We start from the raw sequence: 72,089 nt of genomic DNA, 5'->3' as shown, positions 1-72,089 counted from the left end.
CATTTATTAGTCAAAACTATATTTTTATACACCCCCCCCCCCCCCCCCCCTTAAAAAAAGGAGGGGTATAATGTTTTACTTCTGTCTGTCCGTCTGTATGTCAATCTGTCCCATTAATATTTTTCATCCAATCTTTCTCAGGAACTACACCAGAATGATTTCTGAAATTTGTTTTTCGAATTTATATAAGTCAGCTATCCTGTGTGATGTGTTTTCATATTCATCACTTAAACACAACCTGTTTTGCAAACGCTTTCATTATTTTACTCATTGAAATTATCCATGTGCGGTTGGAATTTCATTAATGAACAGTACTATTTCTCAGTTTTACTCGTTATTTAACATGTTTAAGAATATAAAGAACTTCCGAACCCACACCTTTCATGTTTTGAGCTGGTAGAATCTCCTTAAGGGTTGTAAGAAATCCTGCTTAATTGACTACAACACATAAGTAAACTGAAACTATTATTGGTCGACATATTTCGGCAAGTAGATCAACGTTTTTAATCTCAGGACTAAGTTTAAAAAATGAAAATCCCTGAAATACGAAAATGATTTCGGGTATGTGACGTCATAATTGTCTAATTTGATATATGTTGATCAGAACATGAATCAAATACATACAAATGACTGAATTCAGAGTTTTTATTATTTTTGCAATCTTCTTTATCTTAAAAATGTTCTGATGATAAGTAAATTAATAAAATGTGTTTTAAAAACAAATAATGAGAATAAGTATATGAGTAATAAAATTGAGTTGAGAATGGAAAAGGAAAATGTGTCAAAGAGTCAACAACCTGACCATTAGAACAGAAAAAATCAGAATATCACCAACAGGTCTTCAATGCAGCAATAAATTCCCGAACACCGGAGGCGTCCTTCAGCTGGCCCCTAAATAAATATGTATACTATTTTAGTGATAATGAACGCCATACTAAACTCCAAATTGTACACAGGAAAATAAAATTAAAAATAATACAAGACTAACAAAGACCACAGGCTCCTGACTTGGGAAAGGCGCAAAAATTTGGCGGGGTTAAACAAGTTTATGAGATCTCAACCATCCTCCTCTTATACCTCTAGCCAATGAAGAAAAATAAACGCATAATAATACGCACATTAAAATTTAGTTCAAGAGAAGTCCGAGTCTGACGACAGAAGATGTAATCAAAGAAAATAAACAAAATGACGATAATACATAAATAACAACAGACTACTATCAGTTAACTGACATGCCAGCTCCAGACTTCAATTAAACGGATTGAAAGATTATGTCTTCATCATATGAACATCAGACACCATCCTTCCCGTTAAGGGTTTAGTATTATACCATCAAAACATATATGAAAAGAACATAACTCGTGTCATGCAAACAACTGGTTTTTAAATAAATGTGTTAGTTCCGATGCAAAAACCCTATAAGTGAACCAATATTAACGCCAAAACATGCAATCTTTAATGATCTGACAACAGTATCGTAACTATATCCCTTTTTAATAAGTATATTTAAAGGTTTTGTTAGCTTCTGAGGTGAATAATGACATTTTTGTGCTTAAAAAGAATATTTCCATAAAAAAATGGATGTGAAATACCTGAATGTATCAGAAGTATGCATGTTGTGCTATGTTTTTGAATGATGTCATTATACTGATGATAAGATTTAGTAAATGTTTTGACTTGTTTGTGATATCGAAAACCCTCGTGTAAATTTTTTTCAGTAATACATAAATTTCTCTCGTTAAAATCTAAAACATTGTTAGATACACGAGCGAATCGTACAAGTTGAGATATATTAACACCGTAAGATGATGACAAGGGAACGTCACCATCTACAAATGGATAATTTACGATAGGAAATGTAAAATCATCTTTTTTATTATAAATTTAAGTATTAAGCTTTCCGTTAAGGATATAGATATTAAAATCGAGGAAATGGCAGTGGTCATTTAAAGTAAGTTCATCAGGATACATTTCTTTAGTAAACATACTGAAGTCGTCTTATTGAGAGCCAAAATATCATCCAAATATCTAAAAGTATTATGTTAAGGTAAATTGTCAGAGTACAGTTTCTATATAGTTTCTTTCTAATTTGTAGTTTCTTCCTAATTTGGAAAGTGCCCTCAAAATAAAGGGCGAACTATATAGAAACAATTCATACATTATACTTACAATACATCAAATGATATAATTGACTGTAAGCACATTGGGAAGATTTTTTTGAAATAAATGAGTGGAGAACTGATTTAATAGGCTGTTGATTCTATTAATATTTTTATACGATTATGATTTTTAGGAGATGGAGCGTGGACGACTTGGTCAGAATGGGGTGATTGTGACAGAACTTGTGCTGGTGGATATCAACAGAGAACCAGATCATGTACAAACCCTTCACCAAATTACCACAGTAAAAACAAAGTTTGTGAAGACAGTAGAGATTATGAGAAACAACGATGTAATACACAACACTGCACATGTATGTCCTTATTAGCCTACTTAAGGGTAAATCGAAACAATACCAATTTGATTTCAACAAGTACATCTTTGTTTTCCTTGTAAGTCAAACATTTTAAGCATTACCATGCAAAAGCAATATCTTAGGAAAAGGTTACAAAACATTAAGAGCAAATATTTCATATGTGAAATTTAATTATCAAGGACAAATGAACAGAAATGTTAGAAACATCAAAAATTCACTTGACGTTGTTTGTACTTCACACTACGTTGATTGATATAATCATCAGAGTTTTATCTCTATATAAAATGATGAAGGATTGAATCCATCTAACAACTATCGATAAACATACAAAGACAAAAAAAACTCGGAAAACAACACCTCTCAAACAGCGTTGATCTGTGAAATTTAAAAATATCAATTTATTCAATAATAAACGTTACAGTATGTAAAACAATATCAAATATATCCTCACCTATTTGGCATTGACTAATTTGACTAAACACACTATTTAATATACAGGATCTTGACTGTTATTTTGATTTTTTTTAGATTCTGGCACTGCTTGTAGAAATGAGAATTTTGAAGCCTATTGCTATGATTATAATACATATGGCAGGGTTTCTATAACAAGTGCTTCATGGACGGAGGGCTGTGGTTGGATGTATAATACTAATACACCGTCCAGTCAAAATGTATTGTCAGCTTTATCAGGACATTGTAGTAATTACGTGAAGTGTAATCCAGTTGTTAATGATGGGAACATTGGAAGCTGTACTTCTGCTACTACTTACTGGGGAAGTTCTTACACATACCCAGACACTTACTGGTGTAATCAGAACGGGTGGTATTCTTGTTCAACAACATCTACAACAAGTAACCATCTTCAATCTTACTCCATCTGTGGCAAACTCCATTGGGAATACTCTTGTATAAGTAAGTTTTAAAATATTATTTTGTTTATGAAAAAAAGTAAAATCACAAAAATACTGAACTCAGAGGAAAATCAATTTGGAAAGTCACTCTTTATGTAAGTTAATAACAGTTAGCTGATATGTTTTTCCCTTTTTTTCATATTAAGGTATATAATTTATTACTTTATTTGAATAGATGCATCGATGTTAAATATTTATCGCATATACTTACAATATATTTGTCATGCACACCTACAATGTATTTGTCATGCACATCTACAATGCATTTGTCATGCACACTTACAATATATTTGTCATGCACACCTACAATGTATTTGTCATGCACACCTACAATGTATTTGTCATGCACACATGCAATGTATTTGTCATGCACACTTACAATGTCTTTGTCATGCACACCTACAATGTGTTTGTCATGCACACCCTCAATGTATTTGTCATGCACACCTACAATGTCTTTGTCATGCACACTTACAATATATTTGTCATGTACACCTACAATGTATTTGTCATGCACACCTACAATGTATTTGTCATGCACACATGCAATGTATTTGTCATGCACACTTACAATGTATTTGTCATGCACACATGCAATGTATTTGTCATGCACACATGCAATGTATTTGTCATGCACACTTACAATGTATTTTTCATGCACACCTACAATGTGTTTGTCATGCACACCCTCAATGTATTTGTCATGCACACCTACAATGTCTTTGTCATGCACACCTACATCGTATTTGTCATGCACACATACAACATACCCAGACAACATGAGTATTTGGCCTAACATTGGCACAACGTGTATCATTGCATTGGCCCATCGTTGTATTTTAACGTTGGCCCAATGTATAAGTGAACATTGTACAGTTATACGCAATACATATAGCCAACGTTGGCCCATTGTATTTAAAACGAAATCCATGTTGGCACAACGTTGGTCCAACGTAGAAATATCTTTTCTTATGTTGACACTACGTTGGTCCAACGTAGATACAATGTATGTCTTATTTCTGTGTTGTCACTATGTTGGTCCAAGGTATATATTTCTCATTTTTATGTTGGCAATACGTTGGTCCATTGTATCAACCATGCAAATTACAATGGATGCTACATGAGGAGCTGGATATGATAAATACTCCGGAGCACATTTGATTTTTTTTTGTGTACCAAACTGGCAACGTTTAAGGTAGCAAATCTGTATTTTTGTATTACCCATTGCTGTTTCTGTCCTTGTTTTTTTCATGACTTTTGCCTCTTTATTATCATTTATAATTGTGTAACACTAAGATATTTCTTTGGCAATGTTTGATAGATCGACTAGATAAACTCTGTGTCAGTTGGTCTCTTGTAAAGAGTTGTCTCATTAGCAAAAATCATACCACATCTTCTTTTTTCATATCAATTTCATTTGTTCCTTCCACAGAACAAATGACGCATGGCTTATGGTAAGTCGCTCATTCAAATAATTTTTTATGAGATGTAATTTTATTTGTATTGATTCCAGATCAGAATGAAAATTAAATAATTCAGAAGATTAACCTTTATTTATTTAAAATTTGATATTATTGGTCGTCACTACGAGTATTGTCCTCCTCAATTTGAACTTCATCAGTTTCATTATTATTTATGCGAATCTTTCTTTCCCTTCTCTGTTTCCTGTCACCTTCTCTGTCAAAGCTAAACCAATCTTTAGCTGCATCATCTGTCTCCTTATCTGAAGACTCTTTACAGCTACGTTTTTTTTCTAACAGACTCTGTAAAAAAGTTATACGTAAACTTGAATTATGTATTTTCCTAATGCATGCGTGCGTACTCTCCCTACTAGATATGTAATATAAATTAATGTATATTCTAAATATTTTAAACACTATTTAATACAAATAAAATCTTAAATAAGCAATCTTTTTTTCATTTTTTAAATATTAGTATATATTCAATTTCAAGGCAATACAGTTTTCCAGGATTGTGCCCATAATCCTTCTTACACTCTGCTTTACCGTATATCATCAAGAAGTACTCATGTGTTTGATTTGAAACATAATTATATGATGCTAGATTTAAATGAAATAAAACATATAACAATTTTGTATAAATCATAAATGTTTAGAAATAAGTAGAAATGAACAACTCACATGTTTTTCTTTTCTTTTTTTCCTGAAGACAATTCTCGTTTCTGTAGTATTACTGCTCTGCAAGGCGGGAAATGATCACAATTCTGACCATCCCATTAAACTTATGGATATTACCATAGCAACTATCATTGACCAGCGTGTTATTTGTATTCAAGTTTATCAAAATGTTACAGCTGTAGATATATTGCTTACGTCGCAACTATATACTAATTCATTATCAATAATGTTTAAAGTAATTATATTGGGGAATAGTACAAGAAGCAGTGGTAATAGTAATAAAAGTAACCTTAATGACACTTTAAATACCAACAAAAACAAATAATAAATATAAACTTCATAATTTTATCGAGTCACCACATTGCAAAAATAAGCTGTTTTATGGGTAATCAAGATAAGTATACCCAACCGATATCCTACATGCATGTACCACTTATGTAAACCATAATTGACAAAATGTACATTGACAGTTTGAGTGTGATATACAGTGTTACATGGAACAACCAACGTTAGCTTATAATAGATTTTCAACATTGACCCAGCATTGGCCAAGCATTGGTCCAACATACTTTAACAAATGTACAAATATAATTTTTCTGATCACTTTTTTCTAATCGTTGATATATAGACCAAATTTCCCAGGGAATGGATAAATAAATTAGACTACAGTAGTCCTGGCCTTATACGATTCGGAAGGGTATAGCAAAGCAATCAACCTTTCTGACCTAACATTGGGGCAACGTTGGACCAACGTTGGCATAGAAAAGTTGCCAACACCGACGGATGGTCTTGTAAATATCATCATACCAACGTTGGCCCAATGTTCTGTAGCCATCACCAACAAATGTATTAGAATTCATCTCAACAGACCGACAATTTGCCAACGTTGGGCCAATGTTGTGCATCCAACATCAACGTGCGACCAACGGTCCGACAATTTGCCAACGTCGGGCCAATGTTGTGCTGCCAACACAAACGGACCGACAATTTGCCAACGTTAGACCACTGTTAGTCTGTTGACTGGGTATTTGTCATGTAGACATACAATGTCTTTGTCATGTACACCTATAACTCACTTGGAAACCCAAAATATACCTTCACGACACCTACCAAAGAGGAAATCCTGGATAATCATAGGTCTGTTCTATGTTCCTTTGGAATTTCAACCAAAGATGATGAACTGGATCTTTCATCACTGTATTGGATATCTAAACTGCATAAGTGTCCTTACAAACAACGGTATATTGCTGGGTCTTCCAAGTGCTCCACGAAATCTTTTTCTTAATCATTAACATCCATTTTATCAGCAATCAAAGACGGGCTTTAGAGTTATTGTGAAACTGCCAATTCTAAAGGTTGGCGTGGATACTTAAAAAATCCAAAGATCTTTTAGAATACATGCAATCTTACCCTCTTTCATCTTGTAATAGTATTAAAACATTTGACTTTTCTACACTGTATACAAGTATTCCACACTCCAAACTAAAAGACAAATTGAAAGAGTTGGTATTGCTTTTTTTCATAAAAAAGAATGGCCAACGAATATCTTGTCTTAAGAAGGGATAAGTTCTACTTTTGAATTCTGGGGTCCGTGTTGTTTATTCTTTAGTTTTCTATGTTGTGTCATATGTACTATTATTTGTTTGCTTGTCTTTTTCATTTTTTAGCCATGGCGTTGTCAGTTTATTTTTGATTAATGAGTTTGACTGTTTCTTTGGTATCTTTCGTCCCTCTTTTGTAAAGGATCACTCTGATTCAAACAAAAAAATCTCTGAAACTGTCATTATCAAGATGCTAAAATTCTCTTGATTGATAACATATTTGTTACGTTCGGAAGACGTGTGTTTCAACAGACTATCGGCATTCCGATGGGAACGAATTGTGCCCCTCTTCTTGCCAACTTGTTTCTTTATTATTATGAGGCTGACTTCATTCTTAGAAAGAAAGATAAAAAGTTAGTTATATTCTTTAACTCTACTTTGCGCTATATAGATGATGATCTTTCACCAAATAATTCAAAATTTAGTGACTATGTCGAATGCATTCATCCCATTGAACTATGAGATGATAAAGGATACAACAGATAGAGTTAAGTCGGCCTCATATCTTGATTTAGATCTAGATCTAGAAATTGACAATGATGATCGTCAAAAACAACAAAAATTACGACAAAAGATGATTTCAGATTTCCAATTGTGAACTTTCCATTTCTAAGTAGCATCATTCCAGCAGCACCAGCATACGGTGTATCTCCAAATTGATACGATATCCCGTGCGATTTTCTTGATAGAGGGATGTTGTTCACAAGGAAGCTAACAAATCAAGAGTTCCAAATGGTGAAGTTGAAATCATCTCTTCGTAAATTTTACGGACGCCATCACGAGTTGGTTGCCCTTATGGAATAACCGTTTAACAAATGATATCGGATATGTTACTTAAGTCGAAACTCCAGTCCCCTATCCTTTTCATAAATGTAACCTACCAAACTAGACTATTTACCGGATTTGTTATCTCATAAGCAACACGACGGGTGTCACATGTGGAGCAGAATCTGCTTACCCTTCCGGAGCACCTGAGATCACCCCTAGTTTTTGGTGGGGCTCGTGTTGTTTATTCTTTAGTTTTATATGTTGTGTTATGTGTACTACTGTTTGTCTATTTGACCTTTTCATTTTTAGCCATGGCATTGTCAGTTTATTGTCGATTTATGAGTTTGAGTGTCCTGGTTTCTTTCGTCCCTCTTCTATAATATATTTGTCATGTATACCTACAATGTATTTCAATGGTCAGTATAATGTACAACTTTAATAGGTATATATATCATGTTTACCTCTTATGTATTTCTTATGTTATTACCTATGAAATAATTCTGTAGTACACTTATGATATATTACTCATGTACACCTATACTGTATTTAACACGTACACCTTTTTTTTATATCTAATGTTCACCTTTGATATATATCTCAGATCATGTACTCGTATACTTTATTTCTCATGTACACGTATGATTTATTTCTCATGTACTTCTACAATGTATTTCTCATCTTCACCTTTGATTATCTTTCAGCACCACAATGGGCCTCATGGTCAGAATGGTCTTCATGTTCAGTCACATGTGGACACGGAACTCAAACAAGGACAAGATCATGTGAAAATGAATACACAACCAGAGATGGAGCATTAAGAACATGTGCTCAAACAGGATCAGAATTGCAGAGTTTGGAATCTAGGAACTGTCTGTTCAATGGAACACACCCATACTGCACATGTAAGTCATATTTAAGAGGTAAATGTAAAAAATGAAAAAAAAGCAGTTGTAGAAATTACTGTTATGAGGGATCTTTTGCTGCAATATAATTAAACCAAAGACATATTTCTATTATTACACACAGTTTTAAATGCAATTGTACTGCACCTGTTAAATGTGATTGGAGTTTATAAGCGGATACTTTTAAATTTCAACCATCAACGTGTTACATGAAAAGCAAAACATTTGAATATAGGAAAGATATAATTTTGGTTACAGGATTTGTTTAAGCTTACCCGGCCAGAAGGGCCAAGTGAGCTTTTCTCATCACTTGGAATCCGTCGACCGTCGTCATCCATTGACTGTCGAGTCCGTCGTCGTAGTCGTAATTCGTCGTCGTCTGTCGTCGTTAACTTTTACAATAATCTTCTCCTGAAACTTGTTGACCAAATTTAACCAAACTTGGCCACACTCATCATTAGGGTATCTTGATTACAAAATATGTCCGGTGACCAGGCCATCCAACCAAGATGGCCGCCATGGCCAAAAATATAACATAGGGGTAAAATGTACATGTTTGCTTAAATCTCTGAAAACAAAGCATTTAGAGCAAATTTGACGGGGTAAAATTATTATCAGGTTAAGATCTATCTACCCTCAAATGAATCGGACAACTCATTGTTAGGTTGCTTCGCATGAATTGTTTATTTTAAGGAAATTTTGTCGTTTTTATGACTAATTTATGTTTTTTTTTTTGTCTGTGTCCCCTCTGTTCTTCCGTTCATCCGTTCGTTTGTCCATCTGTCCCACTTCAGGTTAAAGTGTTTTGTCGAGATAGTTTTTGATGAAGTTGAAGTCCAATCAACTTGAAACTTAGTACACATAACTCCCTAGGATATGATATTTCCCATTTTAATGCCAGATCAGAGATTTCCACCCATTTTCACGGTCCAATGAACATAGAAAATGATAGTGTGGATGGGGCATTTGTGTACCGGGGACACATTCTTTTTGGTTATTATCTTGAATATTATTATAGATAGAGATAAACTGTAATCAGCAATGATGTTCAACAAAGTAAGATCTACAAATAAGTCAACAGTTAAGTTATAGCACCCTATATTTAATTTTTAACAATTTTTCGTAAATTTGTGTAATCTTTTACAAAAATCGTTTCCTTTGTAACTCCTTTAACCAAAATTTAACCAATCATCATTAGGGTAACTAGTTTTAAAATTGTATCCAATGAACCAGCCCGGGAACCAAGATGGCTGACATGGCTAAAAAAGTACAAAGGGTAACATGCATTGTTTTTACTCATATTTTTTAAACGAAAGCAAAATATAAAATTGTTCTTATGTCAAGATATATCTGCTCTAAAATTTTCAGACCATTCAGGCAATCTTGTGTTAGGTTGCTACCTCTGAATTGGTAATTTTAGAATATTTTGCAGCTTTGTTGTTAAACTGAGATAAACTGTAAACAGCAATAATTTACAGCAAAGTAAGAGCTAATTTTTTTAAATTTTTACAATTTTTTTTCTACTGTTACTACTGGGCCAAGTTTATTATAGATAGAGATGATTGTAGGCATGAATAATGTTCAGTAAAGTATATCTAAACACATCACCATCACCAAAACATAATTATGTCATGAATCCATCTGTGTCCTTTGTTTTATATGCACATAGATCAAGGTGAGCGACACAGGCTCTTTAGAGCCTCTTGTTTCTTTGTAGATTGTGAAAGTTATAAATATAATTACAAAGACATCACTTCTTTCTCTAATTACATATCCAATACTCATTCAGGTATGTACAATATGTGTTTTGAAATAAGGTTCTATAAATAGTTTCAAGTCAAATTCTAGGGGTTAAGAAAACCATTTTTATTTCGATATAATTAGTGAAAAGTATCCATGTGTTATGAAACTTATGCACGTTGCTTACTACCACAACACACATATCCAGTTTGAATTTTACTGGCGTTACTGCTACTTTTCTAGAGTTATTCCCCTTTACAAATGTTATGAAACTTATACACATTGCTTGTATCCCTCATACCTCATATCTTGTTTGACCGTATATATATATATATATATATAGTAATATATAGGTCAGCAAAAAAAGATTTACAAATAGGATAAAATGACTTAATTGGTTAACTAGTTATCGGATTTATTGCAGTTTAAAGTTTATTTCAAAAACTCATAGAGATAGGTATAGATTTTAAACAGGTAAACAAATCATTTATTGAAGACCTACAAATAAGCAAACAATACAAAATACAAAAAAGGATTTTGAAATATCAAATGGCAAACATTTCACCAGGAGCGTGATTTTTTCATTGAACACATCTGAAATGATAGACAAAATCATGATATTTTTAAATATTGTCTATTTTTTGCACAGGAAACACCTATATCTTAGAAAGTCCAGTACATATAGTCAGATGCTGTGGAGTGATACATTACTGGGAGTTCTATCCAGTTGATTTAGGATGGCTATATTTCATTGTTTGGAGGAAATCTGGAGAAGATTTTGAAAATTAAAGGGAAATTGTTGGATTTAATAAATTTAATGTAGACAATAGTATGTGTATAACCAATTAGGATTAGAATTTATATGAAAATAAGGGGATATGATTCGGTGTTGTCAAATCACTTCCCTATCTGTTTTCAAACAGCATTCATTGGGAATTAACCCACTAATTTTTATATAGCTCGGTCAGTGTATATGTTTAAAAAGTCTGCAATATCAAGCATGAATGGCCACTAAACACCTTAACTCATATTTTGAATACTCCATGACTAATTATAAATTATAAATACCATTATAGAAACTGTTCAAATATTATATTGACAAGAATGACTGAAAATAAAAAAAAACCTATTGGTGATCTTTCAATGATGTTTTAAATTGATGTATGATTGTAAAACATATTGTTCATTGTAGCTTCCATGCTTCATGATGTTTATACATATGAGGTACCTAGTAGCCAAAGAATAGCTATCACCGATGGAGATATGATTGGATGGTAAGTTATGGGATGTATTGTATGTATATTGTAATAAGATTGATTGATGTACATAGTTCGTCTTACCAAAATGCTGATATAAATTGCATTGTAAAACCTTTTCAAAAGATTTAAAGAATTTTTTTTTTATCATTTTGAGAATGTCTAAAGCAAACTTGGTAAGTTTTGTTTTTTCCTTTTTCCTTTTTTAACTGATGATAGATAGTTTATTATGCATTTAAAGGGGCACTAGCTGTCAAATTCATGGTCACCGATTTGACTCAAATTCTCATATTTGATTTAAAACAACATGAAAAATGTAAAACATTTATCCAAACTACCAAAAGTCTAAAATAAAAAGTATACAGAGCATTGTGTAGATAATATGTAGGTTCGTTTCGTGTGTATGTTAGCCCAGACGCCATCTAATTAACTATTGATTTGACATCAGATGACCATATAAACGATGTTAACATAAATAACGATATAAATAGATTAAACCAACACGTGCAATTCGATTTTTATAGGTCTGTTTGATTTTATCTTATAGATTGAAAATTTATGTTTATCATTGCTTTTACCCGTATAAAAATGATTTAATATAGATCGAATCAGTAATCAAATGATTTACCGTAGTTTCTCTTTCATTGTTGACATTCTTTTTCTTTAAATAACCTGTACACGTATAATGCATGCGTTGTCCATCTCTAGCTAGGGGTTATATTGAAGTTACACATGACTACGGATTTAATGAGGTCGACTAATTCACTTGCAAGTGAATGAGTATTTATCAATGTTTCTTCGCTTAATTTGACAAAATTAAACCATTTTGGCTGCTAAAAGCGAATTATTATTTCTGTATTTCACTTTCATTATTGATCGAACAAAAAAAATCTTACTTATGATTTTTTATATATCTCGTAGCTAGTGCTCCTTTAACATTTTCAGACATTCTGAGATTCAATTTTTGTACATAATAAATTTTCAAACCTTCATTGATTTGATTGTAAATAAAAGAAGCTAATTTTCAAGACTAAAAATAAGGATCTGAAGAAAAAAGTTATATATTAATGGAATACATCTGTGTAACTGTATAACTGATAAATCATCATCAGGTCATACTTTTTACAGTCAACTTATCACATTTACACTGACAGCTGCAAACGAAGACTAGATAACAGAGTTTCACGGAATAATTTTAACATTATGTTAACTGTATAATTGGTTGATATTTCGTCACTGGTGATATGTATAGTCATTGATGACACATTAAAGAAATAATTGAAAGATCTTGATACATAATGGATTGATCTGTTTCAGGCTTTGATAGATTAACCTAAACAATTGTTACTAGATTTTGTTTTGCCTGAAGTCAAAGTCCTTGAATGCACAACATAGGGATGCTATGCTAAGCAACTGTTTGTCAACTGTATAACTATGCACTTCATTTGTTCTGACTTATACTAAAAGGAAAATAATATCTGGTATATTGAATCATTGCAGGTTTACACATGTGTTAAACAGGGTTCACCTGACCTTTTCCTCGTTATTTGATCACATTATTTGAGTAAGATAGTTACATCCATTTCTCAAACTATATTTGGTGTATGTAATGACTGTAAGATAAACATGTCTGTTCAAGCTAGTATCATCTGACCATGACTTTATTTTCATGGTTCATTTGTATATGCTAGATTTTACTAAGTTTGGTCCTTTGGTCGGATACTATCAGCAATAGGTCAACTATATTTGGTGTATGTAATGACTGTAAAATGAACATGTTTATTCTTTAAGATTCATTTGTCCTTCTCCATTAATTAAATATTAACTATTAGCTGTCTAGTAGATAATGTGTGTGCACTCTTTTTAATGTATATTAATTTAATTCTTATCAGGTGGGATCCTAACAATGTCATACCCTATGAGACCTGTGATTCATCCTACGATCCATCAACTGACAGTCACCATGACTACAGACTTAACCTTTGCCCTACTCGTACATTGGTAACAACAAAGAACTCATTTAGTGTTGGTGATGAAGTAGACTTTACCACAAGTCCAACTTTGATTACAGAAAAAGTATTTGCTGTCCAGTATATTACAACTCCAAGTAAGTATAGCTGAATTAAAGAGGACGACTTTGAAGGATTACATAATGGTTGACATGGCTAAAAAGAACATAGAGAGAAAAGCCAAGTTTTGTCACTTATGTTCAAAATCATTATATACATTGATATATAGAGGAAATAGACTATGCAGAAAGTTTCATATTGCTAAGATCTACTAACTGTCTATTTATATACAAAAATATACATTATTTAAGCTATTGCCCTTAAAGGAAACACATTTACCATTATTTTTCGTTTTTTTTTGTCTGTTATCTTAATAATGTTGATATTAAAATGTAAACCATTAATTAGGAAAATAATCAGCAAGAAAAAGATTTACAAATAAATCATCATGGTATTTTTTGGATTCTTAGAAGAGTTATTGCCAGTAAATGAAAATATTCACAATGTACGCAGCAGTTTTTTTTACCTATTATCTTGAAAGTTATACAAGAAAGACAGAAATTTAATGTGACAAAACAACGAGAAGCAGTAAGACAAAATCTTCAAATAGTTGATGGTTAGTTGACTTTTTACACATAAAATGGTTTTTTAACATGTAAAAGGAGATTTGCATGACAAATTTCACTGTATTTGCTTCTTCAAAATTGAAATACTAGTACAGAGAAATCTTTTGTGGCACAGATTAAAATTAAATACTCTATTTAGTTTGAGATGAAAAATGCTTGATTTATCAGTTTGTAATATAACACAAATGATATAGGTCTTTCTCAAAATATTTAACGAAGAGGAAAATAATAGTTGATACTATAACATCATTTACTTAACAACACCACAGGTAAATTATCAATTGTAATCGGTTTAACCCAGTCATCTTGTGACCCCCAATGGCTTTGTTGGGGTCAGTTAATGTCATAGGGGGTTCATGGCGTCACGTCATATGATGCCCAGACGTCCGAGGGCTATGGATGTTTAGCATTGTGCAGGTTGCAGTAATCAACTACAGATTCAATGATTTATCTACTAACAACACATCGTCGTGGTTAGCGGACTGCTTAGCTGACCAACCTGACCCTTAAAGCAGCCGTTGTGGCGTATCGACTGAAGAAACATCAAGAAGACCTGTTGGTGACCTTCTGCTGTTGTCTTCTCTATGGTCGGGTTGTTGTCTCTTTGACACATTCCCCATTTCCATTCTCTATGTTATCAAAATAGTAAAAAAACCTCATCATAACCAAGATGGCGACCTACCAAAATGGCGCCTTCATCTGTTCCTGACCCACTACAGAAAATATTTAATTGTTCACCAAACGCCTTTTGGCACCGAGCCGACCGTACGAGATATGTATATCCAGCAAGGCCGTTAAACACGTCCATCCTTATGACGTCACGTCTACTGTTAATGGTGACATCATGTATTGATGCTGTTATATTTCAAAGTTCATTATTCTACAAAATGCAGCTGAAAATGTCATGCGTCTGATAAAATCGACAAATATGTCACTACTTACTCCACGCAGACCATAAAGAGTAGATACAAGCCATGGGCGATTAAGACTCTATTCTCATCCCTGTGGATTTTACAAGCCTATAAAATTGGTTTGGGGTCAGTGGTGAACCAAAACTTAAAAGATTACATGAATAGTAAACAATTACAGTTAACCAGTTAATATTATCAATATCAGCAATTTTTCTATATACATAGGTTTTTTTTCGTTTTTTTGGCAGATAGAGCACCATATTTGCCAATAGGTACACTATACTGGATAACAGATGACAGAGCTATAGATACGATAGCTAACCGTTTTTATTTTACTGATGATGATGATGGAGATTTTTATACTTACTTTGATATGCCTTACAGTGATCCATATTTCTATTTTGATTCATCAAAAGGTATATATCTTCTGTAGTAAAACTTGGACTTGCAGTCATAATTTTTCAAATACGATGTCATTACTCAGACTCAGGAACCACTACTGGATTTGGTTTTAGAGCACACAATTTGCACACTGAGTACTGAGTAAAGTTTTATAACCAAGTATCTTGGTCATACAGGAACCTTGTTTTAAATTACCCTGCATTTGATTTAGTAAAATCTATATCGGGTGAGAAATATAAGAGCGAAGTATCTTCATGTATCATAACAAAGATGCAAATGTCTTGCTGCGTTTTAACACAAGAAAAGATGATTATCTCTTGCTGTATCCTAATACATAATACATGTGTTTTGCTGTAATGTTGATTGACCGATTGATGTATTTTAATGAAGTTTTTTTACGTTCATCTTTTGATGTCGTCATTAAGCATTTAGGCTTTTGAAATAGATTCATTTAAGAACCCAAAAAAAACAAAAAAAACAACATATGTGTTGATTTCTGTTTTAGGTAATTTACATGTAAAATCAACATTACCTCATGAAGTAGGAACACCTTACCATGGATATATAGTGACTATATCAACACAAGATTCTTGTTATAACAGAGCGACAGGAACTGTCACTATATCAACATATAATGAGGTACGTACTACCTGTATGTCATTTCAGTTCAACAATCTTTACTCAATAAGTTTTATGTGATTTTTGGTCTGTGTTTGTTTGTCTGTTTGTCCTGTTTTAGCCCCACAGAAAAAGATGAGGGCAAGTTGAGTGTCATGTGGCGGACAGTTTAGAGCTTGATGTTTTAAGCTAAATAGTTGAGGGCTAGGTGTTGAGCAGCTAAGCTCAACTCAAACCTGGCCAAGCATTGAATGTTTGATAGATGTCGCTCCACTGCCCCTCAACTGAAGCTGGCACATAAGTTGAGGAAAAGGTGAGCAAAAATTGAGCATTCAGATTTTGATTTTTAGGCAGTTAAGCTGCCTTATGCGAGCACCCTAGATTTGTGTTCTACCCAATAAATGCTGAAATACGTGCCATTGTTATTTTCTAGCTATAATAGTATGTTATTTATAAATAATTGAACAGTTTGCATACTTTTTATTCTGGAATACAAAAAAAAATGACCAGAAAAACCTTCAATGATCGTCAATTTATCCAAAAGTTTTGAAGTTGCACGTAGGAAGTAGAACACATTGGGAATCATTGTGAAGCTTATTATTCCCTGGGCTTTTGGTTAAGAAGTCTAAGAACAAATGTAGGAAATATTTAATCACCTAAAAATTTCTCAAGACAGGTAGTTTAGATTTTCAAAATTGCAATAGTCGTAGGAATATTATTTGTCATCAATACGTACAGGTAGTCAACTACGTCAGTAGCCTATTTTTAGATTCATACTTTTGGCGGCAATTTTAAATCAGAAGACGAAATTTGCGTATCTTTGTGTATATTTACGTGTGATTTTACTTTTATCAATATGTAGACAGATGTTTCAATTAACGGTGGTCCGCGGTCCGCGACCTTCCACTTTTGCAGTCGGATTTTCGACTTGGTTACTGGCTACGCCCGACTTTCTAGATGAAAGTTAAGATATGAGGTAAACTTAAACTTTATATGTTGTATCCTTTGTCTCTTTTTCGTGTAGGGATAGATGCTTTTAACATAGTCACTAAAATTTGTACATGTTTTCAGGCTCCAGAATTCCCAGATTTACCTGCCACAGTAGAACTATCTGAGAACAGAACAGGTGGAGAAGTTTACACTTTTACTATTAATGACCCAGAAGGAGATGTATATACACATAGTATCCATAGTATTACACCAAGTACAGATATATTCTATCTGGATGGTATGTTTATAATATACATACACAATCCTAAGTATTACACCAAGTACAGATATATTCTATCTGGATGGTATGTTTATAATTTTAAAACACACACAATCCTTAGTATTACACCAAGTACAGATATATTCTATCTGGATGGTATGTTTATAATTTTAAAACACACACAATCCTTAGTATTACACCAAGTACATATATATTCTATCTGGATGGTATGTTTATAATTTTAAAACACACACAATCCTTAGTATTACACCAAGTACAGATATTTTCTATCTGGATGGTATGTTTATAATATACATACACAATCTTTAGTATTACACCAAGTACAGATATATTCTATCTGGATGGTATGTTTATAATTTTAAAACACACACAATCCTTAGTATTACACCAAGTACATATATATTCTATCTGGATGGTATGTTTATAATTTTAAAACACACACAATCCTTAGTATTACACCAAGTACAGATGTATTCTATCTGGATGGCATGGCAATAATATACACACACAATCCTTAGTATTACACCAAGTACAGATATATTCTATCTGGATGGTATGGCAATAATATACAAACACAATCCTTAGTATTACACCAAGTACAGATATATTCTATCTGGAAGGTATGTTTATGATATACATGTACATATACAACCATAATCGTTAATATTTCCCTACAGATATATTCTATCTTTAAATTAATGGTATGATATACACATACATACAATGTACTGTTTTAATCTTTTGGCCTATTCATGTATATGATGGGGGAGGGGCTTATGAATTTTTTAACCTTTCAGTCGTTTTATTTTAGTCTCGTTCATGGGTCTGTCAGTTTTGGTGACTCGGTAATGGCCCTGATATTTAAGAAATTACAGATTTGGATGGAATTTTCTTTTTGTCAGTTGAATTATTTACTGTCAAACATCCACACTGAAATAAGATCAGTGACGTTCATTTTATTGTGGAAAGGTCGATGAGTAAGCTGATCCTTACATGTCTTAATTAGGACTACAATGTACTCCTCAACTTCATCACCATGCAGTTATAATTTTATGTCATCCTTGTAGATTATATATATGCATTTTTGCAGATCATACTGTGATGCAGAAAGATGGAGCAATATTAAATACAGACACATTGGCCAGTTCCTACGTCATAATAATTAGGGCACACGATGGAAGTTTTTCAAGAGATGGTTACATCTATGTCAATATATTGAGACAAACACGTATACCTATGAGTAAGTTATACAAGATATGGTTACATATATGTCAATATATTGAGACAAACACGTATACCTATGAGTAAGATATACAAGAGATGAATACATCTATGTCAATATATTGAGACAAACTCGTATACCTATGAGTAAGTTATACAAGATATGGTTACATCTATGTCAATATATTGAGACAAACACGTATACCTATGAGTAAGTTATACAAGAGATGAATACATCTATGTCAAATTATTGAGACAAACACGTATACCTATGAGTAGATAAAGGTAACAGTAGTATACCGCTGATCGAAATTCATAAATCGATAGAAAAAAAACAAATCCAGGTTACAAAATAAAACTGAGGGAAACGCATCAAATATAAAAAGAGAACATCGGCGCAACAGAAACACCACATTAAAATGTAACGCACACAGAAACGTACTATAATATAACAATGGCCATTTTCTTGACTTCGTGCTGGACATTTTAAGAAAAAAGAACTGTTGGTTTAACTTGGTTTTATGGCGTGCAAAACCTATTGCTTTTTTGGCAATGTTAAATATAACAGTTAAATGACAACATTACATGGCAAGACTACAATACAAATAAATGGGAGAACATATAAAACAATGAAATACACGAATAATAGATAACAAAAGGAACGAGGCTTAAAATTTAATAAACCAGACGTGCGTTTCGTTCACACAAGACTAACAAGTTACGCTCAGATGAAAACATTTGAAAGCCAGAACATGTACAAAGTTGAAGAGCACTGAGAACAAAAAGTTTCAAAATGTTGTGCCCAAAACGGCCTGGGTTTTGTGCCTATGATAAGAACATCCTTATTATTTAGAATAATTCATACTTTTTCAAATAGTAAATTTTATTAAAAAAAAATGACAATATAATAGATATGAATGATAAAACTGAAGTGGTGACTAACTACAGATTAAAAACGGATACATTACATAAAACAGCCTAAACCAGAACATAAACATACACAGCAGTGAGTTATGCAAGAGATGGATACATCTATGTCATTATACTGAGACAAACTCGTATACCTATGAGTAAGTTATACAATATATGGTTACATCTATGTCAATAAACTTAGACAAACTCGTATACCTATGAGTAAGTGATACAAGATATGGTTACATCTATGGCAATATACTGAGACAAACTCGTATACCTATGAGTAAGTGATACAAGATATTGTTACTTCTATGTCAATATACTTAGACAAACTGGTAAACCTATGAGTAAGTGATACAAGAGATTGTTACTTCTATGTCAATATACTGAGACAAACTCGTATACCTATGAGTAAGTTATACAAGATATGGTTACATCTATGGCAATATACTGAGACAAACTCGTATACCTACGAGTAAGTGATACAAGATATGGTTACATCTATGGCAATATACTGAGACAAACTCGTATACCTATGAGTAAGTGATACAAGATATTGTTACTTCTATGTCAATATACTTAGACAAACTGGTAAACCTATGAGTAAGTGATACAAGAGATTGTTACTTCTATGTCAATATACTGAGACAAACTCGTATACCTATGAGTAAGTTATACAAGAGATGGTTACATCTATGTCAATATACTAAGTAAGACAAACTCGTATACCTATGAGTAAGTTATACAAGATATGGATACATCTATGTCAGTATACTTAGACAAACTCGTATACCTATGAGTAAGTGATACAAGATATGGTTACATCTATGTCAATATATTTAGACAAACTCGTATACCTATGAGTAAGTGATACAAGATATGGTTACATCTATGTCAATATACTGAGACAAACTCGTATACCTATGAGTAAGTTATACAAGATATGGTTACAAATATGTCAATAAACTGAGCAAACACGTGTACATATGAGTAAGTAGTTGAATATACATGCATACATCATACTATTTAGTTTAAGTTCATTAAAACTTTTCTTTTAATTGCTCTCTTTTCGGTTTACTATATTAGGTAACTTGACCAAATGGGGCAAGTGAGCCCACTTAATATCCGTCTTTCGTCGTTGTCCTTTAACTAAGCCACACTTATCATTTGGGTCTCTGGTTTTAAAAATGTGTCAGATGACCTAGCTCACCTAACAAGGTGGACGCCATAGCTTAATATAGAACATAGGGGTGAAATATAGATATTTGGCTCATATCTCTGAAACCAAAGCATTTAGAGCAAATCTGATTTAGCAAAATAGGTTATCAGTTTAAGATCAATCTGCCTTGAAATTTTAGACAAATAAGACAACCCATTGATGTGTTGCTGATACTTAATTTGTGAACATTATTATAGATAGAGATAAACTGTAAACAGCAATAATGTATAGCAAACTAAGATCTAGAAGTCAACTCTTGGATGTAAAATTATCCACCTGTTGGTGTGAGCATAGACATATGCAAGTAGTGATCTTTTTTGATGGTGGTTCCAAAACTTTTGTATCTTATTACTCCTCATCTTAGAATTTAATAAGTACCTTGAATTTTTATTATATTATGTAGTGGCAATATTTGTTTTCATCAATTTCTTAGTTTCTGAAAACAGAATAAATATTTTACATGTAATATGTGGTAAGCCAGGCAATTTCTTCCTATTTGGCAAGACTTTCAATTTAGGTATTTGTTCTAATACTTTCCAATAATCAGTTGTTGTTTGTAAGTAATTTTCAAATATGTCAGCCAGTTAATTATACCAGCTTTATAGCAAGGAATGTTTCTGTATTGGTTGATATATATATGATAAGCTTGCAAAACGTATGCATGTGCAAAATATTTAAAAAAAAAATTAATTGTGCTGCAAACCACTAATGAATAAATTATAAGATACAGCCTTTTATGTGCAAATAAGATACTTATTAAGTATAGAGTTGGATTTTAAAAATATGTAGATTATAATAATACTATCTATAATTTGCACCTAATTTTGATCTTTGATGATTGTCATTGTTTGATACGGTCCTTTGCATTAAATGTTCCCAAAGGTTTAATAGATTTGGCGTTTCAAATGTTTTGCCTTGAGCATCTACATATGTATATATAATAATATTTATTAGAGAATAAAATATTTATGTTTGTGTTTCAGCAATCTATTACTATGATCAGTTGGAAGGAAACACAGCCTCCATATCCTGTAATGGAGAGAAGACAACATATTACACATACACTGATTTTGTTTCTCCTCCGGACCCTTACATCAAAATCATTGATGTTCGATATACTTACAGAGATTGTAATCACACTGATATTCGTGGAGTAGCGGATCAGTGTGAAAATAAGACATCCTGTTCATTTCCAGTGACAAATGCCAATGTTGGAAGTTCTTGTGGGACTAACGTACAGGGAGGCTTATACTTTACCTATATTTGTATCAGTAAGTATCAAAATTTTAACTCAGTTATTTATTTATTGAGGTGTGGCAGACCCACCTTTGATAGTAGAGGGGCATTATGTTTTCTGGTAAAGTCTTTAATCAAGGTAATTTTTGATGAAGTTGAAGTCAAATCAACTTGAAACTTAGTATACATGAATAATTTTGATGCCAAATTAGAGTTAAGACCCCAATTTCATCGAATACTAACCATAGAAAATGATAGTGCAAGTGGGGCATTCGTGTACTATGGGCACATTCTTGTTTGTTGTTTTTATTCAATATATGAAAGGTGTTCAGATAGTTCTTGAAAGAGAGATGCATATACAGTCAAACCTAATTGATAAGAGTCGTGAGTTCATCGTGGTGTAGCATTTTAGTATTTTACCTTGTGTTGCCACCCTGATGACGGAAAATTTATTGAGTATCCCAATCATTATATGAATTGATAGTACATGCAGTAGTGAAAACTACATTTTTGAGAGAGAAAAAAAAAGAGACAAAAATAAATAGCTACATATATGATGTTTACAAAAACAAGAAAACATGAAATATGAATTTTTTGTTTGTAAAACGAACCAAATTGTCACGATACATATTTTTTTAATCTGATGTTTGTCAAATCTTCGACTTGAGACGAAAAAGCGAGACATAGCTATACTAAATTCTGGCGGCGTCCACAAATTTTCACTCTGTGGTTAAAGTTTTGGAAATTTTGATAACTTTCTTAAACTATTCTGGATTTCTACCAAACTTAGACAGAAGCTTGTTAATGATCATACGATATTATCAAGAAGTATTTTTATGCCCCGTCTACGATAGTAGTCGGGGCATTATGTTTTCTGGTCTGTGCGTCCGTTCGTCCGTCCGTCTGTCCGTTCGTCCGTCCGTCTGTCCCATGTCAGGTTAAAGTTTTTGGTCGAGGTAGTTTTTGATTAAGTTGAAGTCCAATCAACTTCAAACTTAGTAAACATGTTCCCTATGATAAGATTTTTCTAATTTAATTGCCAAATTAGACTTTTGACCCCAATTTCACGGTCCACTAAACATAGAAAATGATAGTGCAAGTTTCAGGTTAAAGTTTTTGGTCGAGGTAGTTTTTGATGAAGTTGAAGTCCAATCAACTTTAAACTTAGTACACATGTTTCCTATGATATGATCTTTCTAATTTAATTGCCAAATTAGACTTTTGACCCCAATTTCACGGTCCACTGAACATAGAAAAGGATAGTGCAAGTTTCAGGTTAAAGTTTTTGGTCGAGGTAGTTTTTGATTAAGTTGAAGTCCAATCAACTTCAAACTTAGCACACATGTTTCCTATGATATGATCTTTCTAATTTAATTACCAAATTAGACTTTTGACCCCAATTTCACGGTCCACTGAACATAGAAAAGGATAGTGCAAGTTTCAGGTTAAAGTTTTTGGTCGAGGTAGTTTTTGATTAAGTTGAAGTCCAATCAACTTTAAACTTAGCACACATGTTCCCTATGATATGATCTTTCTAATTTAATTGCCAAATTAGACTTTTGACCCCAATTTCACGGTCCACTAAACATAGAAAACGATAGTGCAAGTTTCAGGTTAAAGTTTTTGGTCGAGGTAGTTTTTGATGAAGTTGAAGTCCAATCAACTTCAAACTTAGTACACATGTTTCCTATGATATGATCTTTCTAATTTAATTGCCAAATTAGACTTTTGACCCCAATTTCAAGGTCCACTGAACATAGAAAAGGATATTGCAAGTTTCAGGTTAAAGTTTTTGGTCGAGGTAGTTTTTGATTAAGTTGAAGTCCAATCAACTTTAAACTTAGCACACATGTTCCCTATGATATGATCTTTCTAATTTAATTGCCAAATTAGACTTTTGACACCAATTTCACGGTCCACTGAACATAGAAAATGATTATGCGAGAGGGGCATCCGTGTACTATGGACACATTCTTGTTTCATAATTATTTTTTTTCTGTTCTTCCGTATTTAACTTATAAATGAAGTTAGTTTTTTTTCTGCCAGGAAACATTGCATTCTCTCTGTGGTTAAAGTTTTTGAAATTTTAATAACTTTCTAAAACTATTCTAGATTAGTACCAAACTTAGACAGATTAGAAGCTTCTTTATGAACATAAAACAGTATTCAAAAGTTAATTTGAAAAAAATTCATTGTACTTGTATATGGACTTTTTTCTGCTCTTAGGTTGGGTTATTGTCTCTTTGACATATTACTAATTTCCATTCTCAATTTCAAGTTTTTCTGCCAGGATACAATACATGTACATTCAGTCTGTGGTTAAAGTTTTTAAAATTTTAATAAATTTCGGATACTATCCTGGACTTGTACCAAACTTGGACAGAAGCTTGTGTATCATCATTAGATATTATCCAGAAGTTAATTTTGAAAAATAAACACCTTTTTGACGTGTTTTACATATAAATTGACTTAGTTTTTCTACTATGATTAAAAAAATACACTCTGTGGTTAAAGTTTTTAATAACTTTTTTTATACTATCCTGTATTTGTACTAAACTTGGACCGAAGTTTGTTTATGATCAAAAGCTAGCATCTGGATGGAAATTTTTTAACATTTTAACAAATATATTCCTTTTTATCCGTATTTAACTTATAAATGGACTTCTTTTTCTTCCAGTTAAAATCACAAACAGTCTGCAGTTAAAGTTTTTATAAACTTTTATTAGATTCATAAACTATCCGGGATTTTTACTAAACTTAAGACTTCTTGCAATTAAAAGATATTATCGAAGGGAATATCTTAATAGAGGTTTTCCCCTCATTTTTGTTGAGTCTGCAATAAACAGCTTAAACAGACTAGACATTGGGTTCCGCGGACATTTATGAATTTTCTAATAAATGCATTGATTGACCAATAAAAAAAGTGAAACTATATTGATACGCAATAAAAACATGCAATTTTAATATTTGATTCATTCTTTTGAAATGATATATTTTTTCTTCTTTTCTAAAATTTCTTATACTACAAAATTCAACACTAAGGTTTTAGCTCACCTGGGCCAGAGGGCTTTTTCGCATCACTTGATACCCCATTTCCGTCGTCTGTCGTCGTCTTCATTAACCTTACAAACATATCCTGATAGTTCGGGGACAAATTTAATCAAATTTGGCCTAAATCATCCTGAGGGTATCTAGTTTAAAAATGAATCAGATGACCCTGTCCTCCATCAACAAAAATGGCCACCAAGGCAAAAATAAAATGGGGGAAAAGGGGAAAGGGGGGGGGTTAATACAGTTTTTGGCTGATATCCCTAAAACTAAAGCATTTAAAGCAAATCTGAGAAGATATACAAATGTTTATCATGTAATCGATCTACCCTAACATTTTCAGACACATCATACACCTGTTGTTAGGCTGCTGCCCCTGAATTGGAAATTTTAAGGAGATTTTGCTGTTCATTGTGATTGTCTGTGAAAATTTGATAAGTTCTGAATGGAGAATATACCACATAGTGACCATATGTTTTAGTTGATTAAATAGTCCCTTTGAAGATTTTGTAAATACTTTCTTTATATTTTTTTTGTGTCTTGATTGGTTCTGTTTTATGTTACAGAGGATGGGGCGTGGACAGGTTGGTCTAACTGGGGTGTTTGTGACAGATCATGTGATGGTGGTATTAAGATTCGTACCAGAACTTGTACAAATCCATCTCCAAATGATCATAGTAAAAACCAAATCTGCAAGGACAACAGGGAATATCAATCACAAGAATGTAATACCAACAGTTGTACATGTAAGTTAGCAATTATATTAGAAGGAAGCTGCATATTAATATATCCACTACAACAGTTTAAGATCAATCTGCCTTGAAATTTTAGACAAATAAGACAACCCATTGATGTGTTGCTGATACTTAATTTGTGAACATTATTATAGATAGAGATAAACTGTAAACAGCAATAATGTATAGCAAACTAAGATCTAGAAGTCAACTCTTGGATGTAAAATTATCCACCTGTTGGTGTGAGCATAGACATATGCAAGTAGTGATCTTTTTTTGATGGTGGTTCCAAAACTTTTGTATCTTATTACTCCTCATCTTAGAATTTAATAAGTACCTTGAATTTTTATTATATTATGTAGTGGCAATATTTGTTTTCATCAATTTCTTAGTTTCTGAAAACAGAATAAATATTTTACATGTAATATGTGGTAAGCCAGGCAATTTCTTCCTATTTGGCAAGACTTTCAATTTAGGTATTTGTTCTAATACTTTCCAATAATCAGTTGTTGTTTGTAAGTAATTTTCAAATATGTCAGCCAGTTAATTATACCAGCTTTATAGCAAGGAATGTTTCTGTATTGGTTGATATATATATGATAAGCTTGCAAAACGTATGCATGTGCAAAATATTTAAAAAAAAAATTAATTGTGCTGCAAACCACTAATGAATAAATTATAAGATACAGCCTTTTATGTGCAAATAAGATACTTATTAAGTATAGAGTTGGATTTTAAAAATATGTAGATTATAATAATACTATCTATAATTTGCACCTAATTTTGATCTTTGATGATTGTCATTGTTTGATACGGTCCTTTGCATTAAATGTTCCCAAAGGTTTAATAGATTTGGCGTTTCAAATGTTTTGCCTTGAGCATCTACATATGTATATATAATGATATTTATTAGAGAATAAAATATTTATGTTTGTGTTTCAGCAATCTATTACTATGATCAGTTGGAAGGAAACACAGCCTCCATATCCTGTAATGGAGAGAAGACAACATATTACACATACACTGATTTTGTTTCTCCTCCGGACCCTTACATCAAAATCATTGATGTTCGATATACTTACAGAGATTGTAATCACACTGATATTCGTGGAGTAGCGGATCAGTGTGAAAATAAGACATCCTGTTCATTTCCAGTGACAAATGCCAATGTTGGAAGTTCTTGTGGGACTAACGTACAGGGAGGCTTATACTTTACCTATATTTGTATCAGTAAGTATCAAAATTTTAACTCAGTTATTTATTTATTGAGGTGTGGCAGACCCACCTTTGATAGTAGAGGGGCATTATGTTTTCTGGTAAAGTCTTTAATCAAGGTAATTTTTGATGAAGTTGAAGTCAAATCAACTTGAAACTTAGTATACATGAATAATTTTGATGCCAAATTAGAGTTAAGACCCCAATTTCATCGACTACTAACCATAGAAAATGATAGTGCAAGTGGGGCATTCGTGTACTATGGGCACATTCTTGTTTGTTGTTTTTATTCAATATATGAAAGATGTTCAGATAGTTCTTGAAAGAGAGATGCATATACAGTCAAACCTAATTGATAAGAGTCGTGAGTTCATCGTGGTGTAGCATTTTAGTATTTTACCTTGTGTTGCCACCCTGATGACGGAAAATTTATTGAGTATCCCAATCATTATATGAATTGATAGTACATGCAGTAGTGAAAACTACATTTTTGAGAGAGAAAAAAAAAGAGACAAAAATAAATAGCTACATATATGATGTTTACAAAAACAAGAAAACATGAAATATGAATTTTTTGTTTGTAAAACGAACCAAATTGTCACGATACATATTTTTTTAATCTGATGTTTGTCAAATCTTCGACTTGAGACGAAAAAGCGAGACATAGCTATACTAAATTCTGGCGGCGTCCACAAATTTTCACTCTGTGGTTAAAGTTTTGGAAATTTTGATAACTTTCTTAAACTATTCTGGATTTCTACCAAACTTAGACAGAAGCTTGTTTATGATCATACGATATTATCAAGAAGTATTTTTATGCCCCGTCTACGATAGTAGTCGGAGCATTATGTTTTCTGGTCTGTGCGTCCGTTCGTCCGTCCGTCTGTCCGTTCGTCCGTCCGTCTGTCCCATGTCAGGTTAAAGTTTTTGGTCGAGGTAGTTTTTGATTAAGTTGAAGTCCAATCAACTTCAAACTTAGTAAACATGTTCCCTATGATAAGATTTTTCTAATTTAATTGCCAAATTAGACTTTTGACCCCAATTTCACGGTCCAGTAAACATAGAAAATGATAGTGCAAGTTTCAGGTTAAAGTTTTTGGTCGAGGTAGTTTTTGATGAAGTTGAAGTCCAATCAACTTTAAACTTAGTACACATGTTTCCTATGATATGATCTTTCTAATTTAATTGCCAAATTAGACTTTTGACCCCAATTTCACGGTCCACTGAACATAGAAAAGGATAGTGCAAGTTTCAGGTTAAAGTTTTTGGTCGAGGTAGTTTTTGATTAAGTTGAAGTCCAATCAACTTCAAACTTAGCACACATGTTTCCTATGATATGATCTTTCTAATTTAATTACCAAATTAGACTTTTGACCCCAATTTCACGGTCCACTGAACATAGAAAAGGATAGTGCAAGTTTCAGGTTAAAGTTTTTGGTCGAGGTAGTTTTTGATTAAGTTGAAGTCCAATCAACTTTAAACTTAGCACACATGTTCCCTATGATATGATCTTTCTAATTTAATTGCCAAATTAGACTTTTGACCCCAATTTCACGGTCCACTAAACATAGAAAACGATAGTGCAAGTTTCAGGTTAAAGTTTTTGGTCGAGGTAGTTTTTGATGAAGTTGAAGTCCAATCAACTTCAAACTTAGTACACATGTTTCCTATGATATGATCTTTCTAATTTAATTGCCAAATTAGACTTTTGACCCCAATTTCAAGGTCCACTGAACATAGAAAAGGATATTGCAAGTTTCAGGTTAAAGTTTTTGGTCGAGGTAGTTTTTGATTAAGTTGAAGTCCAATCAACTTTAAACTTAGCACACATGTTCCCTATGATATGATCTTTCTAATTTAATTGCCAAATTAGACTTTTGACACCAATTTCACGGTCCACTGAACATAGAAAATGATTATGCGAGAGGGGCATCCGTGTACTATGGACACATTCTTGTTTCATAATTATTTTTTTTCTGTTCTTCCGTATTTAACTTATAAATGAAGTTAGTTTTTTTTCTGCCAGGAAACATTGCATTCTCTCTGTGGTTAAAGTTTTTGAAATTTTAATAACTTTCTAAAACTATTCTAGATTAGTACCAAACTTAGACAGATTAGAAGCTTCTTTATGAACATAAAACAGTATTCAAAAGTTAATTTGAAAAAAATTCATTGTACTTGTATATGGACTTTTTTCTGCTCTTAGGTTGGGTTATTGTCTCTTTGACATATTACTAATTTCCATTCTCAATTTCAAGTTTTTCTGCCAGGATACAATACATGTACATTCAGTCTGTGGTTAAAGTTTTTAAAATTTTAATAAATTTCGGATACTATCCTGGACTTGTACCAAACTTGGACAGAAGCTTGTGTATCATCATTAGATATTATCCAGAAGTTAATTTTGAAAAATAAACACCTTTTTGACGTGTTTTACATATAAATTGACTTAGTTTTTCTACTATGATTAAAAAAATACACTCTGTGGTTAAAGTTTTTAATAACTTTTTTTATACTATCCTGTATTTGTACTAAACTTGGACCGAAGTTTGTTTATGATCAAAAGCTAGCATCTGGATGGAAATTTTTTAACATTTTAACAAATATATTCCTTTTTATCCGTATTTGACTTATAAATGGACTTCTTTTTCTTCCAGTTAAAATCACAAACAGTCTGCAGTTAAAGTTTTTATAAACTTTTATTAGATTCATAAACTATCCGGGATTTTTACTAAACTTAAGACTTCTTGCAATTAAAAGATATTATCGAAGGGAATATCTTAATAGAGGTTTTCCCCTCATTTTTGTTGAGTCTGCAATAAACAGCTTAAACAGACTAGACATTGGGTTCCGCGGACATTTATGAATTTTCTAATAAATGCATTGATTGACCAATAAAAAAAGTGAAACTATATTGATACGCAATAAAAACATGCAATTTTAATATTTGATTCATTCTTTTGAAATGATATATTTTTTCTTCTTTTCTAAAATTTCTTATACTACAAAATTCAACACTAAGGTTTTAGCTCACCTGGGCCAGAGGGCTTTTTCGCATCACTTGATACCCCATTTCCGTCGTCTGTCGTCGTCTTCATTAACCTTACAAACATATCCTGATAGTTCGGGGACAAATTTAATCAAATTTGGCCTAAATCATCCTGAGGGTATCTAGTTTAAAAATGAATCAGATGACCCTGTCCTCCATCAACAAAAATGGCCACCAAGGCAAAAATAAAATGGGGGAAAAGGGGAAAGGGGGGGGGGGGGTTAATACAGTTTTTGGCTGATATCCCTAAAACTAAAGCATTTAAAGCAAATCTGAGAAGATATACAAATGTTTATCATGTAATCGATCTACCCTAACATTTTCAGACACATCATACACCTGTTGTTAGGCTGCTGCCCCTGAATTGGAAATTTTAAGGAGATTTTGCTGTTCATTGTGATTGTCTGTGAAAATTTGATAAGTTCTGAATGGAGAATATACCACATAGTGACCATATGTTTTAGTTGATTAAATAGTCCCTTTGAAGATTTTGTAAATACTTTCTTTATATTTTTTTTGTGTCTTGATTGGTTCTGTTTTATGTTACAGAGGATGGGGCGTGGACAGGTTGGTCTAACTGGGGTGTTTGTGACAGATCATGTGATGGTGGTATTAAGATTCGTACCAGAACTTGTACAAATCCATCTCCAAATGATCATAGTAAAAACCAAATCTGCAAGGACAACAGGGAATATCAATCACAAGAATGTAATACCAACAGTTGTACATGTAAGTTAGCAATTATATTAGAAGGAAGCTGCATATTAATATATCCACTACAACAGTTTAAGATCAATCTGCCTTGAAATTTTAGACAAATAAGACAACCCATTGATGTGTTGCTGATACTTAATTTGTGAACATTATTATAGATAGAGATAAACTGTAAACAGCAATAATGTATAGCAAACTAAGATCTAGAAGTCAACTCTTGGATGTAAAATTATCCACCTGTTGGTGTGAGCATAGACATATGCAAGTAGTGATCTTTTTTTGATGGTGGTTCCAAAACTTTTGTATCTTATTACTCCTCATCTTAGAATTTAATAAGTACCTTGAATTTTTATTATATTATGTAGTGGCAATATTTGTTTTCATCAATTTCTTAGTTTCTGAAAACAGAATAAATATTTTACATGTAATATGTGGTAAGCCAGGCAATTTCTTCCTATTTGGCAAGACTTTCAATTTAGGTATTTGTTCTAATACTTTCCAATAATCAGTTGTTGTTTGTAAGTAATTTTCAAATATGTCAGCCAGTTAATTATACCAGCTTTATAGCAAGGAATGTTTCTGTATTGGTTGATATATATATGATAAGCTTGCAAAACGTATGCATGTGCAAAATATTTAAAAAAAAAATTAATTGTGCTGCAAACCACTAATGAATAAATTATAAGATACAGCCTTTTATGTGCAAATAAGATACTTATTAAGTATAGAGTTGGATTTTAAAAATATGTAGATTATAATAATACTATCTATAATTTGCACCTAATTTTGATCTTTGATGATTGTCATTGTTTGATACGGTCCTTTGCATTAAATGTTCCCAAAGGTTTAATAGATTTGGCGTTTCAAATGTTTTGCCTTGAGCATCTACATATGTATATATAATGATATTTATTAGAGAATAAAATATTTATGTTTGTGTTTCAGCAATCTATTACTATGATCAGTTGGAAGGAAACACAGCCTCCATATCCTGTAATGGAGAGAAGACAACATATTACACATACACTGATTTTGTTTCTCCTCCGGACCCTTACATCAAAATCATTGATGTTCGATATACTTACAGAGATTGTAATCACACTGATATTCGTGGAGTAGCGGATCAGTGTGAAAATAAGACATCCTGTTCATTTCCAGTGACAAATGCCAATGTTGGAAGTTCTTGTGGGACTAACGTACAGGGAGGCTTATACTTTACCTATATTTGTATCAGTAAGTATCAAAATTTTAACTCAGTTATTTATTTATTGAGGTGTGGCAGACCCACCTTTGATAGTAGAGGGGCATTATGTTTTCTGGTAAAGTCTTTAATCAAGGTAATTTTTGATGAAGTTGAAGTCAAATCAACTTGAAACTTAGTATACATGAATAATTTTGATGCCAAATTAGAGTTAAGACCCCAATTTCATCGACTACTAACCATAGAAAATGATAGTGCAAGTGGGGCATTCGTGTACTATGGGCACATTCTTGTTTGTTGTTTTTATTCAATATATGAAAGGTGTTCAGATAGTTCTTGAAAGAGAGATGCATATACAGTCAAACCTAATTGATAAGAGTCGTGAGTTCATCGTGGTGTAGCATTTTAGTATTTTACCTTGTGTTGCCACCCTGATGACGGAAAATTTATTGAGTATCCCAATCATTATATGAATTGATAGTACATGCAGTAGTGAAAACTACATTTTTGAGAGAGAAAAAAAAGAGACAAAAATAAATAGCTACATATATGATGTTTACAAAAACAAGAAAACATGAAATATGAATTTTTTGTTTGTAAAACGAACCAAATTGTCACGATACATATTTTTTTAATCTGATGTTTGTCAAATCTTCGACTTGAGACGAAAAAGCGAGACATAGCTATACTAAATTCTGGCGGCGTCCACAAATTTTCACTCTGTGGTTAAAGTTTTGGAAATTTTGATAACTTTCTTAAACTATTCTGGATTTCTACCAAACTTAGACAGAAGCTTGTTTATGATCATACGATATTATCAAGAAGTATTTTTATGCCCCGTCTACGATAGTAGTCGGGGCATTATGTTTTCTGGTCTGTGCGTCCGTTCGTCCGTTCGTCCGTCCGTCTGTCCCATGTCAGGTTAAAGTTTTTGGTCGAGGTAGTTTTTGATTAAGTTGAAGTCCAATCAACTTCAAACTTAGTAAACATGTTCCCTATGATAAGATTTTTCTAATTTAATTGCCAAATTAGACTTTTGACCCCAATTTCACGGTCCACTAAACATAGAAAATGATAGTGCAAGTTTCAGGTTAAAGTTTTTGGTCGAGGTAGTTTTTGATGAAGTTGAAGTCCAATCAACTTTAAACTTAGTACACATGTTTCCTATGATATGATCTTTCTAATTTAATTGCCAAATTAGACTTTTGACCCCAATTTCACGGTCCACTGAACATAGAAAAGGATAGTGCAAGTTTCAGGTTAAAGTTTTTGGTCGAGGTAGTTTTTGATTAAGTTGAAGTCCAATCAACTTCAAACTTAGCACACATGTTTCCTATGATATGATCTTTCTAATTTAATTACCAAATTAGACTTTTGACCCCAATTTCACGGTCCACTGAACATAGAAAAGGATAGTGCAAGTTTCAGGTTAAAGTTTTTGGTCGAGGTAGTTTTTGATTAAGTTGAAGTCCAATCAACTTTAAACTTAGCACACATGTTCCCTATGATATGATCTTTCTAATTTAATTGCCAAATTAGACTTTTGACCCCAATTTCACGGTCCACTAAACATAGAAAACGATAGTGCAAGTTTCAGGTTAAAGTTTTTGGTCGAGGTAGTTTTTGATGAAGTTGAAGTCCAATCAACTTCAAACTTAGTACACATGTTTCCTATGATATGATCTTTCTAATTTAATTGCCAAATTAGACTTTTGACCCCAATTTCAAGGTCCACTGAACATAGAAAAGGATATTGCAAGTTTCAGGTTAAAGTTTTTGGTCGAGGTAGTTTTTGATTAAGTTGAAGTCCAATCAACTTTAAACTTAGCACACATGTTCCCTATGATATGATCTTTCTAATTTAATTGCCAAATTAGACTTTTGACACCAATTTCACGGTCCACTGAACATAGAAAATGATTATGCGAGAGGGGCATCCGTGTACTATGGACACATTCTTGTTTCATAATTATTTTTTTTCTGTTCTTCCGTATTTAACTTATAAATGAAGTTAGTTTTTTTTCTGCCAGGAAACATTGCATTCTCTCTGTGGTTAAAGTTTTTGAAAATTTTAATAACTTTCTAAAACTATTCTAGATTAGTACCAAACTTAGACAGATTAGAAGCTTCTTTATGAACATAAAACAGTATTCAAAAGTTAATTTGAAAAAAATTCATTGTACTTGTATATGGACTTTTTTCTGCTCTTAGGTTGGGTTATTGTCTCTTTGACATATTACTAATTTCCATTCTCAATTTCAAGTTTTTCTGCCAGGATACAATACATGTACATTCAGTCTGTGGTTAAAGTTTTTAAAATTTTAATAAATTTCGGATACTATCCTGGACTTGTACCAAACTTGGACAGAAGCTTGTGTATCATCATTAGATATTATCCAGAAGTTAATTTTGAAAAATAAACACCTTTTTGACGTGTTTTACATATAAATTGACTTAGTTTTTCTACTATGATTAAAAAAATACACTCTGTGGTTAAAGTTTTTAATAACTTTTTTTATACTATCCTGTATTTGTACTAAACTTGGACCGAAGTTTGTTTATGATCAAAAGCTAGCATCTGGATGGAAATTTTTTAACATTTTAACAAATATATTCCTTTTTATCCGTATTTAACTTATAAATGGACTTCTTTTTCTTCCAGTTAAAATCACAAACAGTCTGCAGTTAAAGTTTTTATAAACTTTTATTAGATTCATAAACTATCCGGGATTTTTACTAAACTTAAGACTTCTTGCAATTAAAAGATATTATCGAAGGGAATATCTTAATAGAGGTTTTCCCCTCATTTTTGTTGAGTCTGCAATAAACAGCTTAAACAGACTAGACATTGGGTTCCGCGGACATTTATGAATTTTCTAATAAATGCATTGATTGACCAATAAAAAAAGTGAAACTATATTGATACGCAATAAAAACATGCAATTTTAATATTTGATTCATTCTTTTGAAATGATATATTTTTTCTTCTTTTCTAAAATTTCTTATACTACAAAATTCAACACTAAGGTTTTAGCTCACCTGGGCCAGAGGGCTTTTTCGCATCACTTGATACCCCATTTCCGTCGTCTGTCGTCGTCTTCATTAACCTTACAAACATATCCTGATAGTTCGGGGACAAATTTAATCAAATTTGGCCTAAATCATCCTGAGGGTATCTAGTTTAAAAATGAATCAGATGACCCTGTCCTCCATCAACAAAAATGGCCACCAAGGCAAAAATAAAATGGGGGAAAAGGGGAAAGGGGGGGGGGGGTTAATACAGTTTTTGGCTGATATCCCTAAAACTAAAGCATTTAAAGCAAATCTGAGAAGATATACAAATGTTTATCATGTAATCGATCTACCCTAACATTTTCAGACACATCATACACCTGTTGTTAGGCTGCTGCCCCTGAATTGGAAATTTTAAGGAGATTTTGCTGTTCATTGTGATTGTCTGTGAAAATTTGATAAGTTCTGAATGGAGAATATACCACATAGTGACCATATGTTTTAGTTGATTAAATAGTCCCTTTGAAGATTTTGTAAATACTTTCTTTATATTTTTTTTGTGTCTTGATTGGTTCTGTTTTATGTTACAGAGGATGGGGCGTGGACAGGTTGGTCTAACTGGGGTGTTTGTGACAGATCATGTGATGGTGGTATTAAGATTCGTACCAGAACTTGTACAAATCCATCTCCAAATGATCATAGTAAAAACCAAATCTGCAAGGACAACAGGGAATATCAATCACAAGAATGTAATACCAACAGTTGTACATGTAAGTTAGCAATTATATTAGAAGGAAGCTGCATATTAATATATCCACTACAACAAGTGTGATGTGATATCTCTGACATAAAAACTGTTAAATTTTCAAATCTAAAATTTGACTGTTTGTGCGAGGTTTGTTGGTGGAATCTGTTTCTATTATAGTCTTTTGCATATATTTATCTCTCGTTTTCAATGACCTGAAAAAAGACATTTTCATTTGATACGATTATGCGCAATTCATTATGGTTGCCAATTAATTCTGATGTCACGGTAAAATTCAGGGAAAGCGAGATAATACGACTTCATTATTTAAAGTTGATTATAAAAAAATTTCAATCTGTTAGGGAAAGTATAAAGCAGCTAAGAGTTAAACGAAAGACTGATTTTGTTTGGAGATTAGCTGGGTTTTTTTCATGAACCAATTATGTATTGACCTTGGTATAGATTCAAAGTTATCTGAATAATTTACCTCTTGAATTTTAAGCATCAATGATTTACCATGAAAATTTGAAATAAGTAGAATGTGTTTCAGTTTCTGTATTTTTGTAAAGACCCTGTTTGATTGAGCTCATTATTACTATTCTATACAGTTTGTTTTTTTTATCTTTCTGACTGATTATTTCCTTTCTCAGCGGAGTTAAGTGATATTAAAAATTATCACAAGGAACTAAGAGGGCACATGTAATCGCTAATGAAATTGATATGATAATTGACAACGTCATCATAGGTAAAATAAAGATAAACAGATTATCATTGTTTTTTTCACTTTCGTGGTACCGGATAAAGCAAGAAAATCAATCTCGTTGAGATGATCAACGATAATCTATAATTATATAAAGTTTCAATCCTTCTTAGTTATAGTTTTAAAGTATTATATCTAATATGATTTAACAGATACGGGGAGCACCTGTAAAAATGACAACTGGCAAACAGTATGCACAAGTTTTGATACCAATGGATCCCTTGAGATTTCATATGGTATATGGAGCTTTGGATGTGAATGGTCCTACAATCATGGTTATCCCTGGATGGATCTTAAGACTACTGTCTCAGGTTACTGTAACAATAATTGGAAATGTGAAGTTCCAATTTTAGAGAGTAGCTTGGCCACCTGCTACACAAACACATCTTCCACAACAGAGTTTGATTACACTGAAACATATGTGTGCCATGATAAAGGCTGGTACACTTGTACTAAACTGTTGCCGTCATACAAGCCTGAGCAGTATTATTCTATCTGTGGAGCATTGTATTGGGGCTATACCTGTCACAGTAAGTTTTTAAAGACATAAGAAATTTCTATAGAACTATTGTTTTTTTTTTTGGAGTATCACAGATTTTCCAACTTTGCCTGTTTTTGAAGCCCTTAAAGTGACCTATAGTTGAATATTTCTGGGTCATTTTGTCTCTTGTGTATCGTTTCATTTACAATCACTCCACATTATTTATTTTTATTTTGTCTACTTGTAAATGTTGTTTATATCAATGTAGAAGGAAAATAAATGTATTTAGCATTTCCTTTACTGTAATGTTTTAAAGTTCCATTTTCATTATCAAACAAACCAAATACAAAATATTTGCCATTTTCCTAACAGGTCTATACATTTATACATCTATGGTCAAGTTTTACTCTATTTCACTTTGTAGTACCTCAGTGGGCTCAATGGAGTGAATGGTCGTCCTGTTCAGTTACATGTGGAAGAGGCGATCAATCGAGAACAAGGACATGTAAGAATGAAGTAAAAACAGATGATGGATATTTCCAGACATGTGCCCAGGAGAATTCAGAACTACAGAGTAGTGAAGATAGAGACTGTATCATGGATGGTACACAACCTTTTTGTACATGTAGGTGTACAATTATTAATTTGAATTCTAATATGCCGTGCTTCTTATGAACAAACCCATGCTCTAAATCTAATAAAATGTGTTTGCACATACGTAAATTGACTTCTTCAGAATAATGAAATGTATCAAGTTATCATGCACGTAAGGATGTTCAATTGTCATGTTTGGGAATTTTTGTCAGATTTTCGAAATCCTCTGGTTTTATCCATTTGAATACCATAAAATATTTTGCCCATTGACCCCCAATTTTCTTTTTAGAATTTGTTTACATGTATAATAAGCCATTTGTAAAAAAAATATAAAATCTTATTTATTTTTTTAAAGTTTTTGAGAACTTTTAATGATAAAGCTATGAAAAGAGAGAACATTTTCCCGCCAAAATTTCAATAGCTAATATTTCGAAAACAAGCACAATGACCTCCTTAATTTTTTTGTCTTCTTTGATTTCTTAATTTATCCCCCAACCATATATATTAGTGTTATGGAAAGTGATTTATTTGAAAATGAGAAGCGAACTTCCTCAATATATTTCCTTAACTTTGAAACATTTTCAAACTGTTAAATGGTGAACCTGATGTTACTAATTCATTTATCTTGACTGTAATGTGTTGCATTCCGAAATTGACATAGTTGACCTAGATACGACAACTGTTCATGCTGGCTGTTCAAACTCCTAGAACTAGAAGAGCCTACACAAACGCTTTTATACTTATACTTTTCGGACATAGAAATTACCTGCATTGTCCCATTCAGAATCGAAATAATTGATGCAAGCTATACTTTATTGTAGTTTCAACATGGGTAGGCATTATATTCTTGTTATTTAAGCCCTCACTATCGCTTGGGCGAAAATAATCACGATATTAGCCTACCCATGTTAAAATTACAAAAAAGTAAAGCTTGCAGCAATTATTTCTTAAACAACAAATGAAGATAGTAGTACATTGTGATTGTGAAAGGGACAAGATGATATTTATATTAAGATATTCAAGATCTTCAAGCCTAGTAGCAATGATACTTCCTCTGTAATGTTTGTTGGTAAAATTCTTAATATTCAGATGACTGACATATATTAAAACATGGCATTTTTTACATATGAGAAATTATTAGTCAGAGAGATCTAGAGCTTTAGAGTCTTTTAATTGGTTAAGGTTTGTTAATAGGAGAGGATAATAAAAATTGTATTTCATAATACATGTAATAACAGTAACATGAATTTTTCATTATAATCTCTTAATTAATATGTTTTTTTGTCAACTCAAAAAATTTTGTCAAAGTGATTTAGAGGTAAATATTAATTAAGAGAGCAGGGTTTGATGGTATGTTTGATCATAACCAACCCGTATATTGTGTTAGTAAATAGAAAGACGTCCTGCATCTCATCATGAATGTTTTATGTATGATATGTGCAGCCAAACTGTCTCCCCATACAACAATTCCTTTACAAATGTGCATGCTTGGTATGGTTACCTTTTTAATTGGATTATATATTTGTAGATTGTGAAGAGAACACCTATAACTACCAGGATGTGTCAACTTTGTCTCCGGTCGCTGATACAATGCCAGGTAATATATGTTGAGGAAATATATCAAGCAGGCATTTTAAGTTCATTATACTTACATTATAAATTAATAACCTAAAATATTATTAGGAATAAATAAAGTTTGCAAATATTGGTTTCAGAGAGTTGTACATGCTATCAGAAGGGATACATATCTTTAATGTGTACGAACTTTATTAGATATGTAGTAATCTTTTTGTCACTAAAGTATTAGAACATATCATTTTGCGAGAGTACTGAACACACCTTATAAAGTAAATCATACTAAATGTGTATGTGATAAGTAGACAATTTTGCAATTTGTAAGAGCAACTTGGGTTAAAAGGTTTTGATTTTCTTTTTTCAAATATATATGATTGAAGTGAAAAAAGTGTCGATTGAATTTTTTTTTAAAGTTTTTAGTATTTAGAAATATCTAAACTGGTTCCAAGCAATGTAATATATATTGCACCTTTTGTCTTCATCAAAATTTTAAAATTTGGAACTATATATTTTGTTTTGATTTGTGACTGTTTTTACTGGTTATATAATTTTAATAATTCCAGGTTCAAGAGTTCAGGTATAATATGATTTTCGTTTACACAGATTTTCTTTGATAAAATAGATAGATAAGAATGATATTTTTATATAGGAAATGCACTCCTTCTGGAAAGTGACATCCACATTATCACTTGCTGTGGTTTGATAAAAGACTGGACGATCTATCCAGTTAATACTGGTACCCTGAAATTCATTGTATGGAGACCAGTTGAATGGAGTAGAGAGAAGTGGAACCAAGCAGGAGTATACGATTACAAAGATTTGAGAAAAGTTGTTGGTATAAACACAGTAGAAATTACAGGTAAATGTGGTTAATAGTTTTGAATCACTAGATTGTTTCTTTTGATATAACATCACTATTGATTCTCAATTAAAGTCTGTAATTTCACTGATTTCAAATCACCTTTATTTTGCTTAATACTTATGTCTCTTCCATGGTTATTACATTATGTCTTTCAATAGACTGACTTTTTATTCCAGTAACAGTAGAAAATATTACATGGCTCTGGACTACTTTACCTCATAGACTTTTGACTAATGCAGAGAAAGCTGAGATTATTGCACCACACACTGATTATACAAAAAAAACTAAACAATGAGATTAAATTCTGCTGAGAGTTTGAGAAATATAGATTCCACAACTGCAACAAGTGTGTTACGATATTTCTCCACTCGAGACAGTTAAATTTTAATTTTCAAAGCTCGAGGCTTGCCGGGCTTTTAAAGAATTAAAAGAGGGACGAAAGATATCAAAGGGACAGTCAAACTCATAAATCTATAACAAACTGACAACGCCAATTTGACTGTTGAGAGTGGAGAAATATCGTACTACACTAGTTAAAGTAGTGGTATCTGTTTCCCTTTATGAATTCTGTCCTTCTTTTTGAATATTTGAAGGAAGTTGTGTACTTTTTATCTGATGTCATCAGGCATGGTCGGTTTTTTACATTAATTTTCAGGAAAATTCAGGAAAGAACAAGAAAATTTAACGTCACAATTAAATTTCCACCAATCATTTGACGAGAACGTATTTTTCACTAGTGAGGAGAAATATTTTTCTCACACCAATCGAGAAACGTGAAAATAGCACAACAGTTCTTCCAATTGTATTTTAAAATTTGCAACTTTTGAACAGCAATTTTATTTTCTAATTTTGTTAGGTGCTAATTTGAACAACGCGTTTACATATACGCCCCCTGTGGAAGAGCGTATTGCCGTTGTAGCTGGAGATCGCATAGGAATGTATGTATTAAATAAACAGTCCTGATAAGTGTACCGCACACTAGGAGTAGAGACTTGCATGAACAAGAGTTACAAAATACTAAAGGGAAATTTAAACTCATTTTAAAGCTGAAAATATACTGACATTGCCATGGCCAATAGAGACAAACAACAAAACATAAAACACTACATAAAAAAACTAGACTGACAACAAGAACCCTACCTGAAACTAGCGGTAGTATCAGGTGATTATGTTCCACATGCGGCACCTGTGGTGTTGCTCTTGTAATACAAACCAATTGATAAGACAAATCTGTAGGTCCAATTTGAGGAAAAGGAAGTGACTATTTATTGGAAAATATATGTTGTCATGTATCATATGCTTAAAGCAATTGCAGTGTGCATTCCCGCTGTCCTGAAAATTGTACCATCAATAATTTAGTCCCAACAAATATACTTTTTCTGAAAGACTACTGAACAAAATGACTTCTCATTTATCTCAATATTATATAAATTTCAAAAAGTTGTGTAGAAAAGGTATGTTTTCTAAACAGTCCCAACAATTTGTTATAACATTTTTAATCTATGATTTGTGTTTATATGACCACAAACATTGGTATGATGTCGTCGTCTGTGTTGTGTTCATCGTCGTCCGAGGACAAATTGGTTCCAAGACAATAACTTAAGTTTACGTGAATGGATGTCTATTATATTTTGTAGGAAGGTTCAATCCACAAAAGGAAGGTTGGGATTGATTTTAGGGATGATGGTCCCACTTGTGTAGGAAACAGGGGCCTAAAAAAGGACAAAAACAAACATTTTCCTTGTCTCAGAATAACAACTTGTGTATTAGTATTTCTGTTGCTCTAAAATTGTACCACAATGTTCAATTCTACAAGTAGAAGGTTTTGGTATTCATTTTAGGAATTATGTGGAGAACAATTTAGGATTGAAGGGCAAAAAAGGGGCAAAAAACAATAATTTATTTTAGTTTCCAGACTATAAATTGTGTGTAAGTAAAGGATCTCTCTGCTATTGTATCACAAGGTTCTTTATAACATGGGGAAGGCTGTGATTGAATTGAGGGTAATTGCTCCAAACATGTAGGAAAGAGGGACAAAAAAGGGCCAAAAACAAGTTTTTTTCTTCTAGTTTTGAGACAACTATTTGTGTTTAAGTGTATGGATCTCTCTGAAATCGTACTACAAGATTCCATACTACAATGGAAATGCTGGTATTAGGTTTTTTGGTTCTTTTGTGCAAAAAGGGGGTTTCAAAAAATTAAGGGGAATATTTTGTCATACTTTTAAGGGATTCATGTTTTTTTTCATTTTTTTTTTCAAATTTCGTCGATTTCAATTGCACAGTATTGTGCAATAGATTTGTAAGAATTTTAGCCACATATATTTTGTGTCCGAAACCTATGTTATGTCAATTATTTGATCACAATTCAAATTCAGACAGTATCAAGCATGAATATTGTGTGCAAATGTGGCCCAACTGTTTTATGTTTTCCTCTGCTGGTGTATCAGGCTGGGCTCAGCGAAGCATTTTATTTAATCTTATATTACAGCTTTGATAACGGAGGAAACATTATTGGAATAGATTCCTGTGATTCATCTTTTAATCCTTCTACTGATGATAATATAGACTATCGTCTAAATTATTGTCCAGATATGACATATAAAACAACCATTGAAGATCCCATGGATGGTGATATTGTAGAATGGTCAGGAACACCAGTCTCAGATACTATTTATGCTGTTGAATTTACCACCACTACAAGTAATTAGTTTCATATTTTTTTATTTTCATTTCCACAGTTAGATTATTAAGTGCCAGTCTGCCTTAGAATCAGGTAGTGGTGAAAACATGACCAAAAAAACCCACCCAATTTGACATTGATTTCAGTTCATAATATGCAGTTATGCACAAAAATAACATTAATTTCCATTTTCTGTTCTGGTAATAGTAGATACAATTTGGTTGAAATGCACTAGAAATTAACGAATAAGGGGAGATAACTCTGTAATTTGCTATCATTCTAACCAATTTTCTAACCAAGTTATTTGATATTACCAGACACACACAAACGAAAGACTTATACTTTTTAAACTCAGAATGGTGGTTAGTTTTAAATAGCATTATTAGCTCGGTGGGTTTTTTCTAATTATGTTTTAATTTTTACCTAAATTGCCTGATTCTTACAAAGACTGGCACTTAATTTATACAATATTTCTGCAATCAAAAATCAATTTTCTAAATGAATTTCGCACTAATAAATCGGTAAGCTAAAACAACATCTAGTTGTTGATTTTCGCAGAACAAACAACAGCTTGAAATTTTCATGGATTTTATTGGAACAGGTAGACCAAGAATTTAAATGTTTAAAGAAGTTCAAATATTCTAAAGGAACGTATGCTGACTTAAACAAGATCATAAAATCAAATATATAAGATTATGCAAGTTTTTATCTTTACTTTTTTAAATCAAGTTGCTTCCAATTATTAATGATTTGGTCTTCCAGTCATAAATCCCTACTCTAGTAATTTTGATTATGAATTTTTAAGTGGTTTATTATTATGTAATTTAGATATCAGACTAAATCATGAAAACACTTTCAGACACAGAACCAGATTTTGTGATGAGTGAGCTCAATGTTAGAGTCGAGGATCACACGGCTATAGATATGTTTGTTATGAACTTCTACTTCAATGACTCGGACTACAGTGATAGATTCCTGGATATTCAGCCAGAGTATGATTCTGATGACTATTTTTATCTTGATACACAAACAGGTATGTTACAGTCACTTATACATGTACTGTAACTAATGAATTTTATCTTTAAACTCTAAAACAGGTCTTCAAGCAAGCTTTGTACAGCACTTGTATATATATATAGTGATTGAGGTGATCATTTTGTCAGTGAATTGCAATCCACTGTAATCAACAAAAATAAAATTCTTCATGACCCAATACTGGATTCAAGTGAAAAAAACGTATGCAACTTTATAACATTTGAATGTTCAATACAACATTTGAAAGTATTTTCGAATAACATAACTTTGATAAATTTTATCTTCTCGTTTTTTTTATCCATCTTGAAAACTAAGATGAAAACTTCAAATGGCAAAACTGATTAGTAAGACAGAATCTACAAAAAAAATCCTTATTGGAGTAAGTGTCATTTAATGACTATTGATACATATGCTTTGTGTTAACTTATCATTGATTTATGGTAATGTTTAATGATACAGATTCAAAAATGTTTGAACATATGTACACATATTATAACATTAAAAATAGCTTATTTAGTGTACACCGACCAGTGAAAATATCTTTTAAACTGCAGATTCTATCCATGTTAAAGCTACACTGCCTCATACTGTGGGTACACATGAGGTGGAACATACATTTGTTGTTTGGGCTGAGGATTCCTGCTACAACAGGGTAACAGGAACCGTTACTATAACAACATTTAACGTGGTAAGTCACCATAGATACAGAGGAAGGGAATTTTCTATAATACAAGTTCACAAGACATACTGGCTTCTTTAATAGTGCATTGTTTGGTTAATATTCTAAAAATGCATTGAATCTAAATGTAGAACAAACAACAATCAATCAAATAGCAGAATAGTGGCACTTGGGCAAATGTCATGCACTTGATGAAAAATGAAATTCTTAATAAAATGATGCTTATACTGAACATCCATTTGCAAATACTACATACAATGTGGAGGATAACACCTTTATGTCTTGTAAAATATACCTTCCGCTGTATTTTTAAACTCATATGGAAAATTACTAGCTGATCAGATGACAGTTCACTACATATAAATATTTCTTTCTATTCTAATTCCAATCCAATTTGCATTCTAAATGCCATACTTGTGATAAGTGGAGGAGCGATAGATTACTAGTTCGAAAAATCTATAACGGCGGAGGCAAGTATATAATGGACATAGAATAATATGTTTGCTTCAATGTTGATCATAGTAGGTTGAATATCATCAAATGAAACTTCTCAAATCAATAGATTTACTGTGGATTCCTTATTATTCCTTGTGAACCAATTTTTATGGTTTCGTTGGCAGAGGTGAACCATGAATTCAAATGTTCAACAAATTACAAATTGTCTATAGACTTTGTTTGCAGAGATTGGCAAATACCACAAAATAAGATTTACGTAAATGCAGGTTTTCTTCAATCCACGAAAATGGGTACCCACGAAAATAAGTGAATCTATAATATTATATAGATATGTAAAGAAGCTGACAGAATATCAAAACCCAACTATTTAGGAACATGAAATCTCATTCTTTGGTATCTGACATTTCATTTCATTCTCTTTCTCCAACTTAAAGTCATAACAAACGAGTGATCGGTGAAAAATTATGTTATTCCAATTCTTGAACCAATGCATACAAACAGCGATTTTATCACAATCGTCAATATTTTTTCAATCGGTCAGTGTTGGTGTGAAAATATGGCAGGTAATAATAAAAAAAGTTCGTGTTTTGATGCCGAAGTTTAACGATTGTCACCTGTTTGTCAACAAACAAAGCATGGATATTGAGCACGTGTTTAACATGTACAATCAGATAAAAGTTTATTTTAATGACATCCATGTGTATTGCGATCACCGGAACTTTACGAGATGGGTCACACTGAGGTCATTTTGCATACGGAAAATATGTCGGGGGAATTGCTTCCGGCAATTTTCTTCAAAAAAAGTATATGTACAAAAGTTATCAACTATCCATTGAGTTATAAAAAACATATGCATTATTTTTTCTAGTTTGAGTAATGACTTTAAGAATATAAATTTTCAAAAAGTTGAATTGTGTTAAAAAAAATTATCATTTTATATTATTTATTTTGTCTGTAGCCCCCAGATTTCCCAAACATGCCAGAGAGTTTATATATAGATGATATCCAAACAGGAGGATTATATACTTTTGAATATATAGATTATTCCAATGGTGGTGATCCTATAAGTTGTGATATATCTAGTACAGAGCCAGCAACTTCAAATATGTTTTATCTCGATGGTTAGTATAACTGTGCAACTTCAAATATGTTCTATCTCGATGGTAAGTATTGCTAAGCAACTTCAAATATGTTCTATCTCGATGGTAAGTATTGCTAAGCAACTTCAAATATGTTCTATCTCGATGGTATGTATTGCGAAGCACTTTCAAATATTTGTTATATTGATGGCGATACTTGAGCAATTAATATAAATATCTTATTGGTGAATATTGTTGATCAACAAAATTGATGTTTTATCAGTTGCTTAGCTATAAAAAAGTTATTTGAATGTAAAAAGTAGTTGCATAATTCTGCCTTTTGAAACTATAACTTATTAAGATATATAGTATCACTGAATAATTTTGTTAAATATATCAACATCTTCCATGTTTTGCTCTTTGTTGTAGGAGAAACCATTACTCTACATAATTCTGCCTCTTTGAATAAAGCTGTCAGTGATGAATATCTGATTCATCTGTCTTGCTTTGATGGAACAGACTACGGAATAAGTAATGTCACATTTATGATTAAAAGAAATATTACAGAGGACGGACTTCCAGAGGGTAAGGAAAATAAACATATTTAGTATGTACTGCCATAAATTCAGTTAGTTAACATTGGCGGAGAGCAGAGCCACGAATAAAAGATAGTAGTATGTTTCCTCATCAGTTATGCTTGAATGAAACAAGTTAAAAAGTTTAATAAAGTACGAAGTTAGAAAGCAATTAGGGCTAAAAATTCAGAAAGGTTTTTTCAAATACATCTTAGGTAATTTACAAGGAAAATAAATCTTAGACTTAATCTTTCATGTTGTTAGCTTTGGACAGAACAGAAGTTTAGATGCCTTTTAAAAGGTACAAGCAGATAGAAAATTATGAAATACGTCTTTCGGAGGAATAAGACAATTTTGCTATCCAAAAATTAGTTGATGACAGAAGAAATTAAAGGTGTTTGAAAGACAATGTAAATTTAAAAACAAAACAATTCAAAAACTTCTTAAACAGCAGATGTAGTCTTGTGTCCTATTGATGCTTTGAAACCATACATTTTTTTTATCTTTTGCAGTGTACTACTATACAAACACTACAGAATGGCTGGAACTCTCATTGTCTTGTGTAGAGGAAAATGAAGCCTATGAGACATACCCAGGATACAGTCCACCTACAGATCCATACATTGTTATCGATTCTTTACATTATATGTTTTATAACCATGAATGTAACCATAGTGATGCTCATGGGGTCCAAGATAAATGTAACAATAGGACACAGTGTACATTCAATGTAACAAATTCAAACATCCAAAGTTCCTGTGGTACCGGGGACAGTGGTATTGCTGGTTTATATACCATCCATCACTGTATTAGTAAGTAGTTCACTTTATCGTTGTAGTCTTATATATGAGGAATGTACCTTTATAAGAGTCACAGGTATATCATTACACAAAATGTGGTTTATATGTCAGTTAGACAGTATTACTTAATTAAATAAGTCACCATACCAACACATGAACTAAGTTTTGTAAGTAAAACAGATGTTAACTGTCAATAGTCTAGGCCTCAAATTGATTGAAATCTAGAATTTTTCAAGTCAGATGTTTCATTAGTTGTAACCTCTAATATGCAATTAATCACAAAAATATGTTTGTCAAAAATTAAATCCAAATGGAGACTGGTTTGTTTTCAATTGATTTGTTTTAAATAAAAAGAATGATAGAGTTTTACTCAGGGGGATGAAATTGGAGCTATCAGAACACCAAAGTTATTGTGAACATATATAAAATGAGTTGTATTTTTCCCTAAAGATTGAGATATGTGCTGAATTTACTTTTCGATTGGTGTAATGTGTTACTTATATTAATAGAGGATGGCGGCTGGACTACCTGGGGTGAATGGGGTGAATGTGATAGGACGTGCAGTGGAGGGTGGAGACGTAGAGAAAGGAACTTCACAAATCCAACTCCAAATTATCACAGTAAAAGAGAAGTGTATGAAGATGACATCCATTACGACATGCAGAGATGTAACTTACAAGACTGTCCATGTAAGTGAATTAAGTTAAGATATACTTACATTAGTGTAACCTTGAAAGCAACTTTTTTTTAAATATTTTAGGTGGAAACTTCATAAAGGTAACTTGAATAAATAGAAATGGCTTCTGCATGAATATACTTGATCCGAAAGCTGATGAAAAAGGGAATCTATCATTGGCCAGTAGATACAATATATAAACTATTGTTATAAATTCAATATTCGCACTTAATGACTCTGAAATATTCTGTACTTATCACATATATCACAGTCATATGTAAATAAAAACATAGCGAACAAAACTATGTGAATTTTGTTACTAAACTCTAAATGAACACTGTGACTGTGACCGTTACTGTCATATAAATAAGAGGTTTTGCCATTTTATGAATGTTATTCCATGTCTTTACTTTGGTTAAATATTTTTTCCTGCATACATTTTCTTATAAAACTTGCAAGCTAGCACATGTTAGATAGAATTACACAGTACAATATAAATGACATGTTTAAATAAAATGATAGAAATTTTGCGATCTTACCATATTGCAGTTATCTTACTGTTTTGCATTTTTCTGTGTAAGTTATCAGGTTGTTGCTGAAAAATTACTGCCTTGTTTGATGTAAATGATAAATCTGAAATAAACATACAGATATTAGCAATTATGTAAGCTGAAAATAAAGCTTCTTTTTTTAGATTCTGGTGATACATGTAGATTATTCAACTTTGAACCTGTATGTAACAGTTACGATACCAAGGGATATGTGACAATATTACATGCTAACTATACATATGGTTGTGCCTGGAACTATGATACTAAGGACGTGTGGCATGATGTTACATCAATCTTTCAAGGTTACTGTAATGACCACTACGATTGTGTTGAGATGGTCAGTGATGATAACATTGTACCCTGTAGCACAGATTATGCCCATGAATCTTATCATAACTTTACCGATACCTACATGTGCGGTGAGACAGGATGGACAGAATGTGAACGTACTAATACCTCAGTGATGAACCATCGATTCCTGTCATACTGTGGCATTGTTTATTGGGAGTACAACTGTACAAGTAAGTAAGGAATACCTCATTGATGAACCATCAATACCTGTCATACTGTGGTATTGTGTATTGGGAGTACAACTGTACAAGTTAGTATGGGGAAATTGTATATATACCTTTATCTCAAGTCATTCTTTTCCAATCATGATATGTGCACCCTGACACTTCACTTACTTTAGGATCACTAATTGTCTTGGTGTTGCTATAATTGATTTGAGTTTGAATTATTATTTTGATTTTAATTCGGTTGATTTGCAAATCTGTATAAAACATGCATCTCATTCAATTTTGTTGTTATTATTTATCTTAAAGTTAAATCCTTTTGCTAATTCATAATATTTGGGGGGAAAACTTAACAGTTTAAATTTTGTATATATATATATAACCATTTGTTCTACAGTGGACTGCTTACTTTAATGATGCTGTCTTTTTATTTATTTTTCAGTACCACAGTGGGCATACTGGTCTGAATGGACAGGTTGTTCTGTTTCTTGTGGGAGAGGACAACAGACTCGACAAAGGTTGTGTGATAATGAATTTGACACCAAAGATGGCTATCGACAAAGATGTAACCAGCCAGGTTCAGAATTACACAATAGTGAGACAAGAGACTGTCCTTTGAAGGGTGTACATGATTTCTGTCCTTGTGAGTATATCAACTTTGTATTTCCAATCTTGATTGACACATTTGTTCAGCATATTCAAATTTAAGCCTGAAAATATTGGGTAATATAAGCTTTTATAAAAAATTCATGACAACCAATGGTAAAACGTTTCCCAATGCAAATTGATATCCAAGTAATTGATCGTTTGTAGTGGTCAACACCTTTATAGATACATGCTACACTTAAGGTAGCCAAAATATGTATAATTTTATTATTTTATTGGTATTGTCCTTGAATTATGCTAGGAAATTAGGTATAAACTTTCCTGTTATACATATTTTAAAATACCTAAAGACAAAACTACATATGTGTCAAACTTGAATCTTTTGTCTCTAATCAAGTCAGTGGCACAGTAATATAATAATAATAGAACTAGTAATACTGTATTACAGTGGATGCATTAATTTTCGTGGATACCAATTTTCGTTGATTGAGGAAAAACTTACTTGTCCGTGGATATTTGATTACCTTGTTTTGCCGAAGTCTGTATACAAGATTATAGAAGATTTATTTTTTGTTGAACATTACCTGTATCCACGAAATTCAGAATAATAATTAACCCACTGTATAGTTAGTTATATCTAAAAAAAAATGTAAGGCAAAAATGTTATGTGTTTTGCTATGTAGGAAAAAATACTTTGAGGAAACTTTGTGGGAAAAGGAAGAAAAGGTATGGTTAAAACGATTAATACAAGAGTTATGGTAAATATACATTTCTTTCAGATTGTGGTGTTGGTACAACATATAATACCTACTCCACTCTAAGTAATAGCTATGGTTCTTACCAAACAGAAACATTAGAAGGTGGGTATATTATACTCCAGGGATCTAAACAAAATTACTAATGTCAGATAATTTGTTTTGTAATTTTTGTCTGTTTAAAGGATATTATAAGCAACAGTACAACTACATTAAGTGTATTTATTGCAAAATTGTAAAGTATACATGTCTATCTTGGCTGGTTCATATTACAATGTACTCATTATCAAAGATCCGTGATAATGTTGAGGTTACTTGTGATAAAACCGTCATGTTATACACTTTCAACATAATCTTAATGATAAGTAAAATAGGCGAGTGTGCAGTCTTGTCTGATTAATTGATAAAGAATGAGTTCAGATAAAGACGATGGTGGACTGTTTAAGTTTCAAATAGATCAATTGCAGATGCATTTTGCATTTTTCATGGTTTCCTATTGACTTACAAGAATCAAGTGAAACAGCATTACTAACAATAGCCATTTTAGTTCTTAAGTACAATTCTTGTTTGAGTGCTGGTTTTGTGAAATAGAATAGAACGAAGCTAATTGAATTTGTAGACTGGAAGTTTATAATTGTCTTCAGTCAAAACCCATGACATACGTATGTCATTTCCAGTAAGGCTGTCAGCAATATATTACTGGGTAGTAAAGTAATCAAAAGGAAAATAATTGATGAAACTGGTTGTAAAATTTCAGAGACTATTTTTACTTTAAGGAAATGCTTATCTCCTATTGAGTGATATTGATGAGATATCATGCTGTGGGAAGATAAGTCAGTGGAAAATAATGGCCAAGAACACAGGATGGATCAAGTTTATTGTTTGGAGGAAAACTAGACATCCAGGAGAAAATCATCTATATGAAGTGGTTGGTTCTGTAAAAGAATATGTGCCAAGTATGTAAACTATTTCAACAAATTTATAACATTTGAAAGTCTGCACATCATTTTCAACTTGCAATTTATAAATATATAACAAATTCCTGTATTTCTAATGTGTAAGTTCAAGTGTATAGGAATACAGTAAATCCATTCCCCTTTAAATTTTAATTCCTGTATATGCATTGTGAGTGTTTTCTATACAAGCATGAACAAATTGTGCAAATAATTTTATAAATATAATTTTCTCAAAATAAATGAAAAAACAAATGAAATAAAATATTCAAGTTTACAAAAATTAAGTTTAAGCTATGAAAATCTGACAGTTTGTCTTTTATTTTACACATTTAAAATTTTACAGATGAAACAAATCAAGTACAGTTTCTTGAGTTTTTTTTATATAATTTTTCAAGCAAAGTTAATTGAAATAAAGTTATACTGTCAATGCAGTAATTCTGACATTTTAAATGTTTGATAGAAGTATGTATGTGCAACAATTCCTCAAGTCACAGTAATTAATATTGCTTTAAAAAGTAGGGTTTTGTCATTGCATTTTATCTACTGTAACATGGTTCTGTAAGCATAGTTACTTTACTTATTTTCTTATTAGTACTCCATTAAATTATTCCTAGTACCAGTACCATACAATTACATTAAACATTGTGTAAATGCTTGGTGGTTTATTTTTTGAAAAACTAACAAAATTTATTTTGAATTTTACAGGTGTTGGTTACAAGGTATTTAACCAACCACTGTCTTCACAGATAACTTTAATTCCTGGAGATTTTATAGGAGTGTATGTTTTATATTTATTATAGAAAAACAAAGATTGGGGAAACCATTCATGGCACAAAATCAGAACATACACATCACAAACCACAATAAAAGCAATGAAACTGCACCTTTATGTTGGGTCTTCATCTCTATGTTAAACAAAGAAATCATATTGATTAATTAAATAAATACTCAAATAACAAACTTGACACAACCAGGTTTGTTGTTGAATTGTTAATCTTTACATTTGTGGAATGACACCATGAATATGGCTCCCTAGGGGGAAAACAGGCACAACCATCTGTGTAACATCATCAATCAAAATAGCTTCAGTTGTTAAGATTTTGACCTTATTTTAATTTTATTTGCACTAGAGAAATATTGCTCTTTTGCTTATATTTTTTTTTCAAGAAAAATATCAAAATAAAACTAATATAGGTTTTTCACTTAAAAAACTACAAATTGTTACTGAATAAAAAAAATCCTTGTATCTACAATCGATCTGATATATAACATTATCAAATCATGTTGTCTTTAAAAAAAAACATATCTACTTTTTTAATGGTGGTCATTACATGACATGACGTCAGTTGCCAACTTTTCTGGGCAAATAAACTCATTCAGAGGCAAATATATCCACAATATAATTGTGAATTTTCTGACTTCATGTTTATTTTGAAAAATTGATGACAGCTATCTAAAATTTCATTCAGATGATCTCATCGGCTAAAGTGTATATATGTAGTCAGAGTTATATAATTCATTCTCCTTATTGTAGGTATGATTATGGAAATAATATCATTGGCTATGATAATTGTGATTCTAATTACGATCCGTCAACTGACGACCATATTGACTGGAGAAAGAATTTATGTCCTACAGACACTTTTAAAATGACTACTACTGAACCGGTGGATGGAAATCTTGTTGAATGGAATACCACAGAATTAACACCAATCAAGGACAAAGTATATGCAATTCGGTTCGTCACAACAACAAGTATGTTTAAACCACAGGCCTGGTCTCAGCATGAGATTTTGGGTACACCCATGCAGCTGGGATTTCAAAAGCACTCCCAATTATATATTTAAGTCTTGTGAAAATCTAAAGCTATAGATTTGTTTAATTGCAAAATTATTATCCATACATATGCCTCTCAGTTATTACATCAACATGCAGTTATGTCCCTGGAATATCTGACAAATAAATTTCAGTTGGTTTTTCATGCACAAAGTAGTAGATAATTTATAAACACGAAAACAATGTTTTGAACAAATTACTTGAAATCTATAAAAACTGTCATCATGGTTAGGCTTTCCCTAACAATAGGCTAAAACTTTTCACAAGTCTTAGGCCATGTTCACACCAAACGCCATATACAGTAAACATGTTTACAATTAGTTTAATGTAATGGAAACTGGTTTCATATTTACTTTGTTCACATCTATACACCTTGTTAAATTACCTGTACATAAGATTTGTTCACACTTGTAAACTATATGTCATTGAAATGTTCATGACGTAGAATCGAAAGCAATGTTTTCGGCCAATTTTTTTAGCAGTAAGGGAACTACCCTTTAACTTCTAAAAGGGTATGGAAAATATTCTGATCCCCAATTGGATGAAAAAAATGGCCATACAGATGATAATAAAAAATATTCTGAATCAAGAGTTTCCCTATACATTATGATTATAGTGATGAATATTGAAAAAAAATATGTGATTACTAGCATCGAACAAAAACGGAATAAAACGTTCGCTTGAAAACAATTCTGACTACGAAAAAAAAAATCCCACCCCCTCTTTTGAAGTTGAACAGTGGTTCCTCATTTATAAAAGCCATTGTGATAATTTGCAGTAGTTTAAAGATACTACAGATGTCTCGATAACGCATTAGAAAACGTAGGCTTACAGACGAAGATACATATTGCGATGTTATGGATTACTACATTTCTATCTTTTGTGTTTGTTTTAAATTGTATTTCGTCTTCAAGGAGTATTTGTTAATGGGAGGTGAAATGTTCTTATTTTTATTTAAAGTTTTATATAGCAGATCTGAGATCCTAGACAAACAATACATTCACTTTACACTTTTTTCAGTAATGCATTTATAAATGAATCATTGTTTGAGTTAAGAAAAGAGGCAAATATTTCTGTGTACATGTACGTCAAGTCGATTCTGGAAGACATTTTCAATGAATTATGTGTTCGGCAATGATGCTGGTTTGTGTTAATAAAGCTATATAAAGTGGGTTTTTTTAAACAAATAAATATGACAAGTTTAGACAAATATGATATTAATCATTGTTATTTATTTTTTTATTTCATTTTATTAAAAAATCGTTTTTTCCTTAAATATACACATTAAAGCTAATGTCATGAATGCATAGTTTTGCGTACAATTAACCTACACAAGGCCTACATTGACTATCGACTGCGTGTAGACAAAACATGATTTAAACTACATGTAAACATTGCGTTTTATCAATTGGAACGGAATAGTGTGTAGTTTACGTGTGAGTTGCACAAACACAATACCGAGTTTAGGTCAATGTGAACACGGTTTTTAAAACATAATTTCAAAATGCACAATTAAGAAACAGTAATACATGAGGCAAAATTTTTGGAAGGACTTTTGAATATTGAGAGGAAAAACAATCAGAGTTAGAATGTAACTCGGAGATTCTCAGTAATCTGTGTATAAATTTGCAGTTGTAGTATTTATATACTTCATGTCTAAAAAACATTTTTATGAACAAAGTAAATTTTAAAACCTTTTGATTGTTTGTCTATTGTAGACAAAAACCCAACCTATACTATGCCTATATACAGTGTATCAATACCAGATTACACAGCAATTGATGAGCATGTTATTGACCTGTATTTCACTGATAATGATTATGCTGACTTCTGGCAAAATGCTAAAGGCATGCTTGACAACCATGATTACTTCTATTATGACTCAACTAAAGGTATGTGTCATAATCAACTAAAGGTATGTGTCATAATCAACTCAAGGTATGTGTCATAATCAACTAAAGGTATGTTACATAGTCATTCGAAACGTCTTCGTTTATGATCTTATTTCAGGCATATGGTGATGCCTGTAGAAATCCTGTTACTAAGGTTATTTCTATTTGAACTTATATTAACAAACTTAAGGTAATGCTAATCAATGGTGAACTCGCCTCAAAATTGTGCTGAGCTAGTTTATTGTCAAAGAACTATAACAAACAGATATTAAATAACTGATATGAGCAATTAAGCCCTAATACGGATAAATCAGCATGTGCAATACTGAAAACGTTCCACTGTCGATAAAAATCAAGAGTAAATATTGCTTTTTGAACAGGGTTAATAAGGAAAAAGCAGTCTAGGCTAATACGTTCACTTCCATTTTCAATTTAAAAAATATAGCAGTTTTGCAAAATTGAGATAAGCTATTTATTGGAAAGTAGAATATTTCTGCTACACAAATATATGCTATTTTTGACAATACAATGCACAAATATCGGGTACTAACAGCATTAAGTCATGCTATATTATTGAAATCTTCATAATTTTAGCATTTTAGTTAAATTTTCAAATGAAAGTGGCTGCATTCGTGTTCATTCATAATATTGAAATGTGTATTTGATGATAATACAAAACAAAGGTTTAGAATGATCACGGATGCGGCCACTTTCATTTTCGACAAAAACCATCTATAAAGTGACGTTTTTTTGCATATTTGATAGATTTATCATATTTTAGCTTGAATTGGAGGGTTTTTAATGACTTAATCAGTTAAAATTTGTCACATAGATATAAGAAGATGTGGTGTGAGTGCCAATGAGACAACTCACACCATAAATACTACATAATCTAATTGAATCAATTGAAATAGACACTTTAACTGTTTAAAAAGTGTTCAAAATCTTTCGTTAGATTAACCTGAAATATGGGGCCAAAATCGGGCTGTACCGGACCTACTCCTTTGGTGGTATCTTTAAGCATAAAAAGCATTTGTATTATATATTTTTTTTAAATTAAAATCACAAAACAAACGAGTTAAATGACATGCAATGCTTTGTAACGTCTTAAAGTCTTCAAATGGAAAAAACAGGGTCGTTTTTCGTTTAATGATTTAGCCATCACTGTCGTCTTCATTGAAAGTAAATTACAAATATACAAAAGCACGCTATAAAAAATATAAAGATCTGCCATTGAAATATTATGGGTGGGGGGACTCTTCTGGGTTTTTTTTTATGAAGTTGAAAATGATAATTTAATTACAGAGAGCATTCATGTTAAGACCAAGTTGTTTCATGAAGTTGGACAAAAATATCACTACTACAAATACACAGTGTGGGCTGAAGATTCGTGTTATAACAAAGTCACAGGAACAGTTACCATAACAACATACAATTTGGTAGGTATTTTATACATATACAGATACATTGTGGGTTAAGGATTCAATGTTATAACAAATTCACAGGGACAGTAACCTTAACAATATACAATCATAATAATAATTACATTATATATATAATAAATGTTTTACAACTGGGTAGGTATAGGTAATACATCCATTGTACATAAACAAAGTCACAGGGACAGGTATATTAACAATATAGGATAATATTAATAATTAGATTAATGAATTCTATACCACTGGGTAGGTAAAGTACACATACATAACATTGGGAGGTATATGAGCAATCAAGCCCAAATTCGTTTGTTGCTATATAGGCACTGTTATAGGAAAGCCTGGGAAATATTTCCGTTACTAAACAATTAACATCATTTAAACTTCGTTGATTTTACACTGATTGGAAACTGAACAAGGGCTTTACTCAATTGAGACAAGCATGATGCTTCCTCAAAACCGTCAAATTGGAAACTGCATTTAACATATTTGAATTTTTATAAGAAGAATGTTGACTTTTTTTTCATGTTTGGACCTTTTATTTATCAAATTTGTTGTTCTAATTCCAGCCTCCAGTATTTAATGACTTGCCAGGAGCAGTTAACATTTCAGAATTACAATGGGGAGGACAGGTATATACTTTTAACCTCACAGATCCAGATGAGGATGTTATTACTTGGGAAATGACTGTTAGTCCATCTTCCACTTTCTTTTACATGGAAAGTAAGTATCATATAATGTTAAATCTATTTATTGAGGCTCTAGGCTTAGTATACATAGAGGCCATAGATCACAATTAACCCCTATAATTTCTTGATAATGTTTTGTCTCATTAAAAGAAATGCACCCATTCTTTTGTGTATGCAAAGTACAGTACTAGTCCAAAAATATATCCTACATTCAGATAGATTGCACTCCAGCATCTTATGAATTAAGCCAATACACATCCATACCCCTATGGACAAGTCAAGAGATGTTCTTAAAACAGTAAAAATTACCTTTTTGCCCCTGGCCTACTCACTTTTTCAATATTAAAATCAGTTAAAATACAACATCAAAAAATTGATTTTATCTCACTTCTTTTATTTCCACCCCAAAAAAGATAAGAAATGAATAAGAAAGGGAAAGAACAAAAATAAAGAAAAAAAAACTTTAATTAAAAGGAACTTTATTTGTGTATAAAACGAAAAGCGGGATAGTTTTGACAGACTCTAAAACAAAAGTCTTAACCAGATATGAAACACTTTGAGTCTGCAAGGACTAGTTTTATAATAAATACAGCTATACAACAGATACCATTCAAAGTAATTGCAGAATAGCAATGTGTTTAGTTCAATTGACATTCCATCTTCTAGTCTTTAACATTAATTTATGATATTTTACAGATATGACAATCTATTTGTATGGCTGGGCTGACCTGGACTATGATACTGTTAGTCAGTATGTGATCACAATAACAGCTAATGATGGGACAGAACTCACAATATCTACACTAACCGTAGATTTAATCGAACATATTGTTCTTTATCCAAGTAAGTAGCTTAATAGAGAAAAATTGTTCGTGTTTAATGGACAAATATTTATTATTTTTTACATTTAGATGTAAATTGGAAAGAACTGAAATTCATATGAATAAATTATAAGTAGATTTTGAAAATTTTCAGTGAAAAATAGTGATGCAGGACTTTGTGCATAGACAATGGATTTGACAGTTGTTGTCCATTCGATTGATGTGTTTAAGCTTTTGGTTTTGCCATTTGATTACTGACTTTCCGTATCGAATTTTCCTCAGAGTTTGGTACTTTTACTTTTTGCCATTCTTAAATTATTTACTGTCAATTCAGAAATTTGTGAGTTTATTTATTATTGCGATTTTGTCATTTGTTTTAAATGATAAAATCGCAATAATGCTTTTTTAATTTTTTGCGGTATTGATAAAAAAAATCCTGTTTAAACTGTTGCAATTATTGCCCTTTCACAATCTTTGCAATAATGAAAATATCAAAAAATTTAAAAAATGACTTACATGATATGATATAATATGCTTCATAAATATTTTCCCTATTTTTGTATTTTAATCTTACATAACCATTTTGGAGTATTTCATAGTGGAATATTGAAAAAAAAGTATGTTTTGCTAAATTAGATAAAAGTTGGATAATTAATTTTTACACATTTACATTAACTTTAAACTCCTGATTACTTTTCAGTTGAAATGGCAATTCCCATCTTGTAGGTCAATTTGAGAGTTGCTATTACAAATATTATATTTCCAGTCACAATTTAATTTCATCATTAGATTTGTAAAGTGATCATATTTGTTTACAATATAATCTATAGTATTAAAATACATGGATTATTTTATACAACCAGCCAAGGTAGACTCTTATCCTACCTCCTTTGATAATGTGTTGATATGATGTGTGATTATGGACGTTTTTTTTTATTTTGTGTCATTTTGACCATGATTTTAATAACCCCATCACGTTCTAAAAATTAAATAGATGTTTTATGTTAGTGGACTTATTTTTTTGGATAGAAAACCAGAACAGTAACTTTATTTTTAAAGATGTCTTTATTAATTTTTTATTTGACAATTGCATGGCCATCAAAGGAAAACATGTATTACTATTATTGCTAAATCTTATACTTTTTACATTACATTGATATCATAAAATATCATTTTACACACAACAGCTTACTATGAATATACATCTCGAGAAGGCCAGGAAGCCTCTATATCGTGTATGGTTGAACATGAAGAATCGTATACCTACCCGGACTATATAGAACCTCTAAAGGTCTACATCATTATCGACAATGTTACCTATAACTACGAACCTCATTATGGGTGCCTACATAACTTGACCTATGGGGTCAAGGACATGTGTGATAACAAAACTGACTGCTCCTTCGATGTGACAAATGCCAATGTTGCTAGTCAGTGTGGTACTGAAGGAGAGGCCAATTTATGGATACGGTATCATTGTGTTAGTAAGTATGCAGTTTATTTTATCTTAGACACACAAGTATAATGTAGATACTCGTGTTAAGGTATATGGACCTATGAGATGGGTAGAAATATTCATATGTTTTAACTTATATGATTCTAAGGCTGCCAGAATCTGAAAACAAATGAAAAACTGTAGATTGTGTCTATATAATATAATCAAGGTCTTAGTCCTGAATGAATGCTATCGAATGACAGAAACTGTGACAACCAGTCAGAAGTTTTATCTCAGTTGTTATCTATTGACCACATATTTAAAAATATTTAGTTAACAAAATTTGCAATTAAGTGGTGATAACTTAAAATAGAGTTATTGAGTAAGCAAAGTCTCCCTAAGGCCTTGACACCATTTGCGAGTATGGTCTTGAGGAAAAGATGATAATCCGTCGGAAGGGGACGATAAATGACTGACCCGTGTTAAGAGATCCATATATCTTGCACGTTAAAGACATCCTTGTATATTTCGAAAAAGAGCAGACTAATGCCGCTACAAGGCAGCACTCGCACCCGCAAAGTGGAAAGGGATTAATATTAGTTGCAAAATGTGTTTCTCAATCCACTATAAATAAATATGTTTATAAAGATGTAAATTTTGTTTTATTAACCATTGATTTACAGGGTACAATTGACGGAAGAAACTATTTCATTTGTTAGTCTTTGCATGACATTTTATAGAAAAGGTGGACAATTTCAAATTCCCAGTGCAATTTAAAGTTGTACAGCAATAAATATTTGAAAATTATCACTTAATAAATGTTAATTAACAGGAGATGCAGGTTGGACAACGTGGAACAACTGGCATGATTGTACTCGTACTTGTGGTGGAGGTTATAGGGTTAGACACAGGAACTGTAGCAACCCCACATGGAATTATTTTGGTAGTCCTAAAGATTGTGAGGACAGTATACCAGAAGAATGGGAAAGGTGTAACACACATACCTGTGAATGTAAGTTTTCCAACAGATAAATTTTTTTGTAAGTTGCCAATTTTTTTTAGATATAAAATATAAAATCTGAAATACTGTATCTAGTTGGTAATGTTACCAAAGAGCTTTGACCACAGTTAATCGTAGAAATGAATACCGAACACTTGGCAAAAGGTGAAGGAGTAGGGTCAAAATAGGCCCTAAAATTTCCCTTAAATTGCACTCTTTTCTACAAACAAGGACTAATGACCAGTATCACAATGAATCATAACCAAATTAATGTATTGATATGAAATGTGTCCCTTTGTTGTAGACTAACATATGTATTATTTTTTTATTACGTCGCAAAAACTTTCATTTGAATTTTTCACAATATGCAGTGAAAGCCTTTCCATTTCCAATGAATTTTGGTGGAGTTCGTTTTGCTTAGTCTTAACTTTTCAAAGTTGTGTCTTCTGTAATTTGTCTGTTTGTCTTTTTATTTTTAGCCATGGCGTTTTTAGTTTATTTTCACGCTTAGAGTTTGAATGTCCCTCGGGTATCTTTTGTTCCTCTTTTATGACATTTATGACATAAAACAAAGAGAGTAGTTTTCATACAGACACGATGTCCTTTTCAATCGTATACCTAACAAACATTGACAAATTCGTGTACTACTTAAGATTATTACTCGAAATCTAGTAGTCGGAGCCAGGTTTGTTTAGATAAACTATGTAAGAAAGCATGAAGAAATAGTGTCATGAACAACCAGTTTTACTTGTTTTTCCGACGTAGTCGATATAGTTTCGGTTTGTGCCCTTTGAACTTAAGGACGCTTTACTATGGCAACAGAAAACGCGTGCTCGAAAATCCTTTCTGTGATTGGACAAAATGCTGTCATGGTGGGTGATTTGGTTGTGTTTGAAAAAACGTCTCGAAAATTATGTCGTGATGGAAAGCAATTGAAAAACTATAAATATTTGAACTAGATCTTACAAAGATTTATATTTGTATTAAAATAATTTTTTCTCCAATAGCTCTTTGCATCCATGACAGCTGTTTATTTTGGACAATTATATGATTATTAATGTAAACTTTGTTGTACGAACGTGCATGACTTTTAGAACGCACCTACGCATGTGAGATTTCCGCGGGGTTTTGTGAATGTAAACAGAAAGATACTACTTATACTACCAATAGTTTCTAGCTTCATTAACCATAAATAAAGTTTAATGTAAATAGTAGTAAATGTATATTTGTTTCTTGTTATTTGCACTGGATTTTGTGACAAATAAATTTTTTAGGTGTCATCACAATATTCTTATATATTATTGCCTTGATTTTACTAGACTTAGTAATGAATTTCTTGAAGTTACATTCAGATGGAGATTTTATTAAAGAGGTCCTGCATCATAAAGTCATTGTGCTTCTGAAGATTATCAAAATGATAGTTTTAAACATATACTCAAATTTAAATACGTCGGATATCTTTTTTAAAGATAGTTCTTGTTACACATAATTACATTAGCTGTATGTTTCAATATAATACGTTGTTCTGATTGGCTACACTGCAATCTCCCGTTATTCTTTAAGCAACTTCATTACACAATAAAACTTTATAATTCATGATAACACGAGGTCCCACACAAGTGCACAGGTAAATTAAATAAAAACTTCAATGGTTGACCGTGCGCACAAATTGAGAAAGAAGCGCTTCTGCGCTTCATACAAAATGTACTGCAGTTCAATGCATTTACACCCAAATAAAGTTACAAAAAGAAGCATTCAATTCTTAATTATATATATTTACAATAATACCTAAAGGCCCAAAGCTGAGCACACTAATACATCTATGTCTACCGACTGGACTCCATAAGTGAATTTGATAGTTAATTATCCATCGCATCATCTATGTTATCCAACATTTAAAAGAAATCTACTAAATTTGACCACAAATAGATTTTTTCTTTTATTGCATTATCATCAAAATAAATCTAGATGAGGTTCAGATTTTATTTTTTTTTGCACTTCACTAGAAGACATTCTGGAATTGTACAGAAGAAATCAACAAAACACACTCCTTGATAAATATTGATTTATTTTGAAGATGCTGGTAGAACATGTAGAAATGATTACTTCTCTCCAGAATGTCATATTTACCACACTAATGGTTCACTGGATATACTTCTAAGTAACTGGACACATGGATGTGCATGGGATTATAACACCGATGACTATTGGTTCTATAAACCAGAAGATACCTGGCACAATGGGATAACTCATACAGATTCATTGTGTCATAACCATTATGATTGTGATGTGTTGATTAACGACAGTTTAACATGGTGTAGAGACTATGATGTGGAGTTTACATACAAAGAATACTATCGCTGTGGTTGGGGCTGGGAGGATGAAGCCTGCTCAAGGACTAAAGTCAGCTACTACACCAATAGATACATATCGTTCTGTGGAACTATGTACTGGGAGTATGGATGTATAAGTAAGCATAACTTAATTAGGGAAAAAGTAAATTGAAAAGATCTGTACACAATGAATTCCCCCACATGAATGGAAGATAACTCTCATCAAAGAAAAATATGGTTTATGAAAGAGAATGACTGAACATCAGCCTCTTATTTTAATTCTTTCTTTATCGATTCATCTTATTTAAGCATAAGTTATTAGATGTCAGCTTTATACTTAATCAACTTAAAATATTCAAAGACAATCTTTTGGTTTAAAATTTTCATTGAATGACTACATTTATTTATTTCCTTTGTTTTGTATATATATATGCTGCTATAATCTGGAATTTGCATATTGATGTATGAGCAGTTGTAATATATCAAGGTTGGATAATGAATGTCAGTTGACTTATTTTAACAGTTAATGCAATTTCGCAGTTTTTTTTTTTCACACGAATTTTTTTTTAACTATAGATGCAAGTTGAACACATTTAACAATTCTCAGTTGTCTATAATTGTCACTTGGACTATAATATTATGTACATTGTAACTATAACATTTTGCCAGTTGACTTACTTTAACAGTTGATGTAGTTTCTCAGTTGTCCTTATTTTCACGCAGAATATACTATCTTTTATCCTCTATAATATATTGAAATGAGAACCTTTTTTTACTACAGTCCCGCAATGGTCACAATGGTCCCACTGGTCTGATTGTTCTATCACATGTGACAGAGGATATCAAACAAGGACTCGGTATTGTGAGTCTGATACAGAATCTAATACTGTAGACGGATATAACAACACATGTGGACAGAAGAGTGATGAACCTCATACACTAGAGACAAGAGACTGTCTTCTTAAAGGAAACCATAGATACTGTACTTGTAAGTCACCTTTCATTGGATATTTCTCAAACTGACTTTATGCATACATTCAGAAAAGTAAAATTGACAAATATTTTGAATAGATTAATACCAATGCTTAGTTTTTGAGAGGAAAGGGGGGATCAAAAAGGAGCAATTAATGGGCAAGTAGAATCAGAAAAAACCAATATGCTGGTTAAAATAAATTGTGTCAACTTCGTACTTTATTTGGCTTTTTAACTTTTTTTTTTATTCTAGCGTCACTGATGAGTCTTTTTTAGACGAAACGCGTGTCCGACGTATATACAAAATTTAGTCCTGGTATCTTTGAAGAGTTTATTTTGAAAGACATAAAAAAATCAAGAGTGTTCTCAAGTGCTCTGACAGAGTCAACAATTTCTACTCTTTTACGTGACAGTATGTTACTCAATTTGTAATGTGTAGCTGTGTCATATAAATAGATTAATGACAATAACGAAATGATAATATCTTTGGTCTTACATAAAGTTTGTGAATCAAAACTGTAAATTAACTGATCCTTGAAGTTAAGGGTTTATTTGACTCAAGAATTGGTAACGGCCTGTACCTGGCAAGTTGTGTCAAATAAGGGATTTAGATCAATGCGTGAGGACTATACAAAAACGTGTGAAAGGCATAAACTTGTCTGCGCTTTCACACTTATAGGGGATTACAGAGAAGTTGAATTAATATATTATTAATTTGATATTACAAATTAGTGTTTAACTGCTGTCTATAATTACAGATTGTGAGGCCAGGAATTTTAGTTATGTAGACATCGGAAATTTAACATTAGGACCAGTCAATGACACTCAAGAAGGTATTATACGTTTCAGATAAAACCTGTAATAAGTGTTTTTTTTCTTTACCTGATTTTTGGGTTTGTATAATTGTAAAAGAAACTGGTGAAAAAAAAACAAATGGTGGTGCACTTTGTTTTTTACTACAGGCCTTTGAAAGTACCAAATTTTGATGATTTTCATCAGTTTTTGCCCCTTTTGTGGGTATTATCGGGTTTTTTTCACACTTTCAATAAAGATGAAGTGGACTTATTTGAATAAAGTTAACTTAAAACAAACTATTGGTAGGTGTTAATATAAGAAAGTGTTATCATACTTTTATGCCTCTTCGTGTCAAATTTACCATGCTGTCAATTTTGTAAATTTGTGATTTTTCTCTGTTTTAACAACAAAATGCATATTATCTCAAGTTCTTTGTTATAAATAATTGAAAAAATACATATCAAAGAAATATGAAAAGAAAAAGTAATATGGGATGTACATGTTTCTTGTAAAATAATTTGTTTTACTCTTAACCAGTTTTCTCAAATCCTGGCTATAAAGACTTAACCAGTTTTCTCAAATCCTGGCTATAAAGACTGCTTTGATTTTTCTTTAAAAAATTATTACTCAAAAACTGCTTATTGTAAAAACACAATTTTTTCACAAAGTTTAGTTTGATTATGATATTATTAAATTCATTGGTTTTTTCCACTTGTTTCACATGTTTCGGAATTAATTTAAGAACGAGATTTAACGAGACTGAAACTTTAGAAGAATACATCCTTAACATAAATGCAAAGACTTAAGAATACACGGACACAAATATCTTATAACGCAGACTTTGCTAATACTTGCACCCTTTCAATTGTATCAGTACATATATTAAAAGAAGAGATTCTCACAGATATTGTTTTCAACTATTATTCTAAATTGGATATTGTTTATCTCTCCTTGTCCCACCTACCCAAAAAAGGATACTTTCTTTGTTCTTATATTCTTCTTGAATTTCAACATCTTTAGTAAATGTCATTAGTGAATTAAATGAAAAGACAACATTCAGTGTCACCAACAAATCAACCTGATTAGTTTAATTTGGGATGACGTAACACATACGTATTGAATTAAGACCTGGACTTTTTCTTCACTAGAAAATGCCTATATTATGGAGAGTGAGGTTGACATTGTACGATGTTGTGGACTAATAGCATCATGGACGTTTTATCCAGTGAATGTTGGAACTCTTAAATTTATTGTGTGGAGATCGATTGGTGTTCCTGGATACAGAGAAGTTGTGGGAACCAATTCTGTTAATATCTCAGGTATTTACTGTGTATTAAATTTTGAAAACATTGCTACATAAATCTTGTGTATCTATATATTATTTTTTTAGCTTGTTTGTCTCGTAGCCAACGATCGTCAGAAGTATTATATAGAAATAAAAAGAATATAGTGTATGTAATGTACTTTATAAATTCACATAGTAATCGTTTTAATTAGCTAAGCTTAATTAATTGAAACCTGAATAAAGTTCTGTAACACTATTCCTAATTATTACAAAATCTTAGAAAAAAGTGTAGTAGTTTTTTTATTAGGCAAAATGTATTAAGATTATTTTCTTTGTTACAGATACTGACCTCAACAAGATAAACACCTTCATTCCACCAGACGAACAAAGAATCACTATTGTCGCCAGAGATTTTATTGGATGGTTAGTATTGGAATGTATCAAACACACATACCGAATAACAAAATCAGGTCAATCTGACCTTGACCATTGAAGCTGTCCAAATTACTTGGGAATCAAACATTTCAATGATTGTAATGAGCAATTTTTAATGAATGTTTGCAGAAGTTTTTTTGGATAATGATTTGAAGATCATTTTGAAAATTAAAAGTTAATTCTTTTTGAGTAATTGACATGGTATTTTAGGAATTTTGCAGGATGAATTTGAAGAGCTTATTCATATAAGATGATTATTTCAGGTTTGATGGTGGAGCTCAGATTTTATCTTATGATTGGTGCAATGCTTCATACAATGCTTCTTATCCTGAACACAGAGATCTCAGAGAAAACCTGTGTCCTACAGATACTTATAAAATTGTTACAGAGGATCCCCAAGATGGCGATGTGGTCAACTGGAATGGGACCAAAGAGATTTTGTATGAACAAGTGTTTGCTATTCAGTATACCACTGTTGAAAGTAAGTACTTCATTGATTATCTTCCCTCAGATTTAAATGAGATCTGTAAGTACGCATATGTTTTAATTTAGTATATAATTGATTGGCTATGTTTGAGTTTTTTTGATTTTTTTAGGAGATATATCTTTTATATATACTGGTGATTATTATCATAGGTTAGGTGTTAAAAATGTTATCACTTCTAATATCCCAAATTGACTGACTGAATTTCAATGAAATTTTGAAAGATTTTTTATTCGCATTATATTATTGTGAACTGAATGTTATTTTTTCTTCTGAATAATTTTGCAGTTACATACATCATTTTAGCATGGTCTTTTTGAAATGGGATTGTGCTGTTTGCGTTTGACTGTTAAAGTTTAATTGTTATACTCCAATATGAAACATCTGTTATTAATTAGTGTTCATTTCGAGATTCCTATAATCATGATGGTTTTAACTTTCATATTATGACCATCCAAACCCTTCTTGTTTTTTCATTTTTAGATACACTACCCTACTTTAATTTGTCACGTTATGAAAAGACAATACCAGACCATTCACCAATAGATTTCAGTCTGATAGATTTTTTCTTCAATGACACAGATTATGCTGATTGGTTTGTTGATTACCAACCAGAATATGATAATGATCAGTACTTCTACTTTGATACTTGGTCTAGTAAGTTTATGGTTGAGTGAACATTACTGAAATTAAAACAATAAAAATTGAAACAATAAAAATAAACAATTACACATACATATATTTAACAAAGGACATGACTTAAAATTAAATACATTTTGTTCTTTAAATGCAATATTCATAAAGGCATTGTTCATAGCATTTATGTGTAAAAGTACTGTATATTCATGTTAGACAGCAACATAGCAACAAACACCAAAAATACATCTCGAGGTTTGTGGCCTTCAGCCTATTAAAATCTGTTTTAATAATTTTCCCCCTGCAAAGGCAATTTAAGGATGGTACACTTTGAACTAACTAAGTGATTGTTCCTTTCTCAATGTTTTTTTTTAAATTGAAAAGTGAATTTGAAAATTATTTTAGGATAGTTTGAATGCCTTCGGTAAAAGTGCAAATTTTGTGCCGAAACAAAATATGAAGAAATGAGACAACTGGCATTATGATAAATCATCTTCATTGTTAATAGAACAAATAACTCAATTGCTGTTACAAATTTAAAACAACTAACAAAATTTATTTTATTCGTGAAAAGATGTTGTCAGGATAGTTTGCGTATGCAAAGTTTTCCTGTGAGGAATTTGAATTGACCCTTTTTCTGTAGACCCTGTGTTATCCATATTCAATTGTCAAGAAAGTAGCTAACAGGTGTATTCGTCATTTCATGCATTTTGGGGGATAAGAATTATCGGTATTCAGATAGTCACTGAAAAACCTAATCCAAAAAACTTTAGAAAGAGTTTTCAATATGTGAAAAGGATGCTCCACTCACAATCATGGGTACTAGGTTTAAAATATCAATATTAACAACATGAACAAGTCAAAAAGGTACTTGAGATAATATAGTTGACTATAAAGAATACAATAACATGCTGTATGTGAGCAATTTATAATTTAGAGTGCCCGGAAATCTTTATCTACCATTTTTAAACATTTCTTATAGAATCTGTTCATGTGAAAGATGATCTTCTGCATATAGTTGGAGAGAGAAACCAGTATCACTTGTATGTTATATGGGCTGAGGATTCCTGTTACAACAGAGTTACTGGAACTGTTACCATAACAACATTTAATGGGGTATAGTTATTAAAAAAATATCAATACCTAACAGTCATGAATTAATTAAATATGTCCTACATTTTCCTTTGTATGTACAATATATTGTACAGCTTTTTTCTATTTCAATTGCTAAGGAGAACATAATCATGATGTTTTATTGATTATAAAGGATTATATTACTTTGATATCGATATGACAGTTCATTTTCTTCTTTTGTTTTGATGCAAGTTTACTCCATTCTCAAATATCAAGAAACAAACTTAAAGTTAAGATAGAAAAAAAACCCTCAGAAAAGAGGTTGGAATATTAACTACGTTTACAAATTAATGTGTTTAAACAATTGAATTTCAGCCTCCTACCTTCCCAGATTTCAACAAGAAGATATACATTGAGGAAACAGCTACTGGAGCTTTATATACCTTTACTGTTGATGATCCATCTAAAGGGCCAGACCCAATCACATGTAACATGACAAAAACAAATCCAGAAACAGAAAATGTCTTTTTTCTAGAAGGTATATCCATCAGTAGGTCTAGGCTGACAGTTACATTTAATTTGACCAATCCAAAGGATTAATGTTCAACCCATGAATTATTGCATACAAGTATTACATCAAGGATTTTCTAAATATGGTCTTTCAGTATTTTAGACCATTTTTTATTTATTTCTTTTTGTCCGATGTATTTTTCTGACAAACCATGTATATCGTTCATTATGAAGACCTTCATGGGGAATTTTATGATAATCAATTGCTATTCCACAATGAATAGATCATTTTTAAACAAAAGAACCAAAAATTCACTCTGAAACTTAATTCTGCTTTCAAACAAAAAGTCATGTTTTAATAGCAAATTACAATGAAAAATATGTACAATTGAATTTCAGGCCAGACAATTCATCTGAGTAGCTCTGCAACCTTGAACGCAGATACCTTCCCGGAATATGAGATTTATGTTTCCTGTTCTGATGGTACAGATACAACCTTGGGTTTCCTGAGAGTAGAGATTTCTAAAGATAGTACAGACAATGAATTGCCAGAGGGTATGTTAATTAAAGTCATTTAACTCATAGTTTAAACACATCTCAATTGGAAGAATTCAACAAGGCCTCAGTTTAAATGTTCCTATGGCGTCTTGTTTAATCAAATGAACGATGTTAACAAAACAATCGTTTAATTACGTCTTGTTTTAAATGCCATAAGATGAGGGAGAACTGATCATACAAATGTTAGAGTGTTAAAATGGTTTCTGGTCTGCGCGTCCGTTCGTTCGTTTGTCTGTTCATTTGTCGGTCTCGCTTCAGGTTAAAGTGTTTGGTCAAGGTAGATTTTGATGAACTTGAATTCCAATCAACTACAAAATTAGTACACATAGATATAGGAAGATGTGGTGTGAGTGCCAATGAGACAACTCTCCATCCAAATAACAATTTAAAAAGTAAACCACTATAGGTTTAAGTACGGCCTTCAACACGGAGCCTTGGCTCACACCAAACAACAAGCTATAAAGGGCCCCAAAATTACTAGTGTAAAACCATTCAAATGGGAAAACCAACGGTCTAATCTATATAAACAAAACGAGAAACGAGAAACACGTATGTATTACATAAACAAACGACAACTACTGTACATCAGATTGTTCCCTATGATATGATCTTTCTTATTTCAATGCCAAATTAGATTTTTTACTCCAATTTTGCGGTCCACTAAACATAGAAAATAATGGTGCTAGTTTCAGGTTAACGTTTTTGGCAACGGTAGTTTTTGATGAAGTTGAAGTGCAATCAACTTGAAACTTAATACACATGTTCTCTATGATATCATCTGTCTAGCTTTAAAGCAAAATTAGATTTAAACCCCAATTTCATGGTCCACTGAACATGGAAAATGATAGTGCAAGTGGGGCATCCGTGTACTTAGGACACAGTCTTGTTTATAAATTCTTATGGTATAGACAATTTCAACATGAATTTGCACTAATTCTACTTGACAATGTTATAACTACTGATCACCCACCTCTGTTGTAAACTTAACGACCACAACTTAAATACAATACAAATTACTATAGAATATCTTTTTTTTTGAAAATCTTATTTATTTCATACCTACTTACACTTATTAGCTAATTTGGTATCACCTCATATCATATCACAAATAATATTGGAATAGTATAGACAACTTGACAACTGGAAGCTGTTTCTGCAATATAAGTTAAATAATGCTTGATGACAATAAAAAATAAAAATCTTAATTGAAAATATAAAGAATCATTGATTCCATTGACAATACTGGTATAAAATTAGTGCAAAAAAGCATTTATAAATTGTGTTATTATATTTGTATGTTCTGTTTTCAGAATGGGTTGCAGTTGAATCCTATGTGTTAGGGAGTGTAACCATTGCCTCCGTCACAATTTCAACATTTACGATATTCAACATCATTATGAACGGTATGCCTGCCTTCTATTAAAGAAGTTATACAGCATATATATTCAAAGTATAATAGGAGAACTGTTATTGTTAAAAACAGATATATGTCTGATGTATCCAGTTGTATTATTTAATCAATTATTTAATCTTTCATTTCCAATGAAGAGATATTTAATCCAGAGTGAAATGCGATAGTAAATTGTGAATATATCCTCTGTTACTTTTTTTCTAATAAATCATCTTCATTCTATACATTTATTGCCAAAGGGTAGCTTCTGGAATCTAACCTACTTTACACATTTCACAATCGAGAGCTTACTTTGGAAGTATATTTATATTCGGTTATAGCTATATTAGCAGGGTTGATTTTTTTTAGGTATAATAAACCTCAATTTACTCAATTTTCTATGTAATATATATACTAGTAGTAACATGGATATCGTTTTTGGGGACCTTTATAGTTTGTTGTTTTTTGTGAGCCAATGCTCCGTGTTGAAAACCGTAATTCGGCCTATGATGGTTTACTTTTACGAATAGTGACTTAGATGGGGAGTTTTCTAATTGGCACTCATACCACATCTTCTTATATTATTCTGCTCATTATTAGTCATTGATATGATCTAATTATTCAAGCATTTTACTTTGCAATGACTACAAAGGTGATAAATTTTAATATATACAGCCACCTCCATTAATAACTACTGTTTCCTTTGAATCTTAAATAAGAAATAAGATAAAACAAATGTTTGCGTTATAATGCAAATGTTTGCGTTATAACGCAAATGTTTGCGTTAAACGCAAAGGTTTGCGTTATAATGCAAAAGGTTTGCGTTATAACGCAATGTTTGCGTTTAACGCAAATGTTTGCGTTATAACGCAAAGGTTTGCGTTAAACGCAAAATGTTTGCGTTATAACGCAAATGTTTGCGTTATAACGCAAATGTTTGCGTTATAACGCAAAGGTTTGCGTTATAACGCAA

At 31.8% G+C, this 72,089-nt stretch overlaps 1 protein-coding gene across 1 annotated transcript; it reads left to right on the top strand.

Moving 5' to 3' along the window:
* The first annotated feature begins 42,146 nt into the window (after positions 1-42,146).
* On the top strand, positions 42,147-71,552 carry LOC134690108 (uncharacterized). The gene is made up of 31 exons (XM_063550080.1): positions 42,147-42,190; positions 42,661-42,872; positions 43,712-43,885; positions 44,442-44,575; positions 45,981-46,143; positions 46,531-46,686; positions 47,189-47,488; positions 47,986-48,165; positions 48,847-49,224; positions 49,661-49,861; positions 50,604-50,684; positions 51,356-51,535; positions 52,241-52,313; positions 53,070-53,290; positions 55,090-55,263; positions 56,569-56,702; positions 57,269-57,422; positions 58,085-58,231; positions 59,397-59,693; positions 60,477-60,656; positions 62,722-63,114; positions 63,759-63,965; positions 64,708-64,782; positions 65,893-66,063; positions 66,371-66,452; positions 66,728-66,945; positions 67,432-67,605; positions 68,567-68,700; positions 69,034-69,196; positions 69,568-69,723; positions 71,037-71,552. The coding sequence occupies exons 1-31, from the start codon at positions 42,147-42,149 to the stop codon at positions 71,147-71,149; spliced, it is 5,469 nt and encodes a 1,822-aa protein (XP_063406150.1). The 3' UTR covers positions 71,150-71,552.
* Positions 71,553-72,089: the final 537 nt, after the last annotated feature.

Source organism: Mytilus trossulus, chromosome 11, assembly GCF_036588685.1.
Source record: "Mytilus trossulus isolate FHL-02 chromosome 11, PNRI_Mtr1.1.1.hap1, whole genome shotgun sequence".
Classification (NCBI taxonomy): domain Eukaryota; kingdom Metazoa; phylum Mollusca; class Bivalvia; order Mytilida; family Mytilidae; genus Mytilus; species Mytilus trossulus.
Note: the sequence above shows the minus strand (reverse complement) of the source record. Positions and strands in the feature narration are given on the sequence as shown.

Excerpts from the sequence above, each read along its gene's own strand:
- LOC134690108 (XM_063550080.1), top strand. The coding sequence starts at position 42,147 with ATGGGGAAGGCTGTGATTGAATTGAGGGTAATTGCTCCAAACAT. Across the intron at positions 55,264-56,568 it reads CTATTATGACTCAACTAAAG|AGAGCATTCATGTTAAGACC; the intron begins GTATGTGTCATA and ends ATTTAATTACAG. Across the intron at positions 68,701-69,033 it reads CCATAACAACATTTAATGGG|CCTCCTACCTTCCCAGATTT; the intron begins GTATAGTTATTA and ends ATTGAATTTCAG.